Genomic DNA, 72,089 nt, shown 5'->3' on the forward strand with positions numbered 1-72,089 from the left:
AAAATATTCAAGAAACAATTTAGCCAGGAAATTTTAGAACCTCTACAAAGAAAATTTTAAACCCATGACAAAAGAGATAGAGACACTAGAGAGCAGAAAGACATCCTATGCTCAAGGATTGGTAGAGTTAATAATATGAAAATGGCCATTTTACCAAAGGCCATTTGCAGATTCAATGAAATCTCAACCAAAATTTCCATTTCATAGTCTTACAATCTCACAGAAAACCCCCTAATCATGTGGCCCTTATATTACCTCCTCTTCTACAATGGTTCCTGAACATTAAGTTTAAGAATTGTATTGTTTTTTTGCTGCATATTTTTCTCTGCTCCCCTCCCTTCCTCTCCCCTCTGCTTCTACCCTTTCCCATTACCCAGTGCTCCAAATTTACTCAGGAGATCTTGTCTTTTTCTCCTTCCCAGGTAGATTAAATCCCTGTTTGTTGTCTTTGTTGTACAGATTCCCTGGGTTATAAATTGTAGACTTATTTTTCTTTGCTTTATGCCTAAAAATCACTTATGAGTGAGTACATATTATATTTGTTTTTCTGGGTCTGGGTTACCTCACTTAATATGCTATTTTCTAGATCCATTAATTGGTCTACACATTTGAAGATGTCATTTTTTCCCAGTATGTAATACACCATTGTGTAAATGTACCATATTATTTTTATCTATTCTTCAGTCAAAGAGCATTTAGGTTGTTTTCAGGTTCTGGCTATTTCAAAAAATGCGGCTATGAACATAGTTGAGCACATGTCCATGTGGTATGATTGAGCATCCTTTGGGTGTATACCCAAAAGTGGTATTTCTGGGTCTTGAGGTAGGTTGTTTTCTAATTTTATGAGAAATCACCATCCATATTTCCAAAAAAAAAGCTGTACCAGTTTGCACACTGACTAGCAATAGAGGAGTGTTTCCCTCGCCCCATATTCTCTCCAGCAGAAGCTGTGATCAGTGTTTTTGATCTTGGCCATTCTGATAGGTGAAAGATAGAAACTCAGAGTTGTTTTCATATACATTTCTCAGATGGCTAAGGATGTTGAGCATTTCTTTAAGTGTCTTTCAGCCATTTTAGATTCACCTGTTGAGAGTTATCTGTCAGGGACCATTTTCCTAAGGATAGATTTGTCAGGGACCATCGTCCTTGCAGGGATGGCAGAGGTCATTGCCCTAAGGATGTTTACGGAGATCCCACCCCTCATCCCAAACTATCTAGAGAGCTATCCGTTAAGGGAACCCACCCCTTACTCCAATGCTAATGGATCATATGCTTCGGCTTACACCAGGTGCTGGCTGATGACCTTCAGTTACTCTGGCAGAGTTCCTGCCTACCCCTACCTCCACCCCATTCAAGGGTATATAAGCTGTAACTTTCACCCCAATAAACGGAGACCTTGACAATAGAATCTTGCTTGGTCTCCTTCCTCTTCTTCAGCCCATGTCTTGCAGGTTAGCGCCCCTTCAGAGGACCCTGAATAGCTGACCCTGCTGGCGGGGTTACAGTGGCACCTGAACAGGGACCCTGAAGTATGGCCAACTAACAGGATGATGAGGCGCAGTCCCGGGACAAAGGAAAATAAGGTCCTGACCAGCTGTGATACTCGAACAGGTCTGCAGGACGGAGGTAGGCACGGGTTCGTTGTAGTCTATAGGACATGGGACAATCACTTCCAAAGGAAGAGAAATTCATAGAGGAATTTCAACAGTCACTTAGGGAGAGAGGAGTAAGAGTTTAAAAAAGAGAGATTTAGCTGAATTCTTTTGTTTTATAGATGAAAAATGCCCCTGGTTAATTTTAACCAGCCCAGGAATTCATCCCCAGACATGGGACAAGGTAGGGAAAAATCTTAGTAAAATGTTTAAAAAATGGAGACCCCATGCTGGAGGCTGTCCTCAGTTACTGGGCTCTTATTAGAGATGTAGCATAGAGAAAAAAATGTAGAAAAGCAGAACAAAAGTTAAATAGGGAGTAAAACTTTGTAAATAAGTTATAATGGGGATAAGGAAAGTATTCAGTTATATATATTGGTAACTAAAGGGAGTAAGAATGGAGCAGGAACAATGGCAGAGTTATTGAGAATCAGTAATCATGATAAATGTAGAATTGCAACTTTTATTCCATGCTAAATGAGTAAAAAAGGTAAAGAAAAAATGATTTTTGTGAAGAGCCACGTGCACACAGTCAGCTAACCTAACTCACCTGTGGGTAAAAGGCAAGCAGAAGCAAGAGTAAGTTTAGAGAGCAAATTTAACCTCACACAGTCTATAGAACAGAGGAGAGGATTTAAAAAAATTCTCCTAATTTTATGATTTACAAGTTAAAATAAAAAAGATAGTTAAAAATCCACCCTCCAGAGCTGGGGAAGGCAGTCTAACACTAACAGGCAAAGTGAGCCTGTGTTCTACCCCCTGCCGTGCGGCGCAGCTTCAGCTAAAGGAAAAAGGACAGGTTTAAATTAAGGTAGCCTCTGAGATAAGCAGGTTGAAATGCTTCTTTTCCATTTCACGATGTTGCTTCTTTGTCAAAAATCTGTTGTTTGTAGGCAGGTGAATTTGTATCCAAGGTGGATTGATTTTAGTACTGTGGCTCTGTGGTAAAGTTTAAAGTCAGAGATTGTAATACATTCTAAAGTTCCTTGATTGTACAGTATTTTAAGATTGTTTAGGCTATCCTAAGTTTTCGTGAGTTCTGTGAAAAATGTTGCTATAATTTTTAATGGACATTTACACTGAATCTGTAGATTGCTTTTAGTGAGATTTTCATTTTTGCTGTGTTTAATTTTTTCTTAAGAGTTAATGTTCTTATCATACAAGTTTTTCCATTTGAATGGCCCGCTCTTGGGTGGGAGTTGAGTTATCTCAGCTTGTGGTCCTTTCCTGCAGCCACCTGTTGCTTCAGGGTGGACTGCTGAGACTCAGGCCTCTTACTAAATTTATCAAGGGCCAGAGTTATACTCTAACAAGTGATAATGGTAAAAAAAAAAAAAAAAAAAAAAATTTCCCCTTCACAAGCAGAAATGACAGGATCCAAACTTCTGTCCTGCTTGCTTAGAGTTACTCCAAGATATTTTATGGTATTTATGGCTATTTAAAAGGATGATGTCTCATCATAGGTGTAAAAGAGATACATTTGGGTTGTTTTCAGATTCTGGCTATGATAAAGTAATTCTGCTGTAAGCATAGCTGAGCACATGTCCTTTTGGTATGGTTAAATAACTTTTGTATTTAGGCCCAAAAGGGGTATTGCTGAGTTTTAAGGTAGATGTTTGCCTAATTTTAAAAAATAACTATACTATGATCCAAAAGCAGCTGTGCTAGTTTGTACTTCCAGCAATGGAGTTTTGTCTTTACCAACATTTTCTTAAGCATAAGTAGTAATTTTTAATCTTGGTCATTTTTACAAGGATAAGATGAAATCTCATAGAGTTTTGATTTGCATTTCTCTAATGGCTAAAGGATGTTATGTTTGAGCATTTTTTTAAGTGTCTCTCAGTCACTTTTAAGTTCGTCTGTTGAGAGATTTCAGTTTATGTCTGTAACAAATATTTTTATTGGATTAATTTTTTAATAACTAATTTCCTGAGTTCTTCATATATTTTTGGAATGGGTTTATGATAAATAAAAATCTTTTCCCATTCTATAGGCTGATATTATGTTTGTTATACAAAAGTTTCTCAATTCAGGAGGTATAATTTATTGTTTTTCCCAATGTTTGTGCCACTGAGGCTGTGTTATGTGGCAAAGTGTACTTCTAATTTTCTCTCTGTGAGGTTCAATATAATTTTTATATGTTGAGGCCTTTGACTCATTTAAACTTGAATTCTGTACATGGAGATGGATGTGGATCTATTTTTATTCTTCTACATGTCGATCATTAGTTAAAAATGCTTCTTTTTTTCCATTTTCCTATCTGCTAGGCAGACTTGCAACTTAAAAGGAGGATAGCTTACAAACTTTTAATTAGATATACAATGGTTAAAGCCCAAGTTATAATATTCTTATGGGAGACTTTGAGCCGCTAGGTAAAATTCTTACAAAAAACAATGAGCCAATTTCCAATAGAAAGATTAAAGAAGCTGCCTAACAGGTACTCAAACAGGTAAAGTGTATAATAATGTATAAGTACAGTATATTACAGCTATGGCAAATGTGTGTATTAAGTGTAAAACTTATTCAACAACAGTTTTATAAAAAAGCAAAATGCTGCTTTTGGGTAAACCTTCCCAGTTTTGCCAGTTAAGATATTAAAGGCTTAAATTAGAGGCAGAAGCCACCCTTATAAGGGTAAAAGAAGCTATCTCTCAGCAAGGCTCAGGATATTTTGATCATGAAAAAATCCTTTATCTATTGACATTTGCCACTGATTATATGCCATCAGGGCTCCTGTGGCAAGAGGAGCAGCCGCTTCTTTGGATACATGCGCCTGCTACCTCATCCAAGGTTTTGCCCTTCTATCCCTTTTTAGTGAAGCATGCCATCTCTAAATTAATGGCACAAGAGACCCTTTACCCCATAAAAGGCAATGCCAAGACAGTATTGGCCCATGCTCTCTCTGTGCTTAATTTTCTAACTTTGGACAATCAAGGGCAGTCCGCTGTGGACAGATTGTGGCACCCTTCTACCCAATCTACTTATGCACAAGCCCTATGGAAGGACCCCCTGTTGGGAGTCTGGGCTGGCCCTGACCCTGTGCTTACTTGGGGAAAAGGCCATGCATGTATTTATGATACCAAGGCTCTTTGAAAGCAACTTAAAAAAGTTGCAAACAGATCCTGATGAAAACAGATCTGACATGATAATATCAAGCTGATCTTTACTAATGCAAGGTAAAAAAAAAAAAAAAAAAAAAAAAAAAAGCCCTTGCAATGCATTATAAGAAAAACCTGACCTATATATATTTGGGGTCGAGGATATGTTTATGCCTTGTTTCACAGAAAGAAAATAAAGCTGGACCTGATGTCATAGCTGTGGACACCCCCTGGAGGAGTTCGAGGAGAGAGAGTTGGAGGAGAGTCCTTGGTCCAGTCTTCCCTGCCCCCAGGGAGAGAAGTGCCTGATAGCAGGACCTGCTACACCACTCTACATATCCTGCCTCCAGAGATTCAGCTGAGATAATTGCCAAGGTGTCCTTCAGGTAGCTGAATCCAGCTCACCCCACCCAGGAATCCCACCTGCCCTGAAGCACAAATGCTGAGCTGCTTCCAGACCTGAGACACAGACACAGATGCCCTGCTGAGATGACCTGACCATTGGTGACTACAATTTTCTGCAGTTTGAATTCTGTTTGCTTTGGAGCTAAGATGCAGACTAAACATCTGACTGTTTTAATCTTTGAGACACAAAACTCATTTTGATTAAAATCTTAACCCCTTTTAACTTAAGAAGGGGAAAGATACCCTTCTTAAAACAGTTAAAATCCTGTTGCTCAGAGACTGGAACTGGTGGTGTTTTGATATAACAATGTCTGTCATTGTACTCTTACTGGAATTGACCTAATGATATTTGTAACTGCTTATAGATGTTGGGAAAAGTTTGACACACCCTGTAAAATGTTTGGGTTTAATGCATATGTTAAAAATTTTTAGATTTTGCCACATAAAACCCAGAGATATGTGTGCCTGTCCACGATAGGCATAGACACCAGCAAAAAGGGTGTGAGACAAAGTATTGCAGGGAGAGGACCATGCATTCTGTCTCTCTACCCTTGCTACAGACCCCAAACCTGGAATCCATGGAAAAAATTTTTGGTAAGCAGCACTCGTAATCTTATGTTGGAGTAGGCACTTAGGAAGGAGTTTATACCATAGGCCAGACTAAAAGGTGAATACTGGGTTTGGAAGGTGCCCTTTCTTCTTGTCCAGAGATGGAGTCATTGGTGTCCAAATTATATCTTTTATACCTTTTGTTTTAGAAGCTCCTCGCAGTCTTTTCATTAATAGTCCACGCAGAGGCCCAATGACGGGAATATTGTGGAACCCTCCCCTGAACAGCACATCATACAGAGGCCCTACAGGCCGGCTCAACATGGCATGATGTCAGGGGATGAGGATTGCCCTCCACATAGCCTAAGACAGGGACCCTGCATTCAAAGACCTGCTTATGTTGGTCTTGCTAGATACTCTTTTGAGGAGCTCCAAGGACAGGCAACTGATGGCGGGACCACCCCCAATCTAAGACAGGGCCCTGGGAACCCTATGACAGGTAATGGGGAGAAAAACCTGGTCCCCACTCGACCTAAGACAAGAGCCCTCATCGCAGGCCATCATTAAGGGCCGAAATATAATAAGACACCCCTCTGTTCCCAGGAGAGGATAGGAGACTCCACTCAAGAGAAGGGTCCTCCTTGCCCCAGTCTCTCCTATAGGTCTGACAATGTGGTTAGATTCTGACCAGTGCTCTCCACTTATTAGCTGCCTTCCTTAATAAAAGGAAGGGGGATTTGTCAGGGACCATTTTCCTAAGGATAGATTTGTCAGGGACCATCGTCCTTGCAGGGATGGCAGAAGTCATTGCCCTAAGGATGTTTACGGAGATCCCACTCCTCATCCCAAACTATCTTGAGAGCTATCCCTTAAGGGAACCTACCCCTTACTCCAATGCTAATGGATCACATGCTTCGGCTTACACCAGGTGCTGGCTGATGACCTTCAGTTACCCCGGCAGAGTTCCTGCCTACCCCTACCTCCACCCCATTCAAGGGTATATAAGCTGTAACTTTCACTCCAATAAACGGAGACCTTGACAATAGAATCTTGCTTGGTCTCCTTCCTCTTCTTCAGCCCATGTCTTGCAGGTTAGCGCCCCTTCAGAGGACCCTGAATAGCTGACCCTGCCGGCGGGGTTACAGTTCTCTGTTTATGTCAGTACCCCATTTTTGATTGTATATTTGTTCTTTTGATGACCAGTTCTTGAGTGTTTGTATATTTTGGAGACCAGACCTCTGTCGAATGTGGCATTGGTGAATATTTTTCTCCATTCTTTAGGCTGCTGTATTTTCTTGTTGACAGTGTCCTTTGGTTTGCAGAAATTCATCAGTTTCAGGAGGTCCAATTTATTAATTGCTTCTCTCAATATTTGTGCTACTGGGATTACATTTAAGAAGCAGTGTCCTATGTCAATACATTCAAGTGTTCTTCTAACCTTTCCCTTCTATGAAGTTCAGGGTGGTTGGTCCTATGTTAAAGTCTTTGATCCGTTTGGACTGTGTTTTTTGCATGACAATAAATATGAATCTATTTTCATTCTTCTACATGTTGATATCCAGTTATCCCAGCACCATTTCTTAAATATGCTTTCTTTTTTCCATTTGATATTTTTTGCTTCTTTGACAAAAATCAGATGTTTGACGGTATGTGGATTAATATCTGGTTCTTTGATTCAGTTCCATTGGTCCTCCTTTCTGTTCTTATGCCAATACCAGGCTGTTTTCAGTACTGTAGCTCTGCAGTAGAATTTGAAGTCAGGGATTGTGATGCCTCCAGAAGTTCCTGTATTGTACAGGACTGTTTTGGCTATCCTGGGTTTTTTTGCTTTTCCATATGAAGTTGAGTATCTTTCTTTTGAAGTTTGTGAATAATTTTGTTGGGATTTTGATTGGTATTTCATTGAATAAGCAAAACAACACACACACACACACACACACACACACACAAAACCAAAAACAATAGTAGTTCACTTATCAACAGTCAGTCAGGTAAAGTCCTGAGTTGGAATGTTAACTCAGGTTTGCCAGTCTATTGAAAATGAGATAATATTTTTAAAGAATATTTACAGTAACTGCTTTTCTATTTGACTGCTTTTTTCTTACTTCATAATACCTGGAATATTGATATCTTACAATCTATTGCACTTTTGAGTACATGAAATTAGTGGTCTTAAAGAAAGAATTGTATTGTGCAGTTACACCTTCTGTACTGAGCGTCAGAACTCTGTACATTTTGATTAGAAGTAGTGTGCTGACAATTTCTGTCTGTTGCAAAAAGAGGTTTCCTTGATGAGTGGTGAAGGCTACATTTACCTGTGAATATAAGTACAAATGTTTATAGTGTTATTAGGGATTATGCTGGTTTAGTAAAGAGCCATCGTTATCCCCGGATAATTGGCTAGTTTTCCAGAATCAGGCATAATTTCTTTCTTGTAGAGTGAGTCTTAAGTAAAATTAAGTAGCTGTTGGTTACCTGAAGATTGAGATACCTGAATGTATCTCAATCTTAGAGTATTGTTTCAACTAACCACTGTTGTGGTTCATAGGCATCAAAGCTGGATAGAGCTGTTGGTTTCTTCTTTCCTTTGGAATCTTACATGATACAGAATGGTAACATGAAAGCTATTGCTCATGGAGGAAACTTTTATGTGAGTTTCAGCTCAGAGACCTCTGGATCTTGTTTCAGAAATGTATGGAGTCTCCATCAATAGATACTTTCATCTCTAAAGGACAGACAAGGGCAACAGCAACAGACTTTGATATTTAGGGAGTCTCTTGGACAACCGCGACTAAGAACTCAAAAGAGGCGGGTTTTGTTATTTTTATTGTTAGGGGTTCTTTTTCTTAGAATGAACATTCTCAGCTCAGATAAAAATATGCTTTTAAACTATACATACATGTATACATATATATGTGCATATATACATGTATGCATGTCACATATCTATGTCTATATTTATATAGATACATATATTTATAAACATAAATAAATAAAAGACATTGAGCCTATAATTCATGATCCTAGAGAAGCAAAATAGGAAGGTGAACCCAAAGAAAAACATGTAGTTATCTTCCTGGATATTGGAAGTAGACAATATTGCCAGGCAATAATGGAGAGCTTGGGGGTGGGGGTGGGATGCGGGTAAGGGGAGATGGGGAGAAAGAAGTGAGAAGGGGAGGATGGGGAGAGCTTGGGAAAATGGGGCAGTTGGGATAGAGGAAGAGTGGATATGGGAGCAGGAAAGTATATATCTTAATTAAGGGAGCCATTTGAGGGTTGGCAAGAGACCAGACTCTAGAGGGGTTCCCAGGTGTCCAAGGAGATATCCATAGCTTGCTCCTTGAGCAGCTGAGGAGAGGGAGCCTGAAATGGCCTGATCCTATAGCCACACTGATGAATATCTTGTATATCACCATAGAACCTTCATCTGGCGTTGGATGGAGATAAAGACAGAGACCCACATTGGATCATTGGACTGAGCTCCCAAGGTCCAAATGAGGAGCAGAAGGGGAGAAAACATGAGCAAAGAAGTCAGGGCTGCGATGGGTGTGCCCACCCACTGTGATGGTGGGGCTGATCTAATGGGAGCTCACCAAGGCCAGCTGGACTGGGACTGATTGGAGCATGTGATCAAACCGGACTCTCTGTGGCTGACAAGGAGGGCTGACTGAGAAGCCAAGGACAATAGCACTTGGTTTTGATTCTACTGCATATACTTGCTTTGTGGGAACCTAGTCTGTTTGGATCTTCACCTTCCTAGACCTGGATGGAGGGGGAGGACCTTGGACTTCCCACAGGGCAGGGAAACCTGACTGCTCTTTGGACTGGAGAGGGACGAGGGGGGAGATTGTGGGAAGAGGGAGGGAAAGGGGAGGAGGCGAGGAGGTGAAAATTTGTAATAATAATAATAACAATAATAAAAAAGAAAATATATATCCATTATATACAATTTATAAAGGCTTAGATTTATAAAACTTAGTAGACTTAGTTGTATTTTGCTTTTTTAGTTAGTAGTATGGCTCCTTATGTGTTTTTCAGGCATTTGTATTTATTTTATCCTCTCTCCTCCTTTTTCTGTATTTATTTCTCTCTAATTTTCCTAATTAGATTCCTTCCTCCACTTTTTTATTTCCTTGATTGGATTAATTGCAGTCTTTTTCCCTTTCCATTGCTCCACCACCTCCACCTCAACAACGGTTCCTTTTTACTTGTCTAATTTCTGTAGTTACTTCAGAAAATGTAGTTTCTTCTGAATATTTGGAGCTGAAAAACTTAGATGCGAGAAAGTACATGCAACATCTGTTTATATATGTTTGGATTAACTCATCTAACATGATTTCTTCTAGTTTGCTCCATCTTCCTGCAAAGTTCATGATTTTATTTTCTTCAACAGCAGGGTAGTGTCACACAGGGTATATCTACCAATTTTCATCATTACTTCTCAGCTGAAGAACATTTGGGTTCTTTCTATTTCCTAGCTATTGTGATTAAAGCAGTAATGTGAATGGCTGAACACACATCTGTGGAGTAGAATAAATACTTTGAGACATATGCCAAAATGTAGAATAGCTGTGTTTTATGGTGGATTTACTTTTAAATTATTGAGAAATCTTCACACCAGTGTCCAGAGTGGCTTCACCAGTTTGCAATTCCACCAAGTGTTAATTATGATTCCTCTTTCCCTACAGCATCTCCATAATTGGTAGTTTATTGTTTTGTTGACCTTTGCCATTCTGCCATGACTAAGATGAAATATCAAAGTTATTTTCATTTATATTTCCCTAATTTCAAGTGATAACACTTTTGAGATTTTTTTATCCATTTTTGACATAATTTTATTTTTTCAATTTTTTATTTATTACAGATATTAATTCTCTGTTGGATATATACCTGACAAAGATTTTTTTCTGTTTCTGTGCCCTTCTCTTCAGATTTATTTTTTTTACCTGTACAGAAGCTTTTAAATTTCATGAAGTTTTGCTTGTCAATTTTTGATCTTATTACTTGGACAAATGGAGTCCTATTCAGAAAATCCTTCCTTATAACTTTAGAAAACCTTTACTGCACCAATATCATGGAGGGTAGTGCTTGTGGTTTTGCAAAGGGAGTTCAGTGTCTATAGTTCCAAGATTACGTCTTTGATCCATTAGGAGCTAGCTTTTATGCAAGGTGATATTTACAGGTCTAATTTTATTCTGTTGCATTTGGACATCTGGTTTTCCTAGCACCATTTCCTGAAGATGCTATTTTTTCTTCATCTTAATCTGTTGGTATTTTGTCAAATATTAAATGCCTATGCTATATGAGGATTATAATTTCTTAAAATTCCCAGAAGTAAAATCTTGGCAGGAACTATTTTTTTTTTATTTTAGCCCTAGACCATTGTTTTCCCTTAACAAGCATATTTTGACTTAGTCACTAAGTTTTCAGAAGCAGTTGGAGAAAAATTCCACACAATGTTGACAAATTAGTCAATAAATTAACATTGAATCAGAACTCTCAAATTCAAAAACAACTTGTAGTGTGAAGCATTGGAGTTGGTACAATGAATTAAAATTATGAGAAATCCCAGAGTGGCATATATGTATCTCAAACACGACTGGCAATCTATATTTTCAGAGCAAGAAAAGAAATCTGACTTGGACCAAGTCAGTCTCAGGAGAAAACACACACACACACACACACACACACACACACAGACACACACACACCTTCAACTTTCAGCATCAAGAGGAGAGGTTTTATGTTTCTGTTGGTAATTAATAGAAAGTGCAAAATGAATCAAGCTACATGATTTTCCCAAATTTATTGTTCCAGTAAAATTGAAAGTTGAACTCTTTGGAATTTATGAGTTGATTAATTCTCCAGCTGTGACAAGTTGCAATATTATTTACCCTGAATTCTAAACTTGTAAATCTGCTCCTTTTGTATAAGGAGGGAAGTCTTAAGTAATCAACACCCAAGCATCAGGCAATTGCAGCATCTGTGGTATGGGACTGTAGACATGCTTGAAAGAGAAGAAGCCTGCACACTCTTCTGAGCTTGATACTTATGATATAGAAATGAAGACTGAGAAAAGAACATGCTCACGAGCTACAATTTCCTGAATGATTTAAGCTGTTAGTTTTGAGAAAATTACCAATGTTAATTTCAAAATAAGAGAAGCTATGAAAGGTAAGTTCTTCCGAACATTCTTTTCTACTCTCAGACAGGAATACTGGAGGGAAGTAAGATTCCTGGAATTCCACAGCATTGATGAGGAAAAATCACTCTTCAGCTTTCTTTCCTCAGGCAAATGATTGTTCACTGATGGTTGAGAGCATAAATGAGATACTCCACTTGAAGAAAAAAATGATACTGTCCTTCCCAAAGTCATCCTGACTTTGGTCCGGTGCATACACTCTCATGTCATCCTCCTTCACTGCCTGGTGCTGTTTTCTATTATTATATTTTAATTTAATATTTAGCAAAATAAATTGCTAAATGAGTAATAGGATTGTATAATAAATAGGTCTACTAATATATTCTCCTATTTCTCCCATTGTACTTGAGAGAGTTCATGGACAATGAAAAATACTACGCATTGTAGCAATCCAAAATAGATATTAAAATATTTTCATGATTTTTTTTCCACAAAGACACTTTTAGGTTGCATAGAGAGAACAAATTATCAGAATTTCAATTACAGTGATGCTTTCACATAATAGGTGTGAGCTGTGGATCCTAAGAACTGTATTCTGTGTTGACATTAAGAAAAGACAGTGCTAACACAACTGGTGAGAGAGGGACAGAATAAAAAAAATGAAGCTTTCCAAGTAATAGTACTAGTAAACCTTGAGTATATAATAGTATATAATAGTAATACTACTTGCATACCTTGGGTATGTGAAACTATGTGTATGAGGACATGTTGCACACAATGCTTCAAACAATCTGAATGCAGATACTCTGCTGTGCCAGTCTTGCATCTGCCTCTGACTTTTGCCAGGAAAACTTAGTGTGTTGTTTATAATTATGGAAGAAATGTACCTTATAGGGGCATTTATATATTAATTTCAAAGGCAATGTTAGGCAAGAATTAAATGAGCTATGAACAGTAGTGTTCAGTTCATCTGTTTGTAAGCAACAGGGCTTGATTTGCTGTAGGATATGTGCTATGAACCCAAGGTCGATTGACTCTCGTGAAAACATTGAAGGATTTATGTCCACACATAAAAGTCCATGAATCTTTGTTGCTAGCTAGCAGTAGAATATGACACTCTGGAGAAAGGGAGGAGCTGCTCAGAACCATGCAGCTTAAAATCAAACAAATGTATTCTATTTTTGCTTTTATTAATTTTATTTTGATATGTTTTTAAATCTAATTTCATATGTTTGTTGCAGAGTCCAATAAATAAAATTTAGCAGTTATTCATCCAATTCTGAAAAAAAACCATAAACCAAAATGGTATCAGTAATATCTGTGAATGTCACTAATAGGAATCACAAATTTTGCATATTATACTATTGATATTTTCAAACATAATTTGTCTTTGTCACTATGCTATTGGTATGACAATACCAATACATGACCAAGACAAGTCCTATAAGAGAAAACATTTAATTAGTGGGGTACCTAGAATTTAGGCAGGTTAGTTCATTATCAAGTCCAGTATCATTATCAAGGCTGGGAGCACAACAGCATTCAGGCTGGCGTGGTGATGGAGAAATAGTACCTCCTGTTCCGCAAGCAAAGAGAGAGACTCCAGGCCTGGCATGGGCATTTTAATCCTCAGAATCTACCTCAATGACACATTTCCTACAACAAAGACAACCCTACTGCACTCCTACTGTAGTTAGCAATATGTAGTTAAATTAAAAAGCCAACATTTTCTTTTGCGAATTTGAGGATGTTTCAACACTAAATACTTGAGTAAATAACAGGAAGTTGGGAGTGATTTAGGAAGTGTTTGGTAAATTTTTGTTTTTTGTTTGTTTGCTCTTTCCTTTAGAATAAGGATGTCATGCTGGAATAATCCAAGGGATATAGACCATGCTCAGGACTAACATGGAAATGTTAATGCTTATACTTCCACAGGGCTTTGGTACTATGCTATACTGTTATGAACTTTATGGAAGGAAATAATAGATTCCTGGGATATAGTCAGGCAAGGGATGGAAATCAAAATGTTTCTGGGGGGCATTCTGGGGTGTTAGTTTGTCCATTTCAATGTCCTTGATTAACCATTGTTGATAGAATTGAAGCTTGTTCATCTGAAATGCCTCCAGCACATGAACTTGGATCAATATTTTAATTGGGCCTTCTTTATTTTTTTAATTATATCATATTAAATACTGATGTGGCTTGACAACAATTTATGACAGTTTTGAGTGAAAGAAAGATCTGGAAACTCAGGACATTCAGACTTTTATATAGCTAATTCCCTCCTGAGTGAAAAAGAATCAGTTTTTACCAAGGACAAGCTACACATAGTCTGTCCAAACCTTGGCTTTGGAAACAGTATATTGGAGCAATGCATTCAGTCAAATATATATATATATATATATATATATATATATATATATTCACTGATGTCCAAAAAGCCATAAATTTGAGAGAGAGATGGGGCTAGGGAAGAGTTGTAGGGGAGAAGAGAGAATGGCACATAGTCAATCAGCCATGGTGGTGCAAGCCTTTCATCCCAACATTTGGGAGTCAGAGGCAAAAGGATCTCTGCGAGTTCAAAGCCAACCTGATTTACAGAGCAAGTTCCAGGACAGCAAGAGCTACACAGAGACACCCTGTCTCAAAAATTAAACAAAAAAACAAACAGATGGCCCATGGACACACACACATAAAAGTGTCTCAATATAAACAACTAACACATAACCCTCTGTTAACAGAGTCAAGATCAAAACTTTTTAGTTGGCTGTAACTGTGTGTTTTAAAGAAAACAAACAAACAAAAAAAAAAACAGGGTGGAGAAACAATTCTAATTACTGCAACTTTCCTGATAAACAATGATAGTTTAGGTTTTTCAAAGTTCCAGGGTATGGGAGGTGGGACACTGGGAGCTTTGCAGCAAAAAGTGTTTGAGTTTTCACAAAAGCATTCAGACCTGTTCACTCGATCATACTACCTTAGGCACAATTTAAGGCAACCCTTGGCTGAAAGGTAACACCATAAACAAGACAAAAAGAGAGACACAGCACTCATAGCTGATCATTGTGTAGCACAATGTGACTGACTTTAAGAACAAGAATTGTCAGCACAATTGTCTTCATCATCATTGGAGCAGTGATAGAAGAGACCTACCACATGACCCACCCAAATCGCGCAGTGCTGACATTGTGTATTGAGCACTGCTTGTCACACATCTAGTCCTATGGCCAGGAGTCCTTAGTTAGATGCATTCCTTACATGTGCACTTGCCACAGTCCTCATACCTGTAGGCCTGCTGATCCCAATCTCTCTTGTTCATTGGTTTAATCTCACCAGGCTTGAGTTCGGATTGAGACTGTACCCATATTATTCTGCCAGCATCAGGGATGGAGCAGAAAGGACGACCCTAACAGTGTCGGTCCAGAGGAGTTGCTGCTGTTCCTTGTCCTTGTGCTGCTCCCAGACCCTGAGCAGACAGAGCCCACGAACTTGCACAGAGGTCCATCTTTTGTTCAATATTTTTTTTAGTTACAAATTGTGTTTCAAACATCCATAACCAACAAAAGACAAAAGCCTTCAGTTATAGGTAGGATATTATTTAAAATACCCTTTCTACTTTTCAAAAACACTCAGAAATGTTCATATATTTAAAAGGCTCAATGCTATCAATTACAACACATCTTTAAGAATCCCTTATATCTTTATTGATGTTTCGGCATATCTGTATACTAGTGTGTGTGCCTATTATTGTTCACAAGAAATATATATATATATATATATATATATATATATATTCAAATGAGTGGACTTGTATGTGTCCATTCATGTATATAAAGGCCAAAGTACAACTACTGTTGGCGTTAAAAAAAAAAAAACCTCTATTGCCTTTCACATTAGGTCTCATGTTAGTCTGGAATTTACCAATTAAGTCATAGTGATTGGCCAGCCTTCCCCAGAATCTTTTTTTTTTTGTTTGTTTTGTTTTGTTTTGTTTTTCGAGACAGGTTTTCTCTGTAGCTTTGGAGCCTGTCCTGGAACTAGCTCTTGTAGACCAGGCTGGTCTCGAACTCACAGAGATCCGCCTGCCTCTGCCTCCCGAGTGCTGGGATTAAAGGAATGCGCCACCACCGCCCGGCCCCAGAATCTTTTTATTTCCATCTCTGAGCCCTGGAATTACAACACAACATGCGGCTCCACATTTTTACAGCGATTATGGAGATCAAATTCAGGTCCTTATATTGGTAAGGCAGTACTTACTTATTAAGCCATATCCCCATTCATTTAAGTATATCTTAATGTTTTGATTTTCTGGAAACATTTTGGCTACATTTGCAAGCTTGATCTTTCTTCCTACTATAAATTTTATATATATATATATATATATATATATATATATATGTATGTATGTATATATATTTCTGTTTATGCTAGTTTGGAATTCATATATAAATAAAATAAATATATAAAAATAAGATAAAAATAAACTGACAAGGCTCACAGTGAGCCCGTCCATGCTGTAGAGTTCATGCTCATCGCCGTTGTCCTTGGTTTCTCAGTCCTCCTCCACCATCAGCCACATTCATAGAGTCCGGTTTGGTCCCCTGTTCCATCGACTTAGGGGGAGCTGGGAGGACCTTGGACTTAACATAGTGAAGGGAACCCTGATGGCTCTTTGTCTTTGGAGAGGGGTGGAGTGGGGGTATGGGTGGAAGGGAGGGTAGGGAAGGGGGAGGAGGAGGGGAGGAGATGGAAATCTTTAATAAAAAAATGAGAAAAAAAAGAAAAAAATAAGATAAAAATAATAACTATAATATAATTTAAATAAATATATTTGCATATTCTCTATGAACAAGTGTATTACTATTGGACAACAAATTTTAGTTACATGTAATTTTAGAAACTTTTTGTTAAAGAAACATATATTAGTGGTATAGAGAACTACTATCTCAGGTATTTATTTAGCACAATCTAATACAAGCCTTCTGTAAAACAACTCTCTAATTCTGTGTATGTATACCAAGCATTGTAACATAGAATTTTCTAAGAAGAAAGTGATTATATTGCTTTGAATGAGAAGGGACCCCATAGGTTCATATATCTAATTGTTTAGTCATGAGAAAGTAAAATCTTTTGCAAAGGATTGGGGGTATTCCCTTGATGGAAAAGGTATATCACTGGGGTTTAGCTTTTGAGGTTTAAAACACCCATATCAGGCCCAGTATTGCTGTCTCAGCCTGCTGGATTTAAAGCTCTCAGCTATTACTCTAGCACCTGTCTGTCTGCTTCCTGTCATGATGACCATGACTAACCTTCCTAAATTGGAAGCAAGTCCCCAGTTAAAGGCTTCTGCGTGTAAGTGGTCTTCATCATGATTTCTTTTCACAACAACAGATCAGTGACTAAGACAGTGATTATCAATGGTGAGGCAAAAAAGCTTTAATAATTTTATTTTAACTTTTTCTCTTGAAATAACTTTCTGGTAATGAATTATTTGTATATAAATGTGCTTTAATTTTGTTTTTACATTCACATGTATCAAGATATATTTATGGTGGTAGAGTACAGTGTTTGATGGTCAGTTTTCTCCTATTACATGGGTACTGAGGATTGAACTCAAGTTTTTAGGGTTGTCATCAAGTGCCTTTATCATCTGAGCCATTTTGCTAGCACAGTAAATGTTTTTCATAATTTCTTATTTAAAACATTTTAATGACTATAAACATGTATCTCAATGTCTTTATTACATGGCATTATTATTATTTACTGCATGAACATGCTCTGGTTTCCAAGTACCACTATGAACTTTTCAGTATAGACACAAATATGATAACTAGTGTTTCCATTTCTGTTCAAGCATCTTGGTTATATTGGGCTTGCCCATTATCTTTGTTGACCATTATTAGATTCTACTTATGGAATCTAAAAATCATTACCATAAAGAATAAGCAAACCTAACCTAAAATTCTTTGGGAATCATATATTCATTGCATAGTAGTGATATTATTTACAATGAGGTCTGGAAAATAGCATCTTAATCATCCTTAACTAAATATTCCTAATTTGAGATATTAAGTCACTCATAAATTGGCATTTTCTGTATGTGCTCAGTTTATTAAAACCAGAAAGAGACTGACAAACACAGACCTTAAAATAAGTTGAAAAGCTTTCTTGTAGGATTGGATCTATTCTTACCTGAAAACCTCTTTTCTGTAGTATAGCTTTTATAGTCCCAGAAAATACCATGCAAGCTTCTTATGGCAAGAAATAATCAATCGTACTATCTATCTGTGAAGTTATAAGCCATAATAGAGGTCACCATAGCAAGACACCTTTTAAGATACAATAGTGGCACTCATATCTTGACAGTAACCAGAACCTGTCTAGTTGGTCTTTTTTTTCAATTTTTTTACATTTAACAAGAAAGTTTTTTAATCTGTCCAAACTTCTAAAAATGTATGCTGATAATTTTTTATTAAAAATTTCCACCTCCTTCCCTCCTCCCACTTCCCTCCTCTCTCCTCACTCCCTCTCTCCCTCCCTCTCCAGGCCAAAGAGCAGTCAGGGTTCCTTACCCTATAGGAAGTCCAAGGTCCTCCCCGCTCCCCCCAGGTCCACGAAGGTGAGCCTCCAAATGGTCAAGGCTCCCACAAAGCCCATCCATGCAGGAGAATCAAAACCCAGTGCCATTGTCCTTGGCTTCTCCGTCAGCCTCCACGGTCAGTCACATTCAGAGAGTCAAGTTTGATCACATGCTCCATCAGTCCCATTCCAATTGGCCTTGGTGATCTCCCATTAGATCAGTTCCACCGTCTTAGTGGGTGGATGCACCCCTCACAGTCCTGACTTCTTTGGTCATGTTCTCCCTCCTTCTGCTCTTCATTTGGACCTTGGGAGCTCAGTTCAGTATTCCAATGTGGGTCTCTGTCTCTATCTCCATCCATCTCCAGATGAAGGTTCTATGGTAATATGCAAGATATTCATCAGTGTGGCTATAAGACAAGGCCAGTTCAGGCACCCTCTCCTTCTGCTGCCCAAGGAACAAGCTGGGGACATCTAAAATCCACTCTTGGGAATATACCCAAGAGATGCCCAATCATACTACAAAAGCATTTGTTCAACTATGTTCATAGCAGCACTATTTGTGATAGCCAGAACTTGGAAACAACCTAGATGCCCCTCAACAGAAGAATGGATAAAGAAGGTGTGCCACATATACACTTTAGAGTTCTACTCAGCGGTTAAAAAACAATGACATCTTGAATTTTGCATGCAAATGGATGGAAATAGAAAACACTTTACTGAGTGAGGTAACCCAGACCCAAAAAGAGGAATATGGTATGTACTCACACATAAGAGGATTCTAGCCATAAATAAAGGACACTGAGCCTATAATTCTTGGTCCTAGAGAAGGTAAATAAGAAGGTGAACCCAAAGAAAAACATATAGTTATCCTCCTGGATATTGGAAGTAGACAAGATTGCCGGGCAGGGGTTGGGAGCAAGGGTGGGGGTGGGGTGGGGATAAGGGAGATGGGGAGAGAGAAGAGAGAAGGGGAGGAAGGGGAAAGCTTGAGGGAATGGGATGGTTGGGATGAAAGAGGGGTGGATGTGGGAGCAGGGAAGTATATATCTTAATTAAGGGAGCCATTTTAGGGTTGGCAAGAGATTTGACTTTTGAGGGGTTCCCAGGTGTTCTAGTTGGTCTTCAAGTCTATCAACAGGCAGAAGCCCTTGTATTAGAAACATAGCCAAATTCATGGTGGGTAGAGAGGTCATTGGTCTCAGAAGAGAGCCTATTACTCTCAATTTACTAAACCAGCATAATTTTCTTCATTCATTCTAAAACTTATTCTTATACCCTGAGATAAGTATAGTTCTCATTCCTCATCAAGGAAACTTTTCTTTCAGCATACAAATACCATTGCTGAAAACGCAGCTGCTCATAATGTAAATCATTAGGAGCCCAGACTCAGCTATTGCATCTACAACTCCTGACCTAAGCCTCAGAGTACATTGCAGGAGGGGTAGGGCATTACAGGAGCTAGAAGTGTGATGTGAAAATATGTCTCCTAAAAATGTCAGAGAAGCTACATTTATAATAACTCAATAATATGACTGCCTAAACAAGACCTAAACAATGATAATACCAATAGACATGCCAACACGCTAATGTGGAAATGGAAAATCTCATGGTTTTCCACTCTCAGATAAAGAGTTACAGGCAACTAATGACAACTGAAAGAGAAGAAGAGAGTGTCTCCCTTGGATGAGCCACTAGTTGGTCATCCAATGCAAAGTGGTAAACTTTGAAATTATGGTCACAGAAGTACTATTAAATGGCCTTAGCAAGTTGTGGTTATATATGGAAATAATGGTAAACAACAACCAAAACAGACATCATTTGGAAGGCAGTAGTAGGAGGCATGGGATTAGTCTCAGCTTTATCTCTTGTCTTCCAACAGTAGGGGTATTCCTACCTAAACTGTATTTTGCAGTTTGTAGTAACATGTTAATTGAGAGATTAGGTCCTGTGTATTCTGTAGAAGTGTCTCACCCATCCCCACTTGAGTTATCACTGCATCGTCCCGAACAGTAAGAGAAGAAACTATACCTGACAACAATGGTCCTAAACAGCAGGGCTGAGGCAGGTCCTCTTAGATGACATAAAATTTTTGAATTTCAAGAAGTTGAAGAAAAGTCAAAGGACTAGAAATGGGGATGGAGAGATTCATATAAGCAAGAAAGGTTAAGACTCACCAGGATTTAGGCATGTGGTTATCCTTGATTTTATTGACAGACTGTACAGGCTAAAGACATAGCAGGATAAATGTTTTATACAAAGAGTTAATTATATGCTTTTAGAAAAAGGGAGATGAGGTGAGGTGTGTAGCAGAGAAATCTTAAAGTGTAATCAGGAGTTTTAAAATTTTTCAGAAGCTAGCATCTTTGATTTTACTTATAGTACCTAACTAACAAATTGTAAGATATCCAGAAGACTGAACCATTTAGCTTTTAGTTGCTCAGTATGGATAGCAATTGTTGGGATTGCAAATGACCTCTAATTCTCCATTTGTAAAATCTTGTAGAGTGTCACTCTTCAGTGCCACACCAACTCCAGTGTTGCCTGTGTGACATGACATATGTCATTATGCCGGATGGGAGCTACGTGTCCTATGGGACTAGGCTTCATGGAGGTCAATGATAGGCGGCCCAGTATTAGCCACTGCTGAGGCATAGACAGGTTTCTCAATTAGCTGGCTATGCAGGATATGGGCTTTGCACAATCTCTTTTAATAATGATATTCTGTATATCTACAAGACAAGGATTAGCTATTCAGGAACAGCTCTGGGATAGGGAAGCACAGTATGGGAATGTATAAGACTATAGCAGAACCTTTGTCATACACAGGGTGTATGATGAGAAAGGGAATAGATTGATAGGTCAATGTTGATGGACAAAGACTGTTATATTATACTCTGAACTTTATGAATAGGCTTGCTACATCCCAACCCCCATGGTGTCCGCTGCATAAGAAGGTACAAAAAAGTATATTTCAGCCAGTGCAGAGAACTGATCAGGTATATTTGGTCATTAGATGAAATGAAGAAAGGGTTAGAAAGAGGATGGGCCATGATAGCAATAGACAGAAACTTTCTATTCATAATATGAAACCACTTGTCTGAGGTTTACGTTCCCAAGGGACAAGATTTCCTCTTCTAAGGATGTTTTACGTCTAACACCTGTTCCTGATAATATACTTTTCTTAAATCTCACTGATGTGACTAAAAGAAGCTTTTATACTGTGCCAAACAATGATACATGACCTTCTGATTTGTTCTTTATAAGCAATCAGAAAAAATGTGATTTCTAGGGGTTTATTTCTAGATGCAGGATGCGAAACCATTATCTACAGGACTGAACTCCAAGCATACAAGCACCAGATCTCCTTCGCTTTCCTGAGATTAAAGTGTGAAGCTTCTGTGCTCTTTTCTTGTCCTTTAGGCCAGCTTTGAGCATCTGTACTAAGCAAAAAACATCTTTACTCACATGAGATTTTAAAACCTCTGCCCTAGTACAATCACGTACTTGTAGTTTACAAACAGATAAATGAACATAAAATAAAATCTGCAAGCAAAAAGTACTAACTATTCATGCTCAGACACATATGCTTTGTTATTTATTAATAATTGTCAAATTTATCAAAATAATAATAACTTTAGTTGAGCACATTTTCAGTTATGTGCAAGAAAATTGAATAAAGTTTTTTTTGACAGATTTCATCATGACAATTTTATAAGTGATTATTCTAGTCTAAAAATAGTGATTTTTAAAATGTAAGAATACTCCTTGAGGTATTTTAAAGATTTTTAAGTCAAAACTTTTAACAAACATTTTAAAGTATCTATTTTTAATTTAAAAATTTTGATCACAATGTCATTATGTATTGTACCCAGAATAAATTTGATTTGCTATATATTTTCTTTTATAATGTGAATTTTAGAGAGGATACAATGTGTAAGTCCTGGAGTCAGGGATCATTATTTAAAAATCTGTTTCTGTTCAGAAATATGTGAACCTCTAATAATTTGGTTGATTCAGGAAAAGCAGGCAACAGTTAAATCTTTCATATTCAAGTTACTTCAGATCAAGCTAGATTTGGCCTGAAAGAACTATGTCTCCAAGGAAACTTAACCTTATTCTCATTCTAAGTCTAAAAATAATTTCAGAAAGTTGCTTTTCTTACTCTCAGAGGTTTCTCATGACTTTATAGCCACTGGAGAAAAAAAATAACAAAATATTTTCCTTTTATTTTTCTTTAATTTCTTATTTCTAATTCAAGATGAAATTTTTCTGGAGGCTTTTTTTTTGTTTTCTGTTTTCATTTTCCTTTTTTCCAGTGAGTTGTGACTCCCAACATATCACCTCATTATTGCCTACTCTGCCTGCCTTAGCTTTAATCGGCAGCTTCTTCCTGGGTCAATTTCATATTCCAGGCTCTCGTAGGTCAACACCACTGTTTAGCTGATGTATACCTAATCTTCTCCATACCACAGTACCTGCAAAGAGAGGACAAAATTTCTATTTAGGCCAGAGCGAGAGAACTGGTAACCTGACAAAGCAATGGCATAAAATTTCCATTATGGAAAGCTTCCGCTGTTTCACAGATTTGATTATACTTTAGGTCAAACCATGACCAGAGTACATTGTGCAGTTCTCTTAATACACCATGGAAAGAGTCTACAAAGTAGTGCATTCTTATCAACTGACATCATCAGTATTACAGTGGACCCTTATCTCACTGATTCATGTTTCTAGATAGAAAAAAATTGCTTTCTGTGCAAGGACTAGCACATAAACAATGTTGTCAAAAATAAAATAAGGTGTCATTTTTGTCTTGTATGTGACTATATAACATTACATATCATTTCAATGATAAAGTGTAAGCAATGATCTATAATAGTCAAAGATTTGAGACATGATTTTCTAAGGAGGATATTATAGGAAGATATTAGACATAAGCAAAAGCATTTAATCATGTAACTGTCTAACAAAGAGCCTCTGATGTACCTGTGACATCTATTCACCCCACAGAATGTATGAGCTTAGATTCTTGTGTTCAGAGTTCTTCCCACTCTATGTGTACACATCTCATGCCTCCATGGCTTTAGGAGCATTTTGTCCATTAAGTTTGATGCCTACCTTACTGTAGAAAATTTTAATTTTTGTTAAAGGTGGATGAACAATATTTGAGGTTGGTGAAATTGTTTTTATATATAAGAGAATTGATTTTGTAAATAGAAATGCATTTGTAAAATGAAAATGGGGATTTTATACTTTCTTGCATAGTGGAAGGGAGTCTAACACTTGTCTTTTCTCAGTGTCTTCTCAGGGACTTGTTTGGCCGTTTAGCAATGAATTCAGGAAGCTTGCCTTCAGGAATCCACATGAGAGTAGGAATCAGGTGAAAATTTTCATAAACACTATTATGGGAAGCTCACCATAGAAAACTGTTCAAACACAGTTTATAGTAAACTGAAAGTCTTTGTTACAGTCAGCTGGGCCTACACTCAGGTATTCAGGACCTAAGTGTAGCCTAAGTGTCGAAGGCATTGGATTTTTGAAGAAAAGAAAACCACTTCCTAGCATCAAGAATGGCAGCTGTGGGGTATTTCTCAGAAACAAACAGTTCAGAAGAAGCCAAGACAAACAATTAAAGGGGGTCCTCAAATACAGGCAGCTTAACAGAGGCTAAGATAAATTATCTGCGTGAGTAATTTTCCTTGATACTTTTCATCAAGAAGTGCAGATTCTAATTAAGCCTGAAATGGCCTCAGCAAGAATGCAAGACGGAGAACGGACTCTCTGCACTCTCTGGTCCTGTCACAGCTCTTCCTGATTTCCTCAGAGAAGCAAATTGTCTGAGAGAGACCTAAGCTCCAAGCTCATATAATCACACATGTCATGAAATGTTTCCATCCAGTGATTAATTTTGTCTTAATATATATTTTGTTTGGTAATAAATCAGCTTCAGATCTTTGTATAGCTATTTTTAAAAAATGCTTTAGATATCTGTTGCCCGGTTTAAAGCTCCCCTTTCACTTAGAGACCACAGGTAGGTAACTACAGCATTGCTCTCTTCTGCTCTTTCTGCTGCTCTCTTAATTTTGGTTCTGAATTTAATCTGCTTTGCGATAATATAAGTACTAAAGTAATAAAACATTGAAAGTATTCGCCTTTTTACCTTTTAAAAAATATCTTCTTTTTCCTTTGGCTACTCCATTTTGACTGCATTTTGCAATCTAACAGACAGACATTATTTTATGATATATATTTCATATCTAGGTTCCTTTTGCTTTATTTTTAAAATTTAATTTTCATATTGGATTCCCCTAAAGTTTGCAACTGTATTTTAGCTAAATAGAACAGTTTTTTTTTTTTTTTTTTTTTTTTTTTTTTTTAATATCCCAACCAGAGCTTCCACTCCCTCCACTCCCAGTCTCTACTCTCTGGACACACCCTCCACCTGAGAAAAGAGCAGGCCTCCCAGGGACATCAAAATCACAAATAGAGATAAGCTAATACAAACCCTCACATTAAGGCTGGCAAGGAAATCCAGTAGGGCTAAAAGGGTCCCAATTTTTTCAAAGGGAAATAAAATTTATCTAAAGAGTAAAAACTTTACCTCATTCTAACTGCATCTCCTTTTTGCCTTTTAAAAAATGATAAAAATAATTATATAAATCCATCAATAAACTTTTAAATTGCCTAGTTGTACAGAAAAGAATTGCAATCAAATTTATGATTTAATATGTTTTTATGTATGATAATACACTTTTTTCATATACATTAGTATTACTACAAGGTTTTTTTTTCTTTTTTTTCTTTTTTTTCTTTCTCATGGTTTATTATTTTTTTTTATATTTAAAAATTTCCATCTCCTTCCCTCCTCCTCCCCCTCCCTCCGCTCCTCCTCCCCCTTCCCGCCCCTCCTTCTCCCCCTTCCCTCCCCTTCCCTCCACCCATACCTCCCCTCCCTCCCTCTCAAGGCCAAGGAGCCATCAGGGTTCCCCACTCTATGCTAAGTCCAAGGTCCTCCCAACTCCCCCCAGGTCCAGGAAGGTAAATTATTTCTGTAACAGTGAAAGCAGTATGGGAGAATTGTTCATTTTTAGTTCTACACATTTGAAATGTGGGAAAGGTTCAAACAGAAGGAGAAAGATTTCACAATTTAGCAGGCTGACAGGGTGTGGTCCCACTCATTGTCTCAGCTCTAGGTCTCCTTGCAAGGCCATGTGTCAGTTGTAAACCTTTCTTCAGGGTAGGGCTTTCTTCTCTGGCTGAAAGTTCTTTTTCTGACTGTTTTCATAGACTTCAAATTTCTCTTCCTTCTGCAGGCAATTTCTAGGGAAATTCTTGGAGTCCATTTCAAGGAGATGAAGACTGCCGTCTCTAGAATATATTGATTCTGTCTAGGAGACCATTTACATTGGTGAATGAAAACTCCCAGCTGAATAGAACTACAGTGCTGTGGAAGGATTGAAATGTTGCAGGCCCAGAAGCTAATTGTCTTATCTTGGGCTACTGTTAGTGGCTACAAAATAGTTATTCTCTTTCCACTAATATTCCAAGAATAATAGATTAAAATCATTTTAAAATATATTAATTTATCTGACTGTATCTCCTACTATCTCAAAGCAAAGAACATCATGAGATAGCATCTTGAGCCTATAGAAAAGCTTCTCCCATGTCTTTGTTAACTGCCTCTCTAATGTATCCACCAATGTTCTTTGGACTTGCCTAGATTTATAACTTCTTTGTTCTGTAAAACTGAAAAACTACTTCTATATTGGAACATGGGAATTAGGGCAATCTAATTCTGTGTTCCCAGGTCACAGTCACTCAAATTGAGTCAGGATAAACTCTTTTAGTCCCTGTGGTGATTTGAAAGGAGTGACCTACAAAGGGAGTGGAATTATTAGAGTTGTGGCCTTGTTAGAGGAGGTATGCTCTTGTTGGAGGAAGTGTGTCATTGTGGAGGTGGGCTTTGAGGTCTCATATATACTCAATCCATGCCCAGTGTCTCAGACCACTTCCTGTTTTCTGTAAATCAAGACGTAGAACACTTGATGACTTTTCCAGCACCATGTCTGCCTGCACGCCACCATGTCACACCATGATGATAATGGACTAATACTCTGAAAATGAGAACCACCCCAAATAAACAATTTTTCTTTATAAGCTTTATATTCTCATAGTATATCTTCATAGCAATAGAAAGCCTACAATAGTCCATTTAAGGTTAGTGCTGCTTTTGATGCTGTTTATTTGTTAACTTTTTTGTTTTATTGTGAACAGAGGCAAGAGCTACCATGCCCAGCATGACTTCATTATAATATATCTAAACAATATTATCTCAGGATATTACTAATTAACCATTACATACTTTATTCCATAGTGCTTCTCATAGCTGGAATCACATTTGTCCTAAGTGATTAGGTTTGATCCACATCTCTGAGGGGTTAAGTAACAAAAGTCAAGAAGTTAGTGGCAATAAACAATTTAGACACAATTTTAAGCAAGCAATGGTACAGAAGGGATGATTCTTAGGTCAAATATGTCTGAGTCAATTCTGCTTGACTTATGGGTAAAGTCCTATCATCTCAAAGATACTATTTGTTCTCTTTTTAGAAGCTGTAATTCTGGAATGTCAGCAGACAACAGTTGTAGATTTTGCAAAAATACATCTATCTACAAAAATTTCTTTTGTAGAATGTTAACAGGCAATAGTCAGTCATAAGAATTTACAAAACAAAACATAACCAGAAAGAGAAAAATGAATTTTAATATTAAGCATGTGCTTTATATCTACAAGTATTCAATCTGTTAATATTTGGTGGTCATATATGTCTATGTGAATGTGGTATGTGAATATCAAATTGTGAGTGCATGTGTTTGTGTGTATGTGTGTGTGAGTGTGTGTGTGTGTGTGTGTGTGTGTGTGTGATATGTATCTATCTTACTTACAGATACTAATTTGGCAGCCATACTAAGAGAGGACAAAAGAAAATCAAAGGTGTCAGTTGTCACAGGCCTTCATGTTTAAAGTAAAATCTCTTATTCTTTGCAGCCTAATTGGCCAATGTGTTTCTGAGGATACTCCTTCTCTTCCCCATCCCCACCATTCTGTAGGAGTGCTGGAACTACAGACGTACTTTACAGATTCTGGCTGTACATGGGTTCTGAATATCTGAACTCGTGTGCTTAGTTTTATATGGCAACTTATTGAGGCATCTCTCTAACCCAAGTGGTTTCTTTGGGGGGAAATATATATCATATATATTATATAGGGATGATTTATTCATGATTTTTTTCTGAGTTTTGTACATCTAGGAATATCTTATTTCCCCTTCAGTTTTAAAGAAGGTTACTGGTGGAGACCGGTTCTGTGTTGAGCTTTATTTTCTGGAAAACCATCACTTCACAGTTATTCTGTCTCTGCTTTCTGATTAATTGTTGGCTGTTAATCTTTAGGGGCTTGCTCCATATGTAATGAACTATCTTCTTCCCACAAAGGCAATATTTGCTGTGCTATTTTGTATTAGCTTCATTATTCTTATGGGACTGGGCAACAGTCTATCAGATTTCTCTCTCTGGAGTTTAGTGATCTCTTTGAATGACCGGAATGATTTGCATTAAATTTTACTGGTCCCTGTTATCATTAAAAAAAAACTGTAAGTATTCCATTTTTTTTATCTTACTGCTATCTAGAGTTATGGGTATACTGAACACATTTGATAAGATCTCACAGAAATCAGTCTGTTGCCTTTTTTTTTTTCTTCACTCCATCCATTTATCAGAAAATTTCATTTGGCCTGTCTAATGTCTATGAGTCATTTTGTCAATAAATGCAAATCCTTTGTATTCACTCATGATTTCATTTTGGCTACAATTTTTTAGTATATTTCAAATGTTTGATTGGTTATTCTTTTCTTATTACTTATGCTGTACTAAAGTGGTACTTTCTAAAGTATTCAAGTTCATTTTCTTCCTTTTACCATATATTAAAAGTCATTTTTTTTCTTGGTTAATTTTCCTGTGTACTACAATTATGCATTTATAATATTTTTCTGTTGATATTTAAAATTAGTTCCATGTTTGATGAATACTCTATTTGCAGAACACTTTTCTTATATCTTTAATTCCTAGACATAATTTCTTTTTTACTCTTTTTGTATATTTATATGAATTGATTTAAATCTGACTAGGCAAACCTTTGTACTTTCTGTGTGGATCATATTATCTTTTTCTTCTATGGGACTAGAGATGGAATAGTTTTCTGTCTCTATTTTATTTCTCTCTCTCTCTCTGTGTATGTGTGCCAGGGAGCTATCTTATTAAAAAGTAGATATTTAAATAAAATAGCATGACAATTCTGGGTATTAGATTTTTTATTCTCAACATGTGATTATTTTTTCTTGCTTTACTTTTTTCAAAGGTTGTACATTGTCTTTATTTTGTTTTATTAAACCCTCATTTTAGCTTTATTTTTAAATTATGGTAAGAAATATTTTTTTTTTAATTTCTCAACTCTTCCTTATATTATCAGAGATTTCTAGACTGGAATTGGAGTTCACTTTCTGTGTCCTGGAGAGGACAACACACTTCTCTATCTTTTACTCTTTCAGCATCAGAGCTGCCAGCTCAGAATAGAGGGATTGAGTCTCATTTGACTCTTTAGCAAATACACAGTTTTGAAGAGGTGTATCATTGTCTTGATTTTCAGGAATATGCCAAACTTCTAAAAGCCTAAGGTTAGCCTGTTCTAAGTTATTGCTCATTCAAGTAGGCAAGATATTGAGCACTTTCTAAAGAATGAAGCAGGAACCCTGAAGAATCGTCTCACCTTTAGGCAAGTTCAGCAGTCATTTCTCTGTGGATCTTGCATGTCCAGTTTTTCTAACAAACTCCATAAGGAGCCTTTTCAATGCCCCTCTTCTTCTTGAAGTATATTAGTGCTGCCAGGAGCAGATGTGCCTCACAGTCATGAAAAGTCCTAAATTATTAACACATTTTAAATGCCATATTCTGAAGGTCTCTGAAAGATTTGTAGAATACCAATCTAACTGAAATATATCTCTATACATCTAGAATATCTAACTGTCATGACGACAAGCTTGAATATTATAGATGAGCATCTATTAACTTATATTTCTTAATTATACAGTGCAGGTTTAAATGAACTGCACAAACACAATACCTTAATCAAGAGCAGAAATATACACATAACAAAATTAACCTTAAATTTGCATCAATAAACCAAGATCCATACCAATGCAAATATATATATATACATATATATATACACACACACACATATATATATATATCATATCCCCCTTTAAATGTAAATAAACATTTATAAACAATATTTGAGAATATGGGTGTAGTTCTGTCCAAATTTCTTCCTGCTGTTTATTGAGCAAAGTAATTTTTGAGGGGTGACCTTTCAGGAGGTTTTGGTCTATCAAACCATATTAGTCTGGAAGCAATCCATAGTTTTTCATCCTCTGTGGAAGCAAAAGAAGAACATATTTTCCAAGGCATCATTTCCTTAGATGCATATTTTGAAATCAAAATACCTCTATGATATACATGTTGGTTTAGCTTACCAGTCCATATAATAAAATGTCTCTCTGTACTTAGCAAATTCACAGCCAAAAAATTCAAAGATAACACAATAATATAATCTAGACTCTCTGTGAATTTTCCATCTTTATGTGACTTACTTTTACTCTATTACTTTTAATATTTAGTTTATTATCTTTACTCCTTTAATCTATGACTCTCTTTACTCTTTCTCTTTACAGACTCTGTTTTGTTTTTTTTAAGCATAAACTTTATTTTATGACTCTCTATACTCTTTTTCTTCTCTCTTCAAAGCCTGTGTACATTTATCCAACCCTATGACTCATTTGGATTTGTCTTTATTGCACATCTCTAATTCTTTACAATCCAGGAGCAAGCTACTAAGTGCCTCTTAAAACTTAAGTTGCATGACTAGGCAGCTGCTGTTTTGAAACCACAAGGCTGCTACCACTGAATCAGTAAGACCTCTCTTAAAGGAGCTGTGGCATACCACCAGCAAACAGCACGAAACTCTTTTAAATCTGTATTTTTATGTATAGAATTAAGTTCTCTTAGGTTTTTAAGTGGATTTTAGTTTTCCAGATTGGTGCCAATTTGTTGGATGGTAGGGGCACTTGTTCATTCCTAGCTGCCCAGCTAGCTTAGACCTGAAATAATCAAACAGAAACTGTATTAACTAAATCACTACTTGGCTTATTGACTGTAAGTTCTTATTGGCTAGCTCTTACTTTTTAATTTAACCCATCTCTATTAATCTGTGTATCACCATATGGTAGTGGCTTACTGACAATATTTTGGCATGTCTGACTCTGGCAGTGGCTCTATGGCATCTCTCTGACTCTGCCCTTCTTTCTCCCAGCATTCAGCCTACTTTTCCCTGTCTACCTGAGTTCTGTCTTGCTATAAGTCAAAAGCGGTTTCTTTATTCATTAATGGTAATCACAACACACAGGGGAGACTCCCACATCACTGCCCCTTTTCTATTTGAATAAAAAGGAAGATTTAACTTGTATGTATGCTTCCAGGACTGATCATTTGATGCTAAGTATCAAATTGGAGTTTTCCTCTTCTTTGAGGAAAATTATTTATCTTACTTTCAGTATTCCTTAACTGTCTGTAGTTCATTGTGTAGAATTGAAGCCTTTGGGGCTTTTACCCATACATTTGACATGTCTATTGCTGTTGTCCTTTTTAAACTCATTTTTTAGCAGCCATGTTGGTAAAACTTTATGGGTGCATCTTCTGACATTTCTAAAGGACAATGCATATATCTATTATTTGTTAGCCAGGTTCATTGCTACTCTGCTCAAAAATAGATAAGAAATGACAAACAGAACAATTCTTCTCCCCACCAAAAAAAAAAAAACCCAAAAAACAAAAAACAAAAAAACTAGATATCCTTCAACTGACCAACTGATAAATGAATAAGAAACATACTATGGAACACTATTGAGCTGTGAAGAAAATGAGGCCATGAACTTTTCAAGTAAGTAGATGAAACGAGAAAAGGTCTTATTGAGTGAGGTAACTGAGATCCAATAATACAAACATCACATATCCTCTCTCATCCTAGGCTCCAAATCTGCACATCCTGGAGTAACTTTAGAAACTAGTAAAATAAAAAGGAATCATTGCTAGGGTTGGACGTTGGAGAGAAATAAAGGTAACAATAGCAGGGAACAAGTGATTTAATCAGAGAAATAGAAAAAGGGACTCTAATTCAAAAATTTGAGGAAGATAAATATAAAATAATGAGAAAGGAGAGTAAAATAATGATAAGGATGTCCGAAAAATATATAAGAAATCATATTATTAATTATCTATGTTCAAAAACTACAATATACAGAAGTCTGTATATAAATATACATATACACTTTAAGTAAAAATTTTCCATCTTGGGTGAAAGTGTTGCCTCTAAGTGCCAAACACCATCTAACAAAAACCCCAACATGAGGCATGAAAAGCCCTTTTGAGTTGTTTATCAGGGCTGTCCAAGAGACTTCCCAAATATTATAGGCTAATGTTGTCACACTTTCTACATCAAAGGTGGAAGGTAAGTCCCTACTGCTGAAGATAACATACCCAGATGCTCTTACCTATAAACATATCTACCTCTAAATATTCTGTGCTTGACTTTTATTCAATACAATGAGCCTACATGTTCTCTATAAAAACAAGCTGTTCTAATGCATTATAACCATCATGTTTTGGTATGAATGATTTCCACTATGTTTAATGTCATTATTTCCCCTATGTACAAAATTAATTTTAAAATTTTATATTATTTAGCAAATAAAGATATGAAATATAATTTCTTCAATATATGTAACAATAATTACAGAATAGGGAATAAAAATGAGTTCACTCTATTAAACAGTTACTTGGTTATTTTTATTAATGAATAGTTGTTTTACTAACTCCCATGATCTCCATTTCCTTTAATGTTTATTTGCTAAATCAAATGTATTCTGTAGATATTCATTGGTCCATAACTTCATTATGACACTCCAACTGGCTCTGCATTGTAACTCTTTAAAGGATCGATAAGGTCACAGACATCAATTTCTAGCTTGTATCATGCTATATGATAAAGTACAGATTAAAATCAGAAAACTAAACCACAGTGCAAGAGTATCCAGTGAACTCATCTCATTAGGAATGCAACTATTTTTGTTCCATGTAAAAATGTTAAATGTTAATGTAATTTTGTTACAAAGTATTAGTATAATGTCATTCAATTTTGTTAGGTACATTTAAAATATCTGGTACAATACCAATAAAAATTAAGGTGTGTCCAACAAGATAGGGTTAAGTCGGTACAGGTAATGACATGAGCTTGAGCCCAGCAATTCACATCCTGGAAAGAAAAGACTATTACAAAGTTATCCTCTGACTAATATTCTGACTAACAAACATGACCCTAGATTAATTAATTGTTAATTAATTAACTGCTGTTAAAAAAGATTATCCAAACTGGAATAGTGTATGTTCTTTTAGCTTGAGTTAGGATGCCTTAATAATATTGAACTAAGTATAAGAGGCTAATTGGTTTCATATTTGTACACACATGTCTATTTATTTAGTGTGCTAGCTTCACATCTTATGATAAGAAAGCACTGGATGTCATTTTTATTCCCATAAGTACTAATCTTTATGAGAAAATTCCATTCCCATTCCTAATGTGAAGTTCAAATTAGTCTAGAAGATATATTTTGTCAGTTTTCCATGAGACCAGGGTATGGTTAAGTAAAATAGACATTAGAAACAAATTTTATTTTGGGTGTGTTAAGTAAAAAAAAAAAACAGACAATAATCAAAATGTGTTTCTGATCAGGAAATAAGATTTTTTGAAAATTAAACAGTTTATTAAAATGATCATTTTAGAATCACCACATATCACTTAGCAGTTTAAAAGAGACTGAACGTGAATTAGTATTGAAAGAGACTGGATATGAAGCATAACAACCATGGTACCATGAAGAGAAACTGTGGAAGGACGGACTTCGCTACATGGAAACGTGTGAGATGCATTTTTAGCTACCTGGGATGCAGAGTGGCCCATATGGATGGCCTAGTTGAAATTTGAATGGTTTCTAGTACTGTCTGCATCTTAACAGTAACATAAATTCAGCTTCTTCTTAGCAAAATAATGTGAAATTTATACTCCAATAAACAACGTATTTTTTTTACTGTACTCCAAATATCCTTTTTGCCATAATCACTCATTTTGAACACCTGAATTGATAAGATATTGTAGTCTCTCCCTTTTCATTTCTGCCTTTTGATTATTTTGGATAATGGTTTGTTTATCTTGTAGATTTTCTCAAACAACCAGCTCTTTGTTTCATTTATTCATTGTATTGTTTTCTTTGTTTCTATTTCATTGATTTCAAAACACAATTTGATTATTTCCTGTCATCTACTCCATCTGGATGAGTCTGCTTCTCTATATTCAGGTGTGCTGTTAAGTCACTAATGTGAGATTTCTCCACTTTTTTTTAAAAAAAATTCTACTTGGTGCTATAAACTTTCCTCATAGTTTCCCATAGGTTTGGGTACATTGTGCCTTCATTCTCATTGAATTCTAGGAAGTCTTTATTTTCTTTATTTCTTCCTTGACCCAGAGCTGGCTCAGTTGAGCACTGTTCAATTTCCTTGAGTTTCTAGTCTTTCTGCAATTAGTGTTGTTGTTAAATTCTAACTTTAAATCATGATGATCTGATAGATGCTGGTAGTTAATCCATTTTTTTATTGTATGTATTGAGGTTTGCTTTGTTATCGAATATGTGGTTAATCTTAGAGAAGGTTCCATGAGGTACTGAGAAGACACTATATTCTATTGTGTTTGAATGGAATGTTCAGTAGATGTCTGCTAATTCCATTTGAGTCATGATGTCCGAAGTCATGATGTCTGTATTTCTCTTATTTCTCTGTTAGGTTTCTGTCTGGTTTACCTGTCCATTGGGGAGATTGGGGTGTTGAAGTCTCCTAATATTAGTGTGTGGGATTTGATGTGTGATTGAAGCTTTAGTATTTTTTTTTAACATATTTGGTGCTCTTTTATTTGGGGCATAAATGTTCAGGATTGAGACTTCATACTGATGGATCATTCCTGTTATGAGTAAAAAGTGTCCTTCTCTATCTCTTCTGATTGATTTTAGTTTGAAGTCTATTTTGTTAGATATTAGGATAGCTACACCTGCTTGTTTCTTTGGTCCATTTGATGGAAAAATCTTTTTTTAAGACTATACAGTTTAATGCAGTTGTACTTATTTACAGTTTGTTTGGCACTGGACACAGAAAGTTCTTTTTAAAGGACTCATTAAAATCCAGGGGAAGACATTATGGAACAACAGACACAGCTCCAAGTTAACTAGAATTCTAAACTTCCAGCACACTGCCGATTACAGTTTTGCATAGATCACCTAATCTCTTTGTGTTTCAGTCCAACAAACTTACAAATCAAAAATTTACTAAAGATTATTTTTAGAATGCATTATTCTAGTGATTTCTTCATACTTTGAACAACTATAAGGTTTACTTATTTTAAAGCAATCTCATAATGATTGACAACAGCATGACAGATTCCAGCTTGAACAGAGTGGGGAGACCATCACTCTTCACTCCCCCAACCTCCACGTGAAAGCATCAGCTTCTTACTTGCTGTTCATCATCAATCCAGTGTACTTTCACATTGCTACTTTATGAACTTTCTCCTCCTTCCTAATGAGACTTTCACCCTCCATTGTAGATACTTCCTCATTTTCTCTCTTCCCCCACAAATCCAAACACCACTTAGTTCTAGTTTTAATGGGGAATGTCTTTTAGAGTTGACTTGCCAGATTCTGTCCCTGCATCTCTTCCTAGGCAATTACAATATTATCTTACATGTTTTTTTTTTTTTTTCATCTCAACCATCTTCTTTTTTTCCTGCATAGCTACACCTACTGCAGTGCTCTTTCAAAAGGAAGAATCACCACATCGTATCTTTTCATAAACACAGGCATGCTCACACAATTTCCTAAAATGAAACCTGGTTCCCATTATCTGAGGGTAATCCAAATTTTATTTTCCAGCTTCCTTCCTGCTAGCTCACATTCTAGCCCCTGTCCTATGCAATGCAACCTCTACACTACACAGGAAATGCCTGACTCGACTGAGGCTCTGCTTAAATCATTTAACAAGTACCAGCTACTCAAAGGAAGGGATGCAGAAGGACACATGGCAAGTCAGCCCACTCCATCCCTCTTTTGGATCTTGCCTACTGTAGTGAGGAGTCCGGCCACACAAAAGACAGATGACTAATCTAAGGGACCTTATAAATTTCCTCAAAGGCCAGCCATCATGGAATCTGTAGAATGTACACTCTGAGATTCCAAACCTATATTTTCTTTCACAGAGGGTTCACAGCTCATGATTTACCACCATGAGTGCTGTTTGTGGTATGATAAACTTTCTCATTCTTTAAGTTAAAAAAGGAAAGAAAAAGAAAAGAAAAAGAAAGGAAAGGAAAGCAAAGTCTACTCTGTGCTGGGAAGATGGTTCACAGTTAAAACTTCTGCCATGGACTCCCTCCTTTTGCTCCTCATCAGGACCTTGGGAGCTCAGTTCAGTGCTCCTATGTTGGGCTCTGTCATTTTCTCCATCCAACGCCAGGTGAAGGCTCTATGGTGATATGCAAGATATTCATGAGTATGGCAATAGGATCTGGACATTTCTAGCACCCTCTCCTCAGCTGCCCAAGGAACTAGCTGGGGGCGTCTTCCTAGACACCTGGGAACCCCTCTAGAGTCAAGTCTCTGCCAACCCTAGAATGGCTCCCTTAATTAAGATATGTAATTCCTTGTTCCCACATCCACCCCTTCCTATATCACAACCATCCTATTCGCCCAAGCTCTTCCCATCCTCCACTTCACACTTTTCTCTCCCCATCCCCCCATCCAAAGGAGGGAGATCATGAGCAAGGAAGTCAGGACCGTGAGGGGTGTGTTTACCCATTGAGACGGTGGGACAGATCTAACGGGAGACCACCAAGTCCAGTTGGAATGGGACTTATGGAACAGGCGACCAAACCGGACTCTCTGAATGTGGCTGACGGTGGAGGAGAACTGAGAAACCAAGGACAACGGCAATGAGCTTGATCTCTACAGCATGGACGGGCTCACTGTGAGCCTTGTCAGTTTGGTTGCTCACCTTCCTGGACTTAGGGGGAGTTGGGAGGACCTTGTACTTAACATAGTGAAGGAAACCCTGATGGCTCTTTGGCTTGGAGAGGGAGGGAGTGGGGGTATGGGTGGAAGGGAGGCGAGGGAGAGGGAGGAGGAGGGGAGGAGATGGAAAGTTTTAATAAAAAAAAAAAAAAAAAACTTCTGCCATGGAAACAGGACCAGAGCTTATATTCCCAGAGCCCATGTAAACACTAGATGGGTAAGGCAGTCACCTGCATTTCCAACCTCACAAGGCTGAAAAGTGAGGATTCCCAGAACAATCTGGCAAGCATATTGGAGTTCTGGGTTTGATTAAGTGTTCCTGCCTCAATGAATAAAGTGGAAGAACAATTGAGGATGTTTCCCAACATTGACATCAGGCCTCTGCATGTATATACACACATGCATGCACACATGCAATCACATATGCATGCACACTCAAGCATGCAAAAATTGAAACACTCACATACATTGTTCTCAGAATCTAAACTGAATAGGTTGTAACTGAAGTACAGGGGCTAACAAACCCATACTCTAATATGAGAAGCAATGGGAAGATGAAGAATGTCAACAAGATCATGAGTGAGCAGTCACCTGGGGTGACCGCATGCAGAAGCACTTGTACTTACATTATATGCCAAGAATAAGGAGCAAACAAGGAAATGCCTTCCAGACAGAGAAAGATGATGGAAAGATAGTGTAGTGTATTTGAACAAATTAAGAAAAATTTTTCCTCTATCCTGCAGGATAAAGAATGACATGCTTATGGTTGATGGGAAAATCTTTTTCCAAACTTTTACTCTGTGGTAATTTCTGTCTTTGAGGTTGAGATGTGTTTCTTGTATACAGCAGAAGGCTGGATCCTGCTTTCGTACATATTCTCTTAGCATGTGCCTTTTTATAGGTGAATTGAGTCCATTGATATTAAGAGATATTAATGACCAGTGATTATTAATTCCTGTTGTTTTTTGGTGTGGTGTTTCTGTGTTTTCCTTCTTTGGGCTTTGCTGGTGTATGGTTGTCTGTTGCCTGTGTTATTGTGGGTGCAATTAGCTTCCTTAGGTTGGAGATTTACTTCTAGTACTTTCTGTAGGCCTAGATTTGTGGAGAGGTATTGTTTAAATCTGGTTTTGTCACAAAATATATTGTTTTCTCCGTCAATGGTGATTGAGAGCTTTTCTGGGTATAATATTCTGTGCTTACATCTTTTAGAGTCTGCAGTACATCTGTGCAGGACCTTCTGGCTTTCATTGTTTTCACTGACAAGTCAGGTGTAATTCTGATAGATCTGCCAATATATTCTACCTGACCATTTTCCTTTGCAGCTCTTAATATTCTTTTTTTATTCTTTATGTTTTGTGTTTTGATTATATGATTAGGGGACTTTTTTGATTCATTGTATTTGGGGTTCTGTAAGTGTCTTTTACCTTTAAAGGGATATCTTTCTTTAGATTGGGGAAGTTTTCCCTCTATGATTTTGTTGAAAATATTTTCTTTGCCTTTGAGCTGTAGTTCTTCTCCTTCTTCCATCCCTATTATCTTAGGTTTGGTCTTTTCATGGTAGACCAGAATTTCTGGATGTTTTGTGTTAAGAATTTGTTGGGCTTAATGTTTTCTTTCACCAATGAATCTATTTCCTCTATAGTATCTTCAACACCTGAGATTCTCTCGTTCATCTCTTGTATTTTGTTGATTATGCTTGCTTCTGTAGTTCCCTGTTCCTTTACCCAGATTTTCCATATCCAGAATTCCCTTGGATTCTGTTTTCTTTACTGCCTCTATTTTAGTTTCCAAGTCTTGAAGTATTTGAACTGTTTGCTTTACCTGTTTTATTTTTTGTTTTTTCTTGGTTTTCTTTGAGAGATTTATTAGTTTCTTCTAAGTTTTTGTTTGTCTTTTCCTTCGTTTCTTTAAGGGAAATTTTTACTTCCTCCTTAAAGGTCTCCATCATCCTCATACAGTTACATTTAAAATCATTTCTTTCTGCTTCTTCTGGGTTAAGATGGTCAAGTCTTTCTGTAGTGTGATCATTAGGTTTTGGTGTTACCATTTTGCTTTTCAGGTTATTGAATGAATTGTTGCATTTGCACCTAGCCATCTCTTCCTCCAATTTGTGTCTGGTGTGTCTTTGCCTCTTGGGTCCAATCCCTTCAGTGGCTGTCTATGTCTTTGGGAACTGTACTTGGTCTGCTCTGTGTTGTTGCTGTCTGTGTCTCAGGGAGCCACTGCGGTCTCTCTTTCCCCATCTCTTGGTCTGCTTTCTTGGTTGTCTCTTTTTGTCCACTCTGTGCAGTCACTGCCTGTGCCTCAGAGTTCCTCTCTTGGTCCTCTCTTTGTAGTCAGAACTTCTGCTTCAGGGTTCCTCTGAGGTCACAGGGGTTGGGGGTAGGGTGGTTTGGGGGCAGAGTAAGACTTATAGCTTGCAGGATCCGATTGATGGGGTGGGGGTTTTGGAGCAGCCTACCTGCAGGAAGCTTGCCTGCTAGCTGGCTAGAGAAGCTGTAGCAGGTAGACAAAGTGCCCAAGGTTTTATCCTGGTCTAGAGAATGAGGTGCCCCTCCAGGTGGGTGCTCACTCACTTCTTGGTCCTCTTTATGTATTTGCAGCCTGTCTTTCAGACTTCCTCTGAGGTTGTGGGGGATGGGACGGTTTGGGGGCACAGTGGGACTTTTAGTTTGCAGGGTCTCATTGATGGGGTGGAGGTGTTGGAACAGCCTACCTGCAGTAAACTTCCTGCTATCTGACCACAGAAGCTGGGACAGGTGGGGGAAGGGCCTGTGGTTTTGCCCTAGTAAGGAGGGCCTAGAGAGTGAGTGGTCACGAATCTCTTTGTTCTCTGTGTAGCAGCAAGCTGTGTTTCAGTGTTCCTCTAGGTATAGGAGGTTTGGGGGTGGAGTCAGACTTATGTAAATGATGTAAAAATTATGTTCTCTCAGTACACCAAGACAAATGTACTGCTTTTATATATTGTTATAGCTAAAAATTTATTGCCAAGAGTTCAATATTTTGAACACATTTTAAAATTATTATAGTGATTCTTCTACTATTATACTATGTCTTATATTCATTTTTTGTATTCCTATATTAAAGTTTAAAATATTTTTGGCTTTTCTAAAATTGTCTTAAGTTTCTATTATCAACTTTATCACAAGACATCCTGAATTTGTGATTACTATGTATGGAAATTAATTTTAATAACATTTATATTCATTCTATACACTTGTTTTGTAAATGCATGTATACGTATGCACATCTATACACCCAGTTTTTCACATACTAATTGATATCACCCCAAATTCACAAATAGATATTAATGCATTTGGGGTAGTGTTTATTTCCTGGAGTGTGACAGACAGGATGGTGATGTATAAACAGCCTCCTGAGGCCCATTCTCCTTGATATTTCCCACCATGTAATTTCATAGTGCAAATACTCTCTGTGCATAAGAAAGTGAAGATATGAATTGATGGAAATTTACGCTTAGACTTACTACCATTTAGTGTTGTGAGAATAGAATTTTGTTATTTATAAACTCTCTAGCTCATAGAATTTTGCCAACATATTTGAATCACCAAGACAATTAAATGAACATTTTAAACTGTTTAATACTTTTTATATAACTCTCATGATTTCCCTTTCAAATAACTGTTTTCAAGTTTGCACACTGGATTATTTTCCTTAGTATGTAGAGTAGGCTAGCAGACAGCAAATCAGAAATGAAACAGCACATGTCTTTTCTCCTCTTCATCTTTCACTATTATATTGTTTGATGTGAGATTTTTAACTTCTTTCATAAACTATTCCCTTATGCATTAAGTTAATTAGTATAATCTCATTATTCTATTAACACAACAAATTTTAACAAGGTGTTTTTCACACCAAATATTACCATATGGCAATATGTCCTGTGGATAATTAAAGATCATGATGTCAATTTTTGCTGTTTAATTTGTTAACTTGAAAGAGAAAATTCTTCATATATGATATTCCTAGAACCAAATATATGTTAAAAATAACTATTCCTGAAAAGCACCAGCAGGGCAGTGGTGGCCAAATTCATATACAGAAAATAAGGTAGACATAATTTAAAATATATGCTTGTAAATATTACTGAACAGAAAATACCAAAGTATGCATTCACTTGTGAGCTCATATAGCTCATAAATGGCAAATTCTGATGTTCTTCTTTCATCTGCATCTGACTCCAGTTCATCCCATGTGTGATTTAGCTCACCTAAAGGAATAGACACAGCACATTATAGGCTCAGGTTTCTTATTGCTACATCAGCTATGAAGATACAAATTCTTGGATCCCATAAGTAGATGTGAGACTTAGAAGCATGGAAGCATACTTTAAGGGAGGAATAATGGCATAAATTACATATGTAATTATTAGTCCCTTTTCACTTTTGAAACAAATATTTGGGAGAAACAGTTTCTATGAAGAAAGATGTATTTAGCCTCATTATTCTGAGGTCTTGCTCCATACCTAAATGGTTCCATTGTAATGGGTCTATGGTAATGCAGAAGAATACAACAAGAACATATAGGACAGGAAACTGCTTACTGCATAGGACCAAGAAGGAAAGAAAAGGAACAAAATTGCTGGACCAGACAATATATATCCTCACAATCATACCCACAGTGCCCGTCTTCTCCCACTAGGCACAATCTCATAACATTCCATTCAGATATAAACTCATCAACACTTAAGTCCTTTGGTAAGGCTACTGTGAAGTTTATTCTTTGTTTCTGTTTGACTATATCTAGAATTAGCTAAAACCCAAGCTGCTGGATATACCTGTGAGGGATTATTTTATTGGATTATCTAATGTGGGAAGACCCACTCTAAGTCTGGGTTATACTTTCTTGTGACAGACTATATAGACAATATAAATGTCATGGAAGAAGGTAGCTTTTGCTCTTTATGTGCTTATCATCATTCTTACCAGCAAGTTCATTACTTCACAGAAGTAGGCTATTCTGGCATATACTGAATACAAGCTGAGACATCAGCCTTAGAAACTGAACTAGGTTCTTGGAATTTCTATTGGGAGACAGTTGTTGTAGGAGCAGTTGAACCACAACTTGTAAGCCACTCTAATGTCACATATGATGTAAAATTTTCCTCTGTAAATTATGAGTAGGTTTTATTACCATTGGTAAATAAAGAAGCCATTTTGACCAATGTCTTAGCAGAGTAAAGCCAGGCAGAAAATCAGAATAAAGATAGAGAGAGTAGACAGAGTCAAGGAGATGACATGTAGCTGCAAAAGGGGAAAGGTGAACACCAGAACCTTACCGGTACAACTCAGCCTTGTGGTGATAAACAGATGAATAGAAATGGGTTAATTTAAGATGTAAGAGGTAGTTAATAAGAAGCCTGAACTAATAGGCCAGACAATATTGTAATTCATATACTTTCTCTGCAATTATTTGGGCCTGAGCAGTCCAAAAATGAAAGAATTGTCTCTGTTTACACACACACACACACACACACACACACACACACACACATATGGAACAAACTTTGTACATTGTAAATATCTATTGCACTCATTGGTTAATTAAAAACACTGGATGGCCAATAGCTGGACAGGTAGAAGTGAGGTGGGAGAGTCAAACTGAAAGGACACTGTGAAGAAGGGCAGAGTCTCAGGAATTGAGGATAGAAGCAGAGAGAAGCAAGATGACACACCATGTTGAAAGCAGGTACCACCACATAGCAGAGGGTAGATAAGAAATATTGGTTAATTTACAATGTACAAGTTAGCTAGTAACAAATCTGAGCTATTGGCTGAGCATTTATAATAATTATAATAAAAATAAGTCTTTGTTTATTTGGAAACAACTGCTGAGACACAGAGAAACTCTACCTACAATATATGTATATGTATATGTAATATATATATAGTGTATCTGTTTGTATATAGTATGTATATACATGAATACACACACACACACACACACACATTTCTGTTTCTCTATAAAATCCTGAACATGTGAACTTTGCAAGTCTCACTAGCTTCACTAGTTTAGAACCAAGTCTTAAACACAGGCATTTTTTTATTTCAACCAATTATAACGTATTTGTAAGTACACTTATGTTTATTAGGGAATAATTAATATATGCAGAATATATGTTATAAATTTTAAGAATTATGATTTTAAAATCATTTAAAATGTTATTTGTAGTAATAATTTTCAAGAACATTGATAAGAGGTATTTATTATTTTCTTTTTTATTGTTTTTATTGAGCTATACATTTTTCTCTGCTCCCCTCCCTTCTTCCCTTCTCTAATTCTACCTTCTCTGCTAACCCCCACAATCCCAAATTGCTAGGAAGTATAAAAAGACAAGATTTAATTATATTTTATCAAATGATTTTTTTCTCATTGCTTTATGTACATGATTTATTGAGAATTCCTGTTTTCATATATATTTTATAGTGTATATATTGAAAATTTCTAACTTTGTGACATAAGCTAGTTTACCACCTTTTTACTTCTTCTATAATAGTTTATATAAGAGCAAATGATTTATTCTTTTATATACTGAAATATTTTATAAGGTATTGAGTAAAATCAATAACCATTTGTTAAAACATTCTATTTTCCCCACAGCATTCCCATCATGAGCTGTTTGAAAATGTCTTTATTTGTTACCATTACTTAGATCTGCTCACCATTCTCCCAGTACCTTTCTAATGAAGTGCTTCCCATTGTTCCTCTGTTGTAATCTGCTTCCAACCTTCTGAGTCTCTGCTCTTTTGTATGTGATACAGAAATGTTTATGTGCTCAGGAAATGCAGAGTTAAAAAGTGTTTGTTTATGTGACATGCTATATTTCATCATTTCTGTGTTCTGTAGTTTGCTGGAGTCAGATGCAGGTAAAAGAGGAAACTTTGGCATTTGCCATTTGCGAGCTGTAGGACTTCGGTGATTGAAGTGATTGCAAACAAATATTTTATGTTCAGTGTCATCAATAAAATTCAGAGGAAAGTGATAGGCATACTCTACCAAAAATGGTTCCACTAAGTACAACCCATGGTACATTATGTAAAGTAAAAAGATGATATAAAAGAATTATAGCGACACTTATCAACTATGGCTTGTGGGAGACTGGCAGATTTAATGCCTAGAACACTGTAATTACTATATGAGAATGCTATTGAAGCATATGGTTGAGAGAGACACATTGTGAAAATAGTTACTGTATTTCAAAGCAAAATGAATAATTGGAATCAATGACCAAACATTTGTGGTGCTGTAGCAGGGTCCCAGAACTTAGTAGACCTCAGACCTTAGCACAACTGACTCTCTAATGGAAGTGCCATTCAGAAGTGAAACTTGACACATAGGCAGTGCAACCTGTTGAAACAAAACCAAGGACCTAATTTATCAAAGTTCAACATTCTGCGAAAGTCTCTAAATATACTAACCTTGCTTTTTGCTTCTGTAGTTCCTTTTCTAGCTAACAATTCTTTTTAAGTGAACTATGTCAAACACATGGTTTTTGTGCTTACATGCTCACTCTGAGAAAGGTTTCGTGCTGTACCAGGGTTCCAAATAGCAGGTGTAGTCAACATCCAGCTAATAAAGATGTTCTATTGACTTAAACCTATGTCCAAACAAACAGTCTTCTCTGGTGAGTAACAACAGTACTAAATATGAGACAGATGGAATTGAGTGCTCTCTGACCAATTGTGGACATAATGTTTAATCTTCTTGTGAAGCCTGCGGGTTTTATCCATTTGGGAATGTCTGGTTTTGTAATTTAAGGAAAAGCAAATTTTCCTCGTTTGCTTTTTGTTGCTCTGATGAAATATTCTGACCAAAAGCAACATAGGGAGAATAGATTTTATTTGGCTAATATCTCAAGGTAACTGTCCATCATGAATACCCTCTGGGCAGGATCTCAATAAGGGGAAGCATGTGGATATGGTACTTCCAGTATCTAATTATATAATAGGGCAGAGTGCCTTAGTGGCCTTACAAGCAGAACCGTAAAGAACAGACTGTTTTTAATGCTTGTTTATTTCCCATTTTAACAACACGAGAATACTCGACTAAAACTGTCATTTATGAATGAGTAGGAAGTAGGCTCTCACTGCACATAGATATTCTTGTCTTTACCTTAAACTGGTCATCACATTAATTTTTTTCTTTGTCATTCAGTACTCATGATTATGTGATTTTAACATAAGAGGATTAATATGACGTATGACTAGGATTCAAAACTAGCTGCTGTAATTTTTAAAGATAACATCATATGAATATATCCTGTGTAATGGACATCCTGAACTCTACATAGATGTCTCACTCATTTACTTTAAGAAGCAATTGACTCGATGTTTGTGTAAGATGACCCAAATGTCCATCTAAAAATTATTCTATTTTATATTTATTGATGAGTAAATTGATTGCAACTAAGTATTATAGAAACAGAGGAATATTTTGTCTGTGTATCACTAAATAAAAGTGTTAAAAAACACACAAAGCTAAAGAGAAGGGAATGAAGCTAATAAATCCTCTTATGAGGTTTGCTTGAGCTGGTCTCAGCTGGGTCACCAGTGAATTCTAGTCCCCACTTTCTAGTCTGCCATGGCCATGACTGATGATATTCAGTGTCTTCCTATTTCTCTTTAAAAATTTCCCCAAAATGGTCATCACTGAAATTGCTTAGATGATATGGGCGGTGCACAATTCATACCCGTCTCTTGAAAGAATGTCAAGCCTTATTTTTCAATTCTTTATGAAATTGAATTTTCTAGACTGACTCACTATTATTTAAATATGTAGATGGGGGAAAAGTCCACAAACATCCCAATGCATATTCACACCCACCCACACCCACACACAAACACACACACACATACACACACACACACACACACCTTGTGTCCCTAGTATTTTGCAGAATAGCCATTTATCTTCCTAATGATGTAGATAATTATATTTACTACCCAGGTCACCCTCTTCTGTTCAGATCAAGGAAACAAATTAAATGGTTACAGCTTAGAAATTTGTAAAGCAATAAAGAATTAAGCCGGGGCTTCATAGGGAAGTCTTTTTATCTAAGGACAGAAAACCTCTAGAATACAAAACCTAAAACTGACTTGACAAAAATTGAAAATTTCCTGATTGAGTCACAGGGAGCAACTAAGTGTGCTTGTGTGTGTGTGTGTGTGTGTGTGTGTGTGTGTGTATTTATGTGTTTTGGGTGGGTTGTTCCTAAATTTATTTCTATAAAGACGATGTGTTTTGTTTGTTAAGAACAGAGTAGTACTAAGCAAATATTAAGTGTAGCATGTATATGTTTGTATGTCCTGAATTTTAGGATCACTTGCTAGCTGGCCATAACCTCTGAATTAGTATATAAATAATAATACTGAATAACTCTACTTTATCATGCTGGAGACTTAGGAGGCTGTGTGCTATGAGGTAAGACCAATAGATTTCATGGTTATTGACTTACTGGTCAGTGCTCCTTGGAAAGAACAAGTGTCTTGTTCTGACACACTGAGATATATCCTCTCTGAGCATTAGATCCGATGTGTAGAAACTATTACAGTGGAGTGCAGAAACACAAAACTACAAACTATGTATCAGTCTTATTCAAGATAGTTTTCCTTTACTCTTGAGAAAGGCCTAAGGAAATCACTGTACCATGAGCTAGGTAGCGATGCACCTAAGGCAATTCTTTACTGTGATGAAATGTTTATGTCTGTTTTTCTGGTTTGTATATTCTGCATTCATTATTAAATTTATATATTCTTATTTTTGAAAGAAAAATATTTATTCAGAGTATGTTCTTCAATGACGTGATTAAGAGAAGGAGAAGCTCAGAGAAATTGCTGGTAAATGGGATCATTTGCTGTTTTGTTTTGTTCTCTTTTTTTATTTTTTTCCATTCAAAAATTTACACTTCCTCCCCTCCTCCAATTCCCCTCCTGCTGCCCCACTCACTCTCCTCTCTCCCCCTCCCTCCTTAAGAGAGGGCAGGGAACACTGCCCTGTGGTAAGTCCAAGGTCCTCCCCACTACATCCAGGCCTAGGAAGGTATGCATCCAAATAGACTAGGGTCCCAAAAAGCCAGTATGTACAGTAGAAACAAGTCCCAGTGCCTATATCAATGGCTTCTCAGTCTGCCCCCGTTGTCAGCCACATTCAGAGTCAAGTTTGATCACATGATCGTTCAGTACCTTCCAGCTGGATTCAGTGAGCTCCCATTAGTACGGGCTCACTGCCTCAGTGAGTGTACCAACCCCTCGCAGTCCTGACTTCCTTGCTTGTCTTCTCCCTCCTTCTGCTCTTCAACTGGACCTTGGGAACTCAGTCCATTGCTTCAAGAGGGTCTCTGTCTCTATCTCCATCCTTCAACAGATGAAGATTCTATGATGATATTTGAGATAATCATCAGTGTGTTAGTGGGGCAAGGCCAGTTCAAGCACCCTCTCCTCTGCTGCCCAAGTACCTAGCTGGAGACATTCCCGTGGATACCTGGGATCCCCTCAAGAGCCAAGTCTCTTGCCAACACTAAAATAGCTCCCTTAATGTAGATATCTTCTTCCCTGCTCCTATATCTGCCCTTACTCCATCTCCACCCTCCCACTCTCCCAAGCTCTCCCAGTCTTTCCTTTCTCCCTTCTCTCTCCCCGTCTCCCCTTCCACCACTCCTAACCCACTCCCACCCTCACCTCCATGCTCCCAACTTTTGCCCGGCAATCTTGTTTGCTTCCAATTTCCAAGAGGATATATATATGTTTTTCTTTGGGTTCACCTTGTTGTTTGGCTGCTCTAGGCTTGTCAGCTATAGGCTTAATGTCCTTTGTTTATGGCTAGAGTCCACTTATGAGTGAGTACATACCATATTCATCTTTTTGGGTCTGGGTTATCTCACTCAGGAAAGTGTTTTCTATTTCCATCATTTGCCTGCAAAATTCAAGATGTCATTGTTTTTTACTCCTGAGTAGTATGCTCATGTGTATATATTCCAAACTTTATCCATTCTTCCATTGAGGGGCTCTAGGTTGTTTCTAGGTTCTGGCTATTGCAAATAATGCTATGAACATAGTTAAACAAATGCTTTTGTAGTATGATTGGTCATCTCTTGGGTATATTTCCAAGAGTGGTATTGCTGGATCCTGAGGTAGGTTGATTCCAATTTTCCAAGAAACTGCCACACTGCTTTCCAAAGTGGTTGCACAAGTTTGCAATCCCACCAGCAATGGAAGAGTGTTCCCCTTACTCCACATCCTCTCCAGCAAAGGTTATCATTGGTGGTTTTGATTTTAGCCATTCTGACAGGTGTAAAATGGTATCTCAAAGTTGTTTTGTTTTGCATTTCCCTGATCAGTAAGGAGGTTGAAAATGACCTTAAGTGCCTTTTGGCCATTTGAACTTCAGTTGAGAATTCTCTCTTCAGTTCAGTACCCCATTTCTTAATTGGGTTAATTAGAATTTTAATGTCTAGTTTCTTGAATTGCTTATATATTTTGGAGATCAGACCTTTGTCTGATGTGGGATTAGTGAAGATCTTCTCCCATTCTTTAGAATGCCTTTTTGTCTTAATGACAGTATCCTTTGCTTTACAGAAGCTTCTCAGTTTCAGGAAGTCCTAATTATTCAATGTGGCTCTTATTGTCTGTGCTATTGGAGTTATACGTAGGAAGTGGTCTCCTGTGCCCATGTGTTGCAGTCTACTTCCCACTTTCTTTTCTATCATGTTCATTGTGGTCAGATTTATATTGAGGTCTTTAATCCATTTGGACTTGAGTTTTGTGCATGGTGATAGATATGGATCTATTTTCATTCTTCTACAGGTTGACATCCAGTTATGCCAGCACCATTTGTTGAAGAAGCCCTCTTTCTTCCATTGTATACTTTTAGTTCCTTTGTCAAAAACCAGGTGTTCATAGGTTTTTGGGTTAATATCTGGGTCTTCGATTCAACTCCATTGGTCAATGTCTCTGTTTTTATGCCAATACCAAGCTGTTCTCATTACTGTACCTCTGTAATAGAGTTTGAAATCAGGGATGGTAATGCTGCTGGAAGTTCCTTTATTGTATAGCTTTGTTTTGGCTATCCTGCATTTTTTGTTTTTCCATATAAAGTTGATTAATGTACTCTCATGGTCTGTAAAGAATTTTGATAGGATTTTGATAGGGATTGCATTGAATTTATAGATAGCCTTTGTAGAATTGCCATTTTTACTATGTTGATCCTACCTATCTACATGGGAGATCCTTCCTTTTTCTGGTGTCCTCTTCAATTTCTTTTTTCAAAGCCTTAAAGTTCTTCTCAAATTGATCTTTCATTTCCTTGGTTAGTGGTGCCCCAAGATATTTTATGCTATTTGTGGCTATCATGAAAGGTGGAGTTTCTCTGATCTCCCTTTCTGCTTCTTTATCCTTTGTGTATAGGAGGGCTACTGATTTTTTGAGTTGATCTTGTATCCTGTCACATCACTGAAGATATTTATCAGCTGTAGGAGTTCTTTGGTAAAGTTTTTGGGGTTGCTTATGTACACTATCATATCATCTGCAAATAACAAAAGTTTGACTTCTTCCTTTCTGATTCAAATACCCTTGATCTCCTTATGTTGTCTTATTGCTATTGCTAGAACTTCAAGAACTATATTGAAGAGATATGGTGAGAGTGGACAGCCTTGTCTTGTTCCTGATTTTAGTTGAATGGCATGAGTTTCTCATTATTTAATTTATATTAGCTGGTGGCTTGCTTTATATTGCTTTTATTATATTTAGATATGATCCTTGTATCCCTAATCTCTCCAAGACCTTTATCATAAAGGAGTGTTAAAAATTTTCAAATACTTTGTCAGCAACTAATGAAATGATCATATGTTTTTTCAATTTATTTATATGATGGATTACATTGATAGATTTTCATATGTTGAACCAGCCCTGCATCTCTGAGATGAAGCGTACTTGATTGTAATGGATAATTTTTGATGTGTTCTCAGATTTATTTGAGAATTTTTGCATCCATGTTCATGAGCATGATTGGTCTGTAATATTCTTTCTTGCTTGAGTCTTTGTGTGGTTTTGTTATCAGGGCAACTGTATCTTCATAAAAAGTGTTTGGCAATGACTCTTCTGTTTCTATTATGTAAAACACATTAAGGGGTATAGGTATCAGCTCTTCTTGGAAGTTCTGGTGAAAATTCTGCATTAAAATTATCTGGTCCTGGGAATTTTTTTGTTAAGAGGTTTTTTTAATGACAGCTTCTATTTCCTCATGACTAATAGGTCTATTTAACTTATTCACCTGGTCTTGATTTAATTTTGGTATATGGTACTTATCTAAAAACAAGTCCATTTCTTTTATATTTTCCAATTTGTGGCATATAGGCTTTTGTAGTAAGACCTAATGATTCTCTGAATTTTCTCAGTGTCTGTTGTTATGCCCCCCTTTTTATTTCTGATCTTGTTATTTGAGTGTGCTTTCTCTTCCTTTTGATTAGTTTGGATAAAGGTTTGTCAATCTTGTTAATTTTCTCAAAGAACCAGCTCTTTGTTTCATTGATTCTTTGGATTGTTTTCTGTCTTTCTGTTTTGTTGATTTCAGCCCTCAGATTGCTTATTTCCAGTCTTCTCCTCCTTCTGGGTGAGTCTGCTTTCTTTTTCTTTACTAGAGCTTTCAGCTGTGCTGTTAAGTCTCTAATGTAAGTTTTCTCCATTTTTTACATGTGGGCACTTAGTGCTATGAACTTTCCTCGTAGCACTGCTTCATAGTGTCCCATAGGTTTGGGTATGTTGTCTCTTTATTTTCTTGAATCCAGGGAAGACTTTAATTTCTTTATTTCTTCCCTGACCTAGAGGTGGTTCAGTAGTTGACTGTTCAGTTTTCATGAGTTTTTAGGCTTTCTGAGGGTAGAATTTTTGTTAAATTCTAACTTTATTCCATGGTGATCCGATAAGACACAGGTGGTTAATAATATTTTTTTGTATCTGTTTGCTTTGTTACTGAGTAAGTGATCAATTTTTGAGAACATTCCATGAGATGCTGAGAAGGTATAATCTTTCCTATTTGGGTGGAGTGTTCTATAGATGTCTGTTAAGTCCATTTGATTCATTACCTCTGTTAGTAATCCTATTTCTCTTTTAGGTTTCCGTCTGGTTGACCTGTCCATTGGTGAGAGAGGAGTGTTGAAGTCTCCTACTATTAGTGTGTGGGGTCTGATGAGTGCTTTGAGATCTAGTAATTTTTTTACATATGTGGTTGCTTTTATATTAGGGGCATAGATATTCAGGATTGAACTTCATCCTAATGAATTGTTTCTGTTATGAGTATAAAGTGTTCATCTCTATCTTTTCTGATTGATTTTAGTTTGAAGTCAATTTTGTTAGATATTAATGTAGCCACACCCACTTGTTTCTTAGGTCCCTTTGACTGAAAAACCTTTTCCCACCCTTTTACTCTGAGTAAAGGTCTGTCTTTGTGGTTAAGGTGTATTTTTTGTAAACAGCAGAATGTTGGATACTGTTTTTGTATCCATTATCTTACCTTATGCCTTTTTATAGGTGAATTGAGTATATTGATATTAAGTGATATTAACGGCCAGTGGTTGTTAACTTTGGTTATTTATTTATTTTTTTGGTGGTAGAGTTTGTGTGTTTCCCTTCTTTGAGTTGTGCTGGTGGAGGCTTGTTAGATGTCTGAGTTATTATGGGTGTTGTTGAGTTCCTTTTATTACTTTCTGTAAGGTTGGATTTGTGGCTACATAGTGTTTAAATTCATTTTTTTATCTTGGAATATCTTGTTTTCTCCATTGATGGTGAAAGAAAGTGTGTCTGGGTATAGCAGTCTGGGCTTGCATTCACGGTCTCTTAGTTTCTGCAGCACATCTATCCAAGACCTTTTGGCTTTCATCATTTCCATAGAGAAGTCAGGTGTAATCTTTTAGGTTTACCTTTATATGTTACTTAACATTGTTCTTTGCAGGTCTTAATATTTTTTCTTTATTCGGTATGTTTTATGTTTTGATTATTATATGGCAAGGGAATTTTTTTATTCAGTCTATTTGGTGTTCTATATGTTTCTTGTACCTTCATAGGAATATCCTTCTTTAGGATGGGAAAGTTTTCTTCTATAATATTGTTGAATATATTTTCTGGGCCTTTGAGCTGTAATTCTTCTCCTTCTTCTACTTCTATTACTCTTAGGTTTGGTCTTTTCATGGTATACCAGATTTCCTGGATGTTTTGTGTTAAGAAATTGTTGTTGGATTTGCTATTTTTTTGATCAGTGTGTTTATTTCCTCTATAGTATCTTCAGCATCTGATATTCTTTCTTCCATCTCTTCTATTCTTTTGATTATACTTGTCTCTGTAGTTTCTGTTTGTTTATCCAGATTTTCCATATTCTGCCATCTCTTGGTTTGTGTTTTCTTTGTTGCCTCCATTTCATTTTTTAAGTCCTGCACTGTTTCCATTACCTGTTTGATTTTCTTGGGTGTTTTTGAGGGATTTATTCATTTCTTCTTTTTCTTAGTCTTCTCATCCATTTCTTTAAGGGAGTTTTTCACATGCTGTTTATTGGTTTCTAACACTTTTACAATGTTACATTTAAAGTCTATTTCTTCTCCTTCTTCTGGATTAAGGTGTTCAAGTCTTCCTGTTGTATATTCACTGTGTTCTGGTGTTATCATGTTGTTTTTAAGATTGTTGAAGGAATTCTTGCATTGGCGCCTGCCCATGTCTTCCTTCAAATGCTATTTGGAGAATCTTGGTGGCTTGGTTCGATCTTTGCTGTGGCCACCTGTGTAATTGGGTTTTTTTCTGCCCTCTCTTAGGTCCCCTCAGTACTGAGTTGTCTTTCAGATCCTCTCCACCCTGAAGTAGGCTGTGGTGGTGGATCTAAGGACCCTGCAGATGGAAAAAAAAGTGCTTGGGGGACAAGTTGGGATGGGATAAGTAGAGAAATGCAGTAGTCAGGGAGAAGCCCCACTGTATGGCCAGAAAGTTTAGGGGATTAGGGGTGCCTGTGCTCCCTTCTTGGGGCAGCTGGACAGCCGGTTGTACACTCACTTACCCCTCTGGATGGAACTTCTGGTACCTTGTTTTGTTTTCTTTCAGGAAATGTTTCCTTTTCCTTTTGATTTTGTTTTAGAAAACTTTTGTGTAAATATGAGGAGATATGAGAATGAAGTTAGATTTCATACTGTTACTTTCTTCTTCTTCTATTATTATTATTATTATCATTATCATTATTATTATTACTTTAGACAAAGTCTCTTGCTGAACCAGATTCTTACAGAATGGTAGATTGGCTGGCCAGCAAATCCCAATGATGCTTCCATATTCACATTTCTGGCACCCAACACTGGTGTTACAGAAACATACTACCCTTCTCAGCTCTTTTATGTTGGCCCTGGAAATTGAAATACAGAATCTCATGCTTGCATATAATACACTTTGCCCTCTGAGGTATCTCCTTGGGTCTGTAAATGTTTTCTCACTGGCATAAATGTATAGTACAAATACTCTCTTGCATTGTGCCAATCAAAAACCAGCTGGTTCATTTTACACTCCCTGGTTCTGTATTTTTATGTTCCAGCTTCCCACTCCCCAGGTAAGCACAGAGCTTTGAGCTCTATTGGCTTAGTGAGTGTCTCACTATTTTCATAGTGAATTTAGAGCTGTTCATAGCCAGTGCTGCAGAGGTGGTAGACTAGTCGCTTTTTCCTTTGTATTCACAAACCAGTTGGTGTTTCCTAAAGGGTTGTGCAACACATACATGTGGTTAAGTACATGAAACAACAGGAAGGTTGGAACTGTGTGTCTTGCCCATGCTCTGGGGTAAGACATTCCCTCTGGTCCTGTTGGAACAATTAGAAATTTCCTGCCTCCAGTCTCCATTTCTGTGCCTTGGTATCTGTGCCTGAATCTGGATGGACAAGCCTGTTCTCATAGTGTATGACTGCATGCCATACAGCTCTGATTTTCCAGCTCTACCTAGGCTAAACAGATTTCAGAAGGTAAACTTAAGAAAGAAGTATTCGTTACCAAGTTTTACATTTACAAGAAACAGATAATACAGGCTTTCTCACATGCCTTGACTCATTTTCCTGATCATTAAAACATTATGCTAGTATAGTGGAACTGTAACAATTTATGAGCTGGGAAATATACATTAATTTCTAAAGTCCATTAAATATTCAGCCTTCCCAAGTACTGTTTTCTGTTCCAGGATCTCTTTCAGTGCAGCACAGTACACGTCACTTAGTGCCTCATCCACTTCACTTTGTATAGAATGCTACAGTGTCAGGGACGTTCTCTTTCTGATGTCTTGACAAGATTCATAAATCATAGTCAGACTTCCGTAGAATCTCTCTGAATTCACATTTCTTTGCTATTTTTACACGAGTAGACAGATCTTTCAGACTTTCTCTTAACAATCTGCAGAAGTAATATGCCATTTTGGGGGGGTCAACAGTATATGTGACCAATACAAATTGATATGTTGATGTTAACCTTGATCAGAAGATTGAGACAGCATTCATCAGACTTTTTAAATATTTACTAGCTTGTTTTTAGTCCTTCACTCCAATTTCCAAACCTTATGTTTGGAAGGAATACATTCTGTGTTTTCAACAGATACATAGGGGAATGTAGCCATGTCCTAGAGATTGCTTGATTTGCAGATATTATTTGAATTTTTAACTCAGATTTGTTTTTAATAATTCATTTATTTAAATCTGTATAAAAATTGTTGCTTGACTTATACCAACTTTACCCATTGATGCTGTGTTTTTCACTTGGTCATTCTGCTCCAATTTGAATATCTTCATCAATGTTAGTTTTGTTTTGAGCATTTTGATGTTTGGTTACAAAGGGATGTTTTAAATCACAATCTTTATTTCTTGTACAGAGCTCTGCAAATAAGGAATCCTGCAAAATTGCTGTATTTTATATCATTTATATCTTGACTTACTAGAAGTCAAGACCTGTACACCAGGGTCACCACTCATAATTGAAGCCATCGATTCTGTGTCTGTTTCCCAATAGCAAGTATATACACATTTGTCCTAACTGAAGTATGGGGATCTTTCTGACACTATGTTTAACATTTATCTAGCATCATTAAGACAAGGTTAAATTAATCCAGACTTTTTTGTAGTAATCACTATATGAGTTATTCTATTTTCCTTTCTTCAAAGATTTCACTTTGAAAGGGTTATAAGTCTATTCCTTACACTGAAACCTCTTTCTTTAGAACCACAGAGGCTGGACTGTCATTTGTAACTTTTCCATGACATTTTCAAAAGATCTTACATGGCATTGTGACATTTGACCCCATGACCAAAAACACCTCTAGTGCTATGTTGTCTGCCATGTCCTATTTCCCAGAGTCAATGTTAATTGGTCACAACTGAAACATACTACAAGATGTCTTCTATTCCATATCTCATGTAGGCATTCCTGTTTCTTGTGGTCTACTCAAACTTGTGGATTGGAATCTTCAGGAAAACAGAATGGAGACTTCAGATATGTAATGTGTTAGCAATATGGTGTGACGGTTGTTACCAAGTGTTGCCAACAGTTGATAATAGAAAAAAAGTTGGAAAGATATGCAGGAAAGTCTGGGCATACTAGATTCCCTAAAATGTTCCTATATTTGGTAGGTCAATGAATCTTTGTGCAGCTTATATTCTCTTTGCCAGTGTGCATCTAAGCTTAACCAGTGATCTGGAGCATGTTCTATTTTTTAATTTTTATTTTGTCATTTGGGTTCAATTAACGTGGTATAAACAATGTGAACTAATATGATATTCCTTGAATGTCCAGATGTCAGACTAGAAAGAGGATTAACACAGTCCCAGATCAAGACAAGAAATGTACAGTCTTGTCTATTCCTTATAATTATGACCTGCTGCTCTTTATGTTTTAAGCCTCTTGATTAAAATAAATTGGCCAAATCTATTGCTGCACATGGCAGAGTCATAGTTAATCTGCTTTAGATATGATGCCACATCTGGAAGATGGTATACAACATCTGGCACATTAATTAACAATTTACCAGTTGTATAATAACCCTCTACCACTATTCATTTTATTTTACAGAGTCACTCTGGTAATTTAAAGGGAAAGTGTGCTGGGTGGATTCCACCCTGCAATGTGATGGTATGACACTAATCTGTACCTTTTCAACAGGATGTGGGATGACTCTTCATTTACTATCTTGCCAAATGATGTGGAGATTTTCAGGGTATTTTCTTTGTTTTTGTTTCCTAGTGACTCTAATTGGTTACTTAGGGAGTTTGACTGCCAATTGCTAAATGTATCCATTATGATTTGACATGTAGAAACATGGTATACTCTGTAGCTGAATGGGTATAATGCATTGACTATGAAGGAGCTTACTTTGAGTATCTGGCACCTCTAGTCTCACAAGTGATCACAGTCACATTTTTGTAAGTAGATCAGTTTTCATTGATAGGGGACAGTCTGTCCTGAGCCTAGGGAAAAACAAATTCTACTGCTAAGTGACTTTTTCTTTTAAAGTACAATTCTCCATTGACAGGGCTGGGAATAAGTTATTTTCAACAGACATGGAACAACAGCTGGACAATAGGTAAATATTTGAACACTGAATTGGTAATTCTTTTACAAAGGCTAAATTAACACCTGCAAGGCAAGATAAACAAGCCTAGGGTCAACCAGTCAGTTATACAGGTGACGTCATGAGGTCTTAATATTCCACATAGTATAAAATAAGTTCTTTGAAGAATATATCAAAAATTTATAACATAAAACTTAAAATATATATTTAGGTTTTTTTTTTACAGAATGTTATTAAATGCCAAAATTACAGCCTAATTGTTTTGAAAGGTTTAAGATTAAGCATTTTCTTTTTAATTGTACTTTTCTAATCTTTTACATAGTAAATTAGTTTAGAATTATTTACTCTCTATAGAGAAGAAATAAAGTCATCATAATGACGAGAGCTGTGGTCACCAAATTTGTTTGGAGATGTAGAACTTGCTTTAGTTCTGACTACTCTATTATTTGGAAGTGTGGATTATTAACCAATTCAACTTGCATGCGGATGAGTGTGTTTGAAGTAGTGTGCTGTGAAGCGGCTTAACCTGGATCATCTGTTGAGAGAATATTATACTAAATATGTCTGACTTTTAGTGACTTCCATATGTGACACATGAAACATGTCATACAAGGATACTAAAATAATCATGTGAATTCAAGTGAGTGTGCGTATCTTTGCAACTTGTCTCTGCTGATCCTGAAAATGGTGAGAAGCAGTCCTAAAACTGAGCTAGCTCTTAGGATTTGCTTTCTCTTCAGAATAGATGTCATACCCATGATGTTCTCATGGCCATAGCAGCTCCCCACCACCCGTGTGTCCGGTATTTGATTCATGGGAAAAGTTGTGAATCAGATTGAATCATCTAGACAAATTTTCACACTCCTCCAATTTCCTGTGTGTTTGCACTCTGTCTGTTTGAACGATTATATTTAGAATTCTCAAATATGGTTAGGGAGTACGAAATATACAACAGAAACATCTGCTCCTCTTGGCAAAACTATTTCATCCTTCTTGTTTTGTTTTTTACTTTCACAGGGTCAAGAAAAACACCTAGGGATTGCTTTCATAACTGAAGTTTTTTTAACATATCTCTTTGCAGTACACCAAATGTAGTATTCAATATCCCCCCTGACATATGCATGTGCACACTCACAAGCACACACACACACAAACACACACACACACTCACACACACACAGAGGAGAGAATGAAGCTTGCAGATGGCTGCATCCATGAATTTTTTTTTCTTTTGCAATGTACTTTCCTTACTTTTTTTCGTGAACTAAATCTTGAATTATTTTGAGCTTCTCAGTCAACCTGTATACTTCCCTGCCTTGAGCCTGCCTTTACAGTTTGTAAGTATAAGGAAATTTTAAATAAAAGCAAGTTTTCTTTTATTCTGGCATATCTGCTTTTCCCTCACTTAGCCAAGGTCAAAACTGTAAAGCTTATTTATGACTTTTGGCATGGTTGCAGGGCAATTCTATTGCTTAGAAATACACTGTAAATGTCAGAACAGAAGTGGGTGATTCCTATTAGTACTTTTAGGCAAGGACTCAACTGTGGAGTTCCCACTCTGAACAGCTTTCAGGGATTTTCTCAGGGGCAGAAATAATAATTTTAACATCTGTGCTCATGTTAATTCCCTCTTAAAAATTTAAAATCCATCTAAGCCTGTGGGGCCAATTAATTGTTTTGAAGTCTGATGATAGCACCAGTCTAGATAAAGCCTTGAACACTGTTTATTTTACAGGGAAAATCTCTAACATATTATTTTTTTTTTTTTTTTTTTTTGCTTCATAGGAATTAAATAAACCACTGTCATCTATACTGGGAAATCATAAAGACTTTGATAATGGGAAGTGGCTTCAAAAGACAAGGGACATTAGCATGAAGTTAATTATGATTTGAACAGGAAGCTTAAATGACTGCCTATGACCCTGCAGTTATAAGAACAATTAACCCAACGTTGAACAGTATTTTATGTTGTCAAACACATAGGCAAAAGTCACAGTGCTTGCGCCTGTTACTGCAGACACATGCATAAGGGAGACCTTATAAAGCACCTTGGTTTTGACAAAACTTGGAAACATTTCTATGTAACTTGATGCATTGATTAAACTTAACATCATTTTTGAGCTTTTGTTCTATAAAATACTAAAACAAACAAACAAACAAAAAAACCACAAAAAACCCAAACTAGTTCAGTAGTCCTTAGCTAAAAATTTGGTATTTGACTAATTCTATGATGGAGGCTTGTACTTAGAGATAAGAGGCATTCCAACCAAATCCATAGTCAGAAATAATGGGTGGTTGCTACCGACTTCTCTTTTGTTTCTAGTAGAAATATAAAGATCTATTGCTTTATGATTACATACGAACTTTTTATGAATATTGTAGTGTCATGGATATGTTGCTGAATTGTGTTCAAAAGTACTCCCTAAGTCCTGATAGATACAAACTGGTGTGCAAGTTTGTCTGCCAAAATGCAGATTCTTCCAACAACTGTCTGTCCCAAAGGAGTTCATATTGACATTTCTTAGTGTTCTCACACTAGGCAGCCAAGAGGAGAATGTAACTTTCAATGCTTTTGATTCCTTATTGAAATAAGTGACCTACTATGTCATTTACTTTTAAATTAAATGTTAAAGCTACATTTCTCTTCTGGACTCATTAGCAGCCATGTTCGTTCTTCATTTCTCTTGAAACTTTTGTTGTCAAATATAGCTTGTCTCAAAAGTGGAGGCACCAATGAAACAGCTGGAATAACTATAAAGATAAATTATTAAATTATTAAATGCAGATTTTCAAATTACTTATTTCATAAATTTTTAATTTCTAAATAAGAATTTAGGTGTTTATTACACAGGAATTTGGGCTTTCTAAGTAAAAGAATTTATTTCCCATTTGTGTAAGTGTGCATGTGTGTGTGTGTGTGTGTGTGTGTGGAGAGAGAGAGAGAGAGAGAGAGAGGGGGAGAGAGAGAGAGAGAGAGAGAGAGAGAGAGAGAGAGAGAGAGAGAGGACTAGATAAATAGAAAACAGTGAAAGCCAAATCTATATCTCAGAATACACCTTATGGTATTTCTTTCATTCTCACTTATGGTTATCTTTTACAGGTTTTCAATCACAAGATTACCAAAGACCTAATACTGTTAAAAGTAACAATACCAATAGCAAATGAAGATAAAGTTTGAAATAATTAATAGTATTAATTTAGTTGGTAAAGAAATATTTAGGAATAATGAAGCAAATCATATCGAAATTAATCTTCTTTCCATGTTACAGATTATTCTTTTACTTGTGTTTAAGATGTCCATGAGTTGTGAACTAGAACATGTCTTCACACGAACTAGGTGTTAGGAATATTTCCTAATGCGAGCTCTCTGCCGGCACAAAAATCACAATCAAGCAAAAAAAAAAAAAAAAAAAAAAAACCTAGGGTAACTGGGAAGCCACCAAAGCAACCATGGGAGGGAAGGTGTAGTGTGTGTTGTGGGGATGGGGGGTAGGGGTGAGACCACTATGGGACTGTCTGGGGAGCAGTTTAAATAGACTGGGGGAGGGGTCAAAGTTTGGTGGGCTGGCTTGACACTCTTCTGGGGAGGGGGTCAAGGTTTGGTGGGCACTGGGGTGGGGCCTCCAAGGATGGACACCAGAGACCAGAAATTACACTAGGAATAAAGATACATTCAGGAATGATGAAGCAAATCATACGCAAATTAATCTTTTTTCCATATAACAAATTATTCTTTTACTTGTGTTTAAGATGCTTAGAGTAACCTAGAAATGTCCATAAGTTGTGAACTAGAACATGTTCTAGTTCATATGAACTAGGAAAGCTTATAACGTGTGTGTAACATGGAATTTCTTTAATTTTTAATTTTTTTATTTTTATGTTTTTGGGATTTCAAGACAGTATTTCACTGTGCCATAGCCATAACTCTTCTGACCAGGCTGGTTCAAACTCACAGAGATCTGCCTGCCTCTGCCTCATGAGTGCTAGGATTAAAGGTGTGTGCCACCACCACCCAGCTTAACTTGGAATTTGTTAGACAGAGACCTTTTGTTTATATACAGTAGATATAACACTAATATAAAATATGCAGCAAATAGTATATAATATGGATAGGGAATTTATAGACAATAGCTACAAATAAAACCTCTCTTTTGCAAAATAAATGAAAATACAGTCCAAATTTGCAAAGTTGTTTTGTGAAGAGTATTCACAATTAATTTCTTCCATTATTCTTATTGATCCTGCATTCTTTGTCTTCCGTAAGCACCAGAGTTCTCTACCTAGTGGGATGACACAAACTTTAAATCAAGTAGAGTATTGCCACTAGTAGTTCTCAGGAATTGGGGGTCATGTTTTCCACTGAACATTCTCAAGAACTATTCCTATTGATTCTATAAAGAGGTACAGTGAAGGCCTTTTACATTTCAATATTCTTCCTGGCCTGCACTGTGTAAAGCTAGCTAAATGTTCCCTTGATAGTCAATACTCATCCACAGTGATTTGATGAGAATGATCCCCATTGCTCAGATATAGGAATACTTGGTCCCAAGCTGGTCACATTATTTGGGAAAGTAGTGAATCCTATAGTAGACAGAACATAATTGGAGAAAGAACATCACTGGTGTTGGGCTTTAAGTGTTTGCAGTCTTCTACAACATTCAGTTCACCTCTGAGTCCGTGCTTGATTCTAAGATGTAGAAGTTTCCTGCTTCTACTGCTCATTGCCTGCTTTCTGATCAGACTCTTATTTCTCTGACACTTTAAACTCAATTAACTACTCTTTGATAAGTTGTCTTTGTTTTGGTGCTATATAACAGCAATTAATTTAGAAGTTGGAATCAGAAAGTGGTTTGTTGATATTAAAAACCTGATTATACTTATTTGAGGATTAATGTGGAAGACTTTGGGACATTGTACTAGAAAGTAATTGAATTCTATAATCACAGCTTACTGGGTCATTCTAGAAAGCCTGTAAAGCAGTATTTCTGAGAGCAACGCAGATTGTGGAGGCCCAGTTCAAGGAGTTTCCGAAGGGAAAAATATTAGCAACTGTTCTAGAGGCCATTATTGTGATATTCTGGTAGTGAATCTGCTCATATGCTGAGAACTTGCCCAAGGTTAAATAAAAAATAATAACATACTAATTTTTTGCAGAGGAAATTTCATGGCTGAAAAACGCTGAGTGTTTGGCCTGGTTATGACTGAGAAAGCTTGTACAGATCGACAATGTAAAAGAGAAAGTAGGGCAAAAAGCAATACAAAATGTACAATTTGGAGAAAAAATCTAGGAAGCTTAACATTACAGCCAAAATATGTGTCTTAGAAGTGAGTCTATAATTGTTAAGGATAGAACTTCTGTGCACTGGAATAAAGATACAAATGGCTTCAGGACAGAATTTCTACCCCCTAATCTTCCAATTTAGACAAAAGAACTTAAGGCATTTTCTGCTCCTAGAAAGCAACAGAGTGAAAATATTCCTGTTAATGTTATTCAAATTGGGCAGGTCACAATCTGTCCCAAGCTGGCATGGGAATTTGACATGGTGTTGCCTTTAGGAGCCTAATGGGCACAAGAGTGGAGAAGCCATCTGTTCGGCCTCTTTGGTTTCATAGAACCACTTAGTCCAAACAGTATATGCAAATGGCACTCCTGTGAGAAGGTACTGAGAGGCGTGGAGGTGCTGAGAGTCTGTTACATGGAGCGGTGGAAGTGAAATGCATACCCCAGATTTTAAAGTTATCAGAGCAGTATAGCAGGACTAAGGAGAAATAAATACAGGAAATAGAACAAGTTCAAAATAGAATTGCATGTTGTAGGCAGCATTGACACTGGAGATGGAGATACAGAATTTGGTGCTTGCTCTGTTGAGTTTCACTCTTGTTTTGGTCCAATATTTCCAAATAGTACTCAAATCCCCTGCTCTGTAATGGTAATATTTTGGATGCTCTTAAATTTCCTTCGTTTCTGTTCTTTAATTTTACAAAGGGCTGAAATAAGAGAATACTTTGAGTAACAAAAGATATTTTGGGCTTTTAAACAGTATAGAAATTGAGAAGCTATAAGGATTCTTGAAGTTGGACCTAATAAACTTTGCATTATTATATTGCCTGTGTTGGGGTTTCTATCATTATGAAGAGACACCGTGACCATGATGACTTATAAAAGAGAACATTTAATTGAGTGACTTAGAGTTTCAGAGGCTTATTCCATTATCATCATGACAGGACACGGTGGCATGCAGGCAGACATGGTGCTAAAAGGGGGGCTAAAAGTGGAGAGGGAGCTAGTTTGATCAGCAGGTGACAGAAAGTGATCTGAGACATTGGGCACAACTTGTGCATATATGAGACCTCAAAGCCTGCCTCTGCACTGATACACTTCCTTCAACAAGGTTGTACCTACACCAACCAAGCCACACCTCCTAATAATGCTACCCCCTGTGAGCTTATGGATGTCAATTCCTTTTTAATTTTCATAGATATGGCCAAAGACTTATCGTAGCCAGGAAGTGGACTGTAGTGTCTTGAATAAGAAATGTTCTCAAGGGTGTTCAGATATTTGAACATTTCAAGATTGCACTGTTAAGTAAGGTTTTGAAACACTGGGGAGAAGAAGCCATTGTGGAGAAAGTATGTCATTGGAACTAGTTTTCAGCGCTTATAATCTTTCCATACTTCCAGTTTTCTCTCTGTTTTATTTTCATTTGACAGTGTGAGCTTGCAGCTTCCTGCATGCCTTCTCACCATGATGAACTTCGATTTCTCTGGTACCATAAGCCCAAATAAACTTGCATTTATCATGGTATTTTATTATAACAACAGAAAAGTAAGTAATAAATCCCAAATTAAATTGTTAATTAAGAGGTAAGTCGCTCCAATGTGGCTAGTGGCAATTCTAGCTTCCCATACAATAGAATTAATATTGTATATCTTAGTGTAGTCAGCTTATCTCTCTCCAAGGCACACCTTTATGCCACTAGTGCATAAAGTTGCCGAAACAAGGACAATATGAGTTGTAATACTCTATGGGTAACAATGATGCACCCGTCAATCAATTCCTGCAGTATGGAAAATTGTGTCTAAGATGGCATAATGCCCTATAACTGAAACCAACTGAGAAGACATACATGTTTCTAAAGAAGCTTGGTTTACACTATAAATCAACATCATTTTGCATGGTGTTTTTCCAAAGGACACCAACTATCAATATTATAGCATCTGAATGTTGAGAATAATGGTAATGTCACTATAGCCTTTGAGTAGGGACCCACTGGTATATTTTAACATTACTGTGAAGCTGATGTCTTTAAAATAATTACTAAGAGTATAAAATACTCAGACAGTTTGACAAACTAGTCTCTAAGTCCAGAAGTGCTCATATTGGAAGAAACTTTTTAGCCAGGGAAGACAAATATAAAAGTATATAACTTCATAAAAACCAAACATTGACCTTTTGTGATTTTCTAATATAAAAAAAAATACACAAGAGAGATCTTGCTTCTCATTCAGGTAAAAAGAGCTGTATTAGTTACTTTCTGCGGCTATGGTAAATCATGATGAAAAACAATGTAGAGGAAAACCAGGTTTATCTGATTTTTGGTTCTAGAATTACAAAGTCTATCTTGGCTGGGAAGACATAGCAGCAGACAGGGAAAGAATGGTGGCATAAACAAGAATATGATTGGTTACATTTATATCTACATTTAAGAAGTAGAAAGAATAAAACATAAAATGGACCTATGCTATACACACTCAAAGCCTGCCACCCATGACAAACTTCCTTCAACAAGGCTCTGTTTGCTAAATTTCCATAAAGTTTAAAAATAAGACCAGCAACTGGAGAAAAATTGCTAAAAATGTGAACCTTTGTGAAACATTTCTCATTCAAATCTGTGTCTGGATTCAGTATTGGACTCCCCTGCTTTCTGCTTGATCATCATTTGTGATCATAAAGCAATAAGTTTTGGGATCCAGACAGGTAGTTGAACCCACATATAATCTTCATGATGAGCATCAGGGTCACTTAACTCATTGACTAATTACATAATGATAATAATAACTAAGGAATGATGGAAATAGTATCAATGTCCTATAGGCTTGACCACTGAAATTCTGACTGTCTGGTAAAAAAAGTTCACATGGGATATATATCTTTAATTTTGTGCTGATTTGTTCAACTTGGGATTTCTTGCCCAACATTTCCTTGGCATCTAATTACTATCTAATTTCCTGATCATTTATTTAAACAATTGACAACAGATAATAAATCAATATAGAATCTTACATTGGTCATTTCTTATTTGAAGCAGGGTGAATAGCTATGTTCACTTATCTAGTTTTGCCTTTTGGATGAATTCCTCAAGCCCCCAAGGACATGCCAGAAACAGGTTTTGATGATGAAACTATTTTGGGGAGTTCTATCTGGAATCCAGGCCCTAGTATTCTTTTCCATTCTCATGGAACCTTAGACTCTATGAATCCACTGATGCAGACTGGAAAGGGGAAGATAGTGCAAGACATGACCTTTTATAACAGTTACTCTTTTTTGTGTTGTTTCAAGCATCATTTTAGAGCTATTACATATAAACCACTTCTATTTGCTATGTGAATGGAGCTATACAGACCAAAATTCATTACCTCACAGATCAAGTAAAATCAAGCTAAAGATGGCTAACACAGAACACATCATTTATTTTTAGTGTTGAATTTATAAAATAAGATTAGTTGTAGGTAAAATTTCTGCTTTCTGGATTGGAATTGTTGACCTGAAAAAGTTGGAAAGATAAAGTTCAATGACCATAGAAAATAATTTATTTGCAATACCCACACAGTGACTGAAAAGAAAGTATCTCTGTTCTACTAACACCAAAAGAATCATTGGAAATTCTAGGTAGTGTTCCTGGTAGTGGCATCATTTAAGTATTTATTGGATGAGTTTCACCCTGTGACATGCTGTCTTCTTACCAATAAGTTTAGATACTTTGTCATTCTTTGTTCTTTAGTTCTATGGAGCAAATGTCGTAAGTGCAATGGACACATATGATGACTGGGAAGGAAAAATCAGTCAAAATCCCTGTAAAAGGAATTTTATCAAGATAAAATATCATAATTCCAGCTTTGCTAGGTGGAGTCAAAGTTTTATTTTTTAACCTCAGGGAAAAGGACGATGAAAAAAAGAAGACATTTTCCAGACAAATACCTAGCTACCAGGTCAGTGGAGGAAGAATAGATGTTAGTACAGTTGAATAGCTTGTACTCTCACCGCATTCTTTACAATTAATGACAAATACAGACTTAGCACAAAATGTATTATCAATCTATATGTAGATCCCAAAGCTTCAAAATTATCATGGAAAAAAGCAATAGTCTAATCTGCAGTTATTCAACATATACGTAGTTACTATACCAGAATAACAATCTAAAAGAAAAAAATCAACTTTGAGTTAACTGCCACAAACACCTTCCCTTGTGGAAGAGCCATTGTCTTCATTACTTTTCTGTGAAGAGACACTATGACCAAGGCAATGTATAAAAGAAAGCATTAAAATTGGAGTTTACTGTTCCAGAGGGTTAGTCCATGGCCATCACAGTAGGAAGCATGGCAGCAGTGAGGCAGGCAAGGTATTGGAACATTGTATCTTATCTTAAAACATGAAGCAGAGAAATTATTGAGAATGGTGTGGGCTTTTAATTCTAAAAGCCCTACTCTGGGCAAATATCCTTTTCAAGAAGACCATGCCCTCTAATCCTTCCCAAACACTTCTACACATTTGAAATCAAGCATTCAGATATATGAGCTGTCAAGGGTCATTGTAATTCAAACCATGACAACCCTGCTTAAATCATGAGAATTCAAACTCATAAAAGGGGAGAAGAGATAATGGATTCATATGATGCAAAATTATTTCACCACATATGGTATTCACAGAACCATCAGGATATTATAAAAAGATAAACTTTAAAAATTGGCAAGTAACTTTAATAATATTTTGTTTTCTATGAAATACTACTTTGCATTATTATCACAATGGTATATATTTCAAATTGACCAGGATGAGAGAAATCTAAAATATTTTATTAAGCTTTGCTGAGAATGTGACTAATTTAGAAATGTCATATACTGCTTATAAAAATTTAAACTAGAAAAGCAATTGTGAGATAGATATATATGTGTGTGTGTGTGTGTAAGAGAGAGAGAGAGAAAGAAAGAGAGGGAGAGAGAGAGAGATTACATTAACTACTGGATTCATTTGAATTTCACCAAGTAATCTGAAATCATATGTACATTTAATGATCTCTCCCCCCCCTCTCTCTCTCTCTGTGTGTGTGTGTGTGTGTGTGTGTGTATACATACATTCCTGGTAACTTCACTTTGCTGAGTTTCCATCACAATACAAAGGAATGCACAAACTGTGAAAATGCAGTGTGCACAAACAACTGACTTGTCCTCATTTGCACACGTCAACATGTCCATACCATCTCAAGATCAGTGTGCCGAGTGACAGGAAACAAGCTCTTCCCCAAAGAGCTGTAGGATTCTATTGATATCAGTTCCCCAAAATCCAGAGCAGTTTTAACTATATGCAAATTTCTGGATTTCATATTTAGCACCAGAAAAAGAAACAAACTAATCATTAGAGAATGAAGCATATGGTATATAATTTTGCACAAAATTATCAATTTTTCTAGATAGTAGTTTATGAAAACTTTACAAAATATATAATCCTTGCATCTGTATATTGTGATTGCAATTGGAATTTAAAAATATAGTTTGTCTATGGTTAGAAACCCTAAAAGTCAAGATAACTAGAGGATCATTGGATTTTTCTCAGATTACCTCTTTGCTAATCTCCTATTCTCACATGGTACCATTCCAGAGTGTTTGAAATTTTATCAGTCTTTGATGCTTCTCCTAAAGCTTTTGTTCTGAGAAGATAAAAAAAAAAAAAAAAACACATAAAGGAGGCCATTTTGAAGCACTGAAGCTATGGATCAGAATTGTGAGTTCTTTGAAGATTTCCAGCTGGTGGAGGAAGTACCACTGTAAACATATTCCCAGTCAAAAGCAGTCAGTTGGTCTAAAATGCATGCATGAAAGCCTATGTGAGTTCTAGTATTCTCGGTATCTGCTGATTTTACCAACTGAAATAGACTAGCATTTTTTGTCATTTTTTCTGCAATTATGACTGTTGAACATAGTCAGGACCATAAGGCAAGATATTGGATCAATGAACATGTGCACCTGGGAGGCACTGTAAAATATTACACTTTTTAACATCTAAACAGTTGATGGGTTTTAAATTTCAAATGACTTGTTCAGCATCCAGGAATATCAAGAAAATAAAACATGAAAAAGATTGTATGGTTGTCAAAATCTGACATTTGTAAATAACAGTAAGTGCATAATAAGAGATGCCTTAGTTATTTATAAATATATTGATGTTTTATACTCTCCATAGTTTGGGGGCATTGTATTCATTTTCTTTTTGTTGTTGTTGTTGAAAGTAGATTAATCTCTCAAAAATACATCCCAACCTCAGTTTTCTCTAACTTCACTTCTCCTATCTCCCCAATCCCCATCTCCCTCAGATCCACTCCCCATCCCTTTCCTCTTTAGAAAAGAGTGGGCCTCCAAAGATCACAGCCAAACAGGATGAAACAAAACACAACAGGACATTGTAAAAAACCTATTACCAAGGCTAGAAAAACTAACTCAATAGGAGGAAAAGTGTCTCAAGAGCAGGCAACAGAGTCAGAGATACACCTGCTTCCACTCTTAGGAGTCCCACAAAAATACCAACATTGCAGTTGGAGCATACACAGAGCACTTGTTGCAGACCCGTATAGGCTGTGTGCTTGATGTTTCAGTCTCTGTGAGGCATGTGAGCCCAGCATAGTTGATTTGGTAGGCTATGCTATCCTGGTGTTGTGCACCCCTCTGATTTCTACATTTTCTAACCCTCTTCCCCAAGGCTACATGATTTCCAACAGAGAGACATGATAAATAACTCCAATTTAGAGCCCTTTTCATGTAATGTTTGACTCAGGGTCTCTGTACCTTCTCCCTGCTGCTATCAGAAGAAGCTCATCTGATGACATCTAGACAATGTACCTACCTATGAGTATAGCTGAATATCATTAGGAATCATTTATTCATTTCATTGATTTTTTTTTGTCTATTCCTGGTTGGTTTTACCTTAAGTATTTGGGCTATCCAGTCTCCAGGTCCTGGCCTCCCATGCAAAGTAGGACAGGGCTAACTCTTGTAGTGTATCTCTCATATAAAACCCAATATCGGTTGGCCACTCCCACAAGTTATCTGCCACTATTAACCCAGCACATCTTGCAGGAAGGACCAATTTAAGGGTTTTGTGGTGAGAACAGTGTCCAGGTTTCTCATTCTGAAGCCTGCAGAGTACCTACTTGCACTGAAGAGACTAGAACATGTTGGTAAAGGCTGCAAGCCTACACCAGTTTGACCCCTGTACACTCAATGAGCTGTGTGGATGTTGTCATCTGCAATCAGGTCACACTGCCAGCTTTCAGAGAATGACATTCTGCCCTAGCATCAGTCTGATTCATTTAGGGATCTCCATCACTTCAAATTAATGTAACCCTGTCCCACCACCGGTAGCCTTGCATGTATACAAAAGATAGCCAGCTCAGACACTCTATCATCCATTACTAGGAGTTCTTACTAGAAACATTTTAGTGATATTTCATTTGTATTTTAATAAATAAAGTTTGCCTGAAGTTCAGAGAGTAAAATGGCTCCCCTGCTCAGCCTTACAGACCAGATAGCAATTACATAAACCTTTAATCCCAGTAGCCAGAGTAGTTTGTCATAGAAGCTGAGTGGTAGTATACACACCTTTAATCCCAATGCTGGAGAAGAATATAAAAGAAGAGGACACAGCTCTCAATCAGTCTCATTCTGAGATTCCTGGAGGCAGGATAACTATTATGTCTGAGGTAGAGGAAAGAGCTTGTACTTGGCTGCTTTGTTTTTCTGACCTTCAGACTGAACCCCAATATCAGTCTCTAGGTTTTTATTAATCATGTTACAGGTAATCTTCATGGACTGCAGGAAGTTTCTACTGAACTAGGTTTCCATACTGTTCCCCCAAATGTCCTTCAATTCTATCTGTTTATACCTACAATCTCTTGCTCCACCCCCACACCTAATCCCTCTAACTCCAGTGCCCACCTACCCCAGTCCACCCTCAGAATCTAATCTATTTTCCAGGGAGATCCATGTTTTTCCCCTGTAGCCCTCCTCTTTATCAAACCTCTGTGGGTCTTTGGATTGTACCTTAATTATCATTTATTTAAAAACTAATAACTACTTATAAGTGAATACATACCATATTTGTTTTTCTGGGTCTGGATTACCTCACAGTTCAAATCCCTTTGTGTGCAAATTTCATCATGTCAATTTTTGTTACACAGCTAAGTATGTGTATCTATGTATGTAAGAACACATTCTCTTTATTCATTCTTCAACTGGCAGGCATCTAGGTTGGTTTCAGCTCTGGCTATTATGAATAAAGAAAATAGCTGAGCAAGCATCCTTATGATAGCATGGGGCATTCTTTATGAATATGGCCCAGACTAGTACAACTGGATCTTGGGGAAGATTGGTTCCCTATTTTCTGAGGTGATGTAGGTGTATCTTCTATCTATCTGATGATTTCATTGGTTAATTAATAAAGAAACTGCCTTGGCCAGCCCTTAGGTGGGTGGAGTAGACAGAACAGGAAGAAGGAAGTGAAGTAGATGGCTCAGTCAGATGCCACGCCTCTCCTAAATTAGTCAGACTGCTGTGCCTCTCCTCAGAGAGAGATGTGATGAAGCCAGCCACCAGGTCAGACATGCTGAATTTTTCCAGGTAAGACACCATTCATGGTGTTACACAGATTATTAGATATGGGTTAGTCAAGATGTGAGTAAGAGGCTGAAACTAAGGGCCAGGCTGTGTTCAAAAGAATACAATTTGTGTGTTGTTATTTCACATGTAAAGCTAGCCGTGCGGGAGCTGGGCAGGACGAAAAGCAGGCCTGCAGCTCATCACTACAGAATGGCACCCACACATGGATAACTGAATCCACAGAAAGCTTGAGAAAGCTTGGGAAAGAACAGAGTAAAGCATGGTTTCTTAGTAGTAGCAATTTCTCTGGTCTGGCTCTGCTTGCTAGAAATAAGCAAGTGCTCTCATCTAAGAGAGGCTTCCTGACTCAGCTTTAGCTGCAAAACCTTGCAGCTCTTTTAAGAGGTCCTGCCACGAAACACTTAAATGGTATTGATGAAAACCTGAACGTGTGTTTTTCGGTTTTCAGCTGTAGCAGGAAAAATGTTGTGCTGTTTTAAAATGCTGACTTTCTGGGCTGTCCTGCCGCTGCAAACTCTGACTCTTTGAGGCAGGAGGGCTGGCTCCAGAGAGAGGACTTGAGTGTTGTCTGTGGACATACTTTTGCAGCTCGCTTGCTGGCAGGGACCTCAAAACGCGATAGAGTTGTGATAATAAAAATGGCTACAGCCATTACCTCTGTCATGTGGTTGGAAAGCTAAGGATCTAGCAGCCAAAGTTGCGGCTTGAATCCTACCCATATTGCTTAGTAATTTAAAGGCTCATGTGGTCAGAAAGAGAGAGAGATATACAGTAAAGAGAGATTCAAAGACGAAGAAAACTTCTAAATGTTTTACAGTGTGTTAAAAATATATGCAAGCTAAAGGTTAAAGTTCTTAAAAGTAAAAAAAAAAAAAACGATAGAAAGAGTAGTTGGGTGTGGTAGTACACACCCTTAATCCCAACACTTGGGAGGCAGAGGTAGATTGACCTCTGTGACTCCAAAGTGTGGCAGGCCACACCTTTAATCCCAATGCCTGGGAGGCAGAGACAGACAGATCTCTGTGAGTTCAAGGTGTGGTAGCAAACACCTTTAATCCCAGCACTTGGGAAGCAAAGGCAAGAGGATCACTGAGAGTTCAAGGACAGCCTGGTCTGCAGAGTTATTCCAGGTCAACGATATACAGAGAACTTATCAAAAAATAAAAAATAAAAGTAAAAATAAATGAAATAGAGATTAAAATAAAGTCGTATAAAGATGGAAAATACCCAGAGAATCTTGATACTGTATACTATTATTCTCTCTTTGAATTGTTTGAATGCTGAGGAAGAAGCAGCTGCTAAAAGATATTTGTTTATAAATGCTGCTGAACTAATCCAACATAGATATTTTGAATATACCTTGACTTCAGAATTTGGATCTAAGGATATGATACTTTGGAAAAGAGATTCTTCTTTTGTTTTTACAGAAAATGAGACCCTATGGATTGCATCTATCCCAATATGGTATGATAGACCACGGCCTCCTGAAAGGTTGCTGTGAACACCTTCAGAAAATTACTTCACCCAACTGATGACTGAGATGTACCTAGCACACTGGTTACACCATAAAAGATCTGATTAACAGCGTCCCCATTCAGCATGAAGCAGTTTGGAGAGAAATAACTACGTCCATATTCCCAAATATTGTTTATAAATGTTCTTTTACATTTAAAGGGAGATATGATATAGATTGAATAATTTGCATTGGTATAAATTTTGCTTTATTGATAGAGATTTAAGGTCAATTTTGTTATATGTATATGTATTTTTGATACTGATTAAGGTATTGTGATTGTGTAGCACATTTTAAAAATGTAATGTATAATTAGGAAATATAGGCTGTTAATGGATAATCATCGATAATAGTTAAGCTTGTAGTCATGTTAGTTAGATTTTCTAGATGTGCATAGA

General features: G+C 36.8%; 1 pseudogene; it reads right to left on the reverse strand.

Annotated features, from left to right (window-relative positions):
• Positions 1-13,245: 13,245 nt before the first annotated feature.
• Positions 13,246-43,426, reverse strand: LOC119807262 (annotated as a pseudogene).
• Positions 43,427-72,089: the final 28,663 nt, after the last annotated feature.

Source organism: Arvicola amphibius, chromosome 2, assembly GCF_903992535.2.
Source record: "Arvicola amphibius chromosome 2, mArvAmp1.2, whole genome shotgun sequence".
NCBI classification, from domain to species: Eukaryota; Metazoa; Chordata; class Mammalia; order Rodentia; family Cricetidae; genus Arvicola; species Arvicola amphibius.